Source organism: Seriola dumerili, unplaced genomic scaffold (assembly GCF_002260705.1).
Source record: "Seriola dumerili isolate Sdu_G_001 unplaced genomic scaffold, Sdu_1.0 BDQW01000409.1, whole genome shotgun sequence".
NCBI classification, from domain to species: domain Eukaryota; kingdom Metazoa; phylum Chordata; class Actinopteri; order Carangiformes; family Carangidae; genus Seriola; species Seriola dumerili.
Genome location: NW_019174664.1, coordinates 2,421,265 through 2,493,353, shown reverse-complemented (window position 1 = coordinate 2,493,353; position 72,089 = coordinate 2,421,265). Strand labels below are relative to the sequence as shown.

The 72,089-nt window shown below is 40.0% G+C and overlaps 3 protein-coding genes across 3 annotated transcripts; 2 read left to right on the top strand and 1 right to left on the bottom strand.

Annotated features, from left to right (window-relative positions):
* The first annotated feature begins 24,470 nt into the window (after positions 1-24,470).
* Positions 24,471-31,261, top strand: nudt3 (nudix hydrolase 3). The gene is made up of 5 exons (XM_022761442.1): positions 24,471-24,727; positions 26,156-26,266; positions 29,213-29,257; positions 29,366-29,450; positions 29,765-31,261. The coding sequence occupies exons 1-5, from the start codon at positions 24,629-24,631 to the stop codon at positions 29,959-29,961; spliced, it is 537 nt and encodes a 178-aa protein (XP_022617163.1). The 5' UTR covers positions 24,471-24,628; the 3' UTR covers positions 29,962-31,261.
* Positions 31,262-36,865: 5,604 nt separating this feature from the next.
* Positions 36,866-41,090, bottom strand: rps10 (ribosomal protein S10). Its single transcript, XM_022761464.1, has 6 exons — positions 41,040-41,090; positions 40,447-40,596; positions 39,048-39,222; positions 38,012-38,089; positions 37,257-37,312; positions 36,866-36,951 (listed from the first exon to the last, which is right to left on the bottom strand). The coding sequence occupies exons 2-6, from the start codon at positions 40,594-40,596 to the stop codon at positions 36,910-36,912; spliced, it is 501 nt and encodes a 166-aa protein (XP_022617185.1). The 5' UTR covers positions 41,040-41,090; the 3' UTR covers positions 36,866-36,909.
* Positions 41,091-43,574: 2,484 nt separating this feature from the next.
* LOC111233572 (protein kinase C and casein kinase substrate in neurons protein 1-like) lies at positions 43,575-68,735 on the top strand. Its single transcript, XM_022761421.1, has 10 exons — positions 43,575-43,660; positions 59,797-59,923; positions 63,793-63,949; positions 64,037-64,272; positions 65,768-65,923; positions 66,410-66,585; positions 66,674-66,794; positions 67,209-67,333; positions 67,699-67,895; positions 68,438-68,735. Exons 2-10 carry the CDS (start codon positions 59,864-59,866, stop codon positions 68,545-68,547), a joined length of 1,338 nt encoding a protein of 445 aa, XP_022617142.1. The 5' UTR covers positions 43,575-43,660; positions 59,797-59,863; the 3' UTR covers positions 68,548-68,735.
* Positions 68,736-72,089: the final 3,354 nt, after the last annotated feature.

Below are 72,089 nucleotides of genomic sequence, written 5' to 3'. Positions count from 1 at the left end.
CTCAGAAAACACTCAGCCAATCAGAAGAAAGGCTCAGAGCCTCCCTTCCGATTGGCTGACCGACCTGTTGTCATAGAGCTCCAGGGAGAAGCCTGAAAGAGGAGATGTAAAACTACACTGAGATGGTTTTTGGTACTGACAACCACAAATATATCTTCCTGTGGATATCAAAAGTTAAAGTAAAACACCAGAAAAGTGTAAAATATGGGACCTGAAAACTAAAGCTTGATATAACTTTGAGTGACTGTTTGAGAACCTAGGCTGAAGGTAGCTACTTATAGAGAAACTTTAACCAAGCTAGCAAAACACATACAGCTCTCCAGGTCTCACTATACCAGCATAATAGAAAGTTCTGCTTCCCTGGAGCCACAGCTCACTTAATAATGTGGCAGGACTGTGACACTGACACTATTGCTGCAGAATGCTGATGTATAATAGAATTTATCTCATGCTATATACAGTAACTGAAACAAGACGAAGAACCTCCGTGCTAATGCTCTGTGAGGTTGTACTTAGGCATATTGATGATTTGACTGCTAACTTCAGCATGCTAACACACTCACAAAGACAATGCTGAGATGCTGATGTTTGTGTTTACCATGTTCACCATCTTTGTACATTTTGTAATTTTCACTAAACACAAAGTACAGATGAGGCGGATGGGAATGTCGTTAGCTGAGCAGGTATTTGGACATTAAAGTAAAGTAGTGGACAATTTAAAATTGACCTTAATGTGGAGCTACATGAGCTGTCAGGGCATCACCAAAATGATTAGAATTCATCCTGAGGGGGGAAAGGAATGTCTTTACCAAATTTCATGTCAATCAACAAAATCTTTTCGACTTCATGGTGCTTGTGAGGGATCACCAAAGTCATTAGGACTCATCCACTAACCATCATGGATATTTATAATACGTGTCATGGCAACCCATCCAGTGGTTGTTGTTGATTATGGACCAAAGTGGTGGACTGACTGAATGATTTACAATAGCAACAAATCTTAATAAGAGGCAGAGTAAAAAATGTTTATTTAAAATTAAAATTAAAAAATGTTATTATATATTATTAAAATGTTAATGTTTATTTGACAACCATGTATTTTTGAATTTGTTTTGAAAGAGTACAGTTTTCTGAAGAAAAAAAAACAGTGTCTAAATCCTTCCACTTAGGTTATAACATTAACATCAAGCTTGTCATTAATTTGGTCATCTAAAATTCCCTCCATCCTATTGTTGTTGTTTTTATGATCTGATAAGAAAATGATAAAAAATGATATAAAAAAAAATAAAACAGCACAACAGTTGCTTTTTTCCACCTGCTTCCTCAAACACAGTGTACTCCAAGCTTGTAAAATACCCAGCAGGATAGCAGAGAAAGGAGAAAAATCAATGTAATTGAACATTGTGTGGTCACTGCGCTAGTGAGTGTAGATACATTTCTCTAATGCTAAAAAGGGATAACATGTAGCAGCAATGTGCTGCACTTACATGAGCCAATGATGGCACAGCTGAAACTGAACAAATTTCAAAGTCTGAAATGCCAAAATTTGATGATGTAAAGTTTCAGGGAAAGACGCCTGCAGCCAGCATAAAGAAAAGGAAGAGACAATGATATATCACTCTTTTCCTGCAATCCTAGTTGTCATGGAGATTGTAGTAACGTGTCCTAATGTCAGGGTTTGATGTTGCTCATTAGGCCAGTAATGATTTGCGGATAGATTGCAGGTGTGGGAGCTGCGTCTCATTTGAAGCCATACGCTGTGGCAACCAGAGTACTTCAGACACTAGTGTTTACTGAGAGATCCAAGCTATTTTATTGGTCTTAATGTCATAATTTACATTCGGTTATTGGACCCTAATGGATCCAACGCTCTACATCTTCCCTTTTTGTTCTGCTGAATAATCAATGGAAATATATGTTTCAATATTTTTGATTCTACAGCACACTGTAACTGTGTTTATTATGCTATTGCTCTCAGTAGATATTATTATTATAGGGTATTAGTATTACTAATATTACCATAATTATTATTGTTAGTTTTGTATGTTTTGTACACATGATAGAACATTTATAACGAGTGGTTCGTCGTTTTTTTGCCTGTGATGAGCTGTTGTGCAAAATTCAGGAAGGGGATTTGCTTTTATACCACACAGTATGACTCCTTAACTCCCTAACAGATTCTGAACATCTGTCAAAAATTCTCAGCAGTGTGACAGTGTGATGGCAAAAATAGTCAATATTTCAGCAACAGTATGCTGTATTTATTCAGAATGTAATGAGGGCTCTGCATTACATTTTGAAGCTACAGCAGGTAAGATTGTCTTTTAACAAGACGATTGTTTTATCAGATTCAGGCTGCAAACCATCACCCCATCCAGTGTAACTTAAACTACATTGGTTAAAAGGGCAATATATAAACATTTTAGTGAAAAGAATCAAAAATTAAGTAAGATCATCAGAATGTGAAGAAATAACATTTTTGATGTTATTTCAAAGACATCTATGTACTGTGTTGCAGAGCTATCTATTGAAGTTAGCAAGCTAACTAGTACTGGCCCATCCCATCTTGTAACACCACTTTGTACCACAAGAGGCAGTAGTGAGTCCAGTCTGCAGTGACATTCCTCCACTCTTTCCTCAAGCTCAGCTGTTGATGCTGCTGCTCCAGCTGCTCTCCATCGCCTTCCTCGACCTCTTGTGGCTCACACTCTCCTCCTGCCGCCACTCCATCTTTCTGCCTCTCTGACTGGGCAGGCTTGTTGTGAAATTGTCGTAATCAGTCCAACAATAACCGAAGAGAACAACCTACTAATTACATAATATGATTACAGGGTAAACCAGTGTGGAAAACACTATTCCCCCAATCCATATAGGTTTGGCAGCATGTGAACAACTGCCCTATGCTGAAGTTAGATTTATTCAAGCTAATTATATCTCAATGTGAGGGCGATGTTTCATACTCGGTTGTGAGAAGCCAGTGAGCCCAGTCCAGAAACATGCACACAGCATGCTTTCATGTGCACCGTGATTGACAGGTACACAGAGATGACTGGTTAAAGGTTTATTGATGTTTTTACAATCCACCAGGCCACAGAGCCCACCAGGATTTGTCCTGGTATACCCGATGACCATTATGGCACAGGGGATGAGTGCATTTCCTTCTTTCATATACCCCAGTGTTCTGGTAGTACGCTGGCTCCTGTTTGTTTGGAGTATGAATTCAGCAGCTGGCCACTTCTTTCACATTGCCCCTTCAACTGTGTTTTCTCCACTTAAATATGGTGCTGGGTAACCACAGAAGTGACAAATCGAAATTTGAGATAGAAAAATTCCATTAATCAGCAGCAAATAAATGCTCTGACTATAGAAAACTGAGCTCAGCTTTTGCCATCTATGAGCTTTTGCCTCTCCTGTCTCTTTAAAGTTATCACAGACTTGCCTGTATTGCTGTGTGCAGTTAAATGACTTCTCCTGCCATGATTTCTGGGTACAGAATTTTAAACTGTCAAAATAGTTACCTGTCACTGCCATTTGGAGCCATCACTGCTGCCAGCTTTAACCAATATGAATCCACATATTATATGTTTACTGCAGCATCTGCGATGTTGACAGCTTGTGACAAGACTCAAACCATTTTCATGGGAGTGAGCCAATCCAAGCAGGAGTGCACCTCTTCCTGTGCCTCTAATTGTAGGTCCTTGTAGGTGAATTTTTGAGAGTACATCATGGTGACATACAGGACTTCTTGGCAAGTAAAATCACACAGAGTTTTGGCTCCAAGGCTTCCTGTCCTCCAGCCCTGGTCCTTTCCCTTTGACATTAAGACCGGAGCATGCTCTCTCAGAGGAACAGCCCAGCTTCTGCCTTTTAATGAAAGTTGTTCATCATCACCTTGTCAGCAACAGTGTGTGACTACGACAGGTTGACGCCACTTAGTCTCCCTAAGGGGAGCTTCTGCTGTCAAGCAGAATTTGCAGTCCTGCCATTTTACCTTGACACACGAACCAACCTGGACAGGACAGGAGAGTTGGGCCACATAATGGGCCCTCCAGTTGCCTTCTCCTTAAAAAAAGGTGGATTGGATGACATTTGTGTTTTGAGTCTTAGCTGCATCTTGTTCTGCTGTGCTAGTCATTCTGTGTTTACACCAACAGTTGAATCAGAGCATTACTTTCACCATCATTCATCGCCCACACCATCACCTCACGATCCTCGAAAGGCCCTCAAAGGTCAACGTGGCGGAGATGACCGGTCTCTCCCTTGGCTGCTATGAGCAACTGCCTTTGCTTTGCCCCAGTTCCCCTGCATGGCTGAGCCCTGATCGCAGGCGTAAGGGGGGTTACCATAATGCTAGCTGACATCCTGAGAAGCTGTGATTGCTTAGAGGGCTTTGTCGGCGGGCTGGGTGGAGGGTGTGGGTGGCTGCGGAGGGATAGAGGCCGTGTCTCACAAGGACCTTTAACAGCCTTTTAAAAGCTCTGAGAGGGCCTGCCTGACGCCAGCCACTCACAGGAGAGAAATTGCTGACAGAGCTAAAAGGAGAACGGGCAGTGGGGAAGAGGCGAGTAGGGGCGCACAGCAGTTCCTGGAATTCCTTTGAGTTCATCACGTAGTCCTGTGATTCCTGCGATGATCCAGACATGCCACAACCTAATCGCCCACTGTAGTCACTGTGTAATTACAACCATTTGCACTAAATAATTCACCAGAAGCAACTGCTGAAATAACATCCAGCACTCATGGAATGCACTTCTGCAAGCTTTTCCACTGCAGCCTATTACACCACTTTAGTCTCTGTCAGGTCAGCCTGGCCACTGGGATAGAAGCATCCTGCATTACAATCCTATGACCTGGTATCACTCACGGCAAGCTCACAGAGTGCTGTGTTTGACCTATAAAGGTTTGACTAAATTGGCTAATATCATGCTCTGTGCCGCTGAAATCCACTGTTTCGGTGGACAATCATCCATCGCGAGACTGAAAAAAAAACATTATCCAAAAAGAACACTAAAGTCCCGGGAAGCTTTATTACTCTCATTTCTTCAATAACTCCCTCAGACCTCCAGTTGTGTGCCATATTTCATCTCGGCACTGAAGAATGAGTTTTCTGACAGTGAACATGAGAAATGCAAGAGACTCAATGGGCACGGCTGGAGGGGGGGCAGCCTACCCACAGAAGATCACAGCAGAGGCAATGAATGCATCAGAAAACAGTGCTGTGGGCGAGCATAAGTCAACAGTGCCTAATGTGAGCCTTTGGTATGCATGATGTTAAATAGATTGTGAAAATGCTCTTTTCATGACTAAGATGGAGCTTTTCATTAATCCTAGAGCTGAACCTGCCTCCGCAAAACAACGAGCATCCCTCGCGGGAAAGACAAAACACCCACGGTGGGCTAGAGGGATCTCAGAAGAGCTCTTATACAGCTCATGGACTCACTCTCTTTGCATCCACCCCCTTAGCTCTGCGTGCATTTGTGATTTGCATGTTTGTAGATATATGTAATACGTCATACGTGTAGCATGCTGTAATAAGTGTCTATCTCCCTGAACATGTATCATTTTCTGTGTGTGTTGGTGCCTTTCAACACTATGTACATATGCTTTTGTGCTCAGTGTGCAAAGTGTAGGTGGATGTGGTTGAGACAGATATTCAGGGAACTTAAATCATATTCTGCCTTTTATGTGAGCATGCATGGCAGTTGGTCAGAGGAGACATTGGTTTTTGATTTTATTTTAGGAAGTCCCTCTTAATGATACCCACGTGTAGAGGATTAAATCAATAGCACAGAGATTCAGTAAATATTTACATGTGTGAATACTGATAAGTCTATTCAATGTACTTTGTTATTTGCTACGTTGTGACAAATACTACAGGAATAACTCGCACACCTCGACTTAGCACAAATCCCCCTCTGCTTGTTTCTTCTCTACCTTCCTTCCTTCCTTAGTTGTGTCTTCCATAAATTAAAAATAACATGTGTGCAAACACATTCGTACACATACACGTTCATTTATTTGCAACCACAATTTGAAACCTAAATTGCCGAGTTGGAGCTTCAAGTGAGAGAGATTTTCACTTAAATTGAGTTATGCCAGCTTGCCTTCATGTGGCTGCATGTGCATATGAGCCAGTGATTGCGAGTTTTAATATGCCAATGCTACTAGTAGGTGTAAACGGTGTGCTGCAGATTCAAAATAAAATAGGTTTCACTGCCAAACTGTCATCCCGTAATGCTTTGTTAAAACGAAGGCAGAGACAGTTTAATCAGCTGTAGCAAAGTTAAATGAATCACCACAGGACATCAGAGGATTCAGACTTCTCTTTGGTGCCCATAGAGTCTTATTCTAGGGCACATCAGCCGTATAGCTGTTATAAAGCTCTCTTCATGTTCTGTCGATTCTCTAGAACCTGCGCCACACTAATCTCATCATAGCAAGCCCAGCAATCTATTTCTGAGCAGAGCCATTTCTTGAATCAAACACCTTCCTGTCAGCCGGCAGAGTGTGACTGCAAGAACCGGAGTGGTCCCCAGGTTACAGGCCAGGCATCCATTTGTTATTCTGATGTCTGAGCTGATGTCTAAGCAGCACCATTATCAACAGCTGTGTTGATAAGTGATGGCTGTGAAGTAATCTTGAGTGCTACAAAGGGAGTAATTGTAGAAATCAGCCTAAAACCAGCATCTACTGCCATTAAAAGATTTTCTTATGCTGTCTCAGTTGGGAATGAAGCGATTGAGGAGCAGGGCAGCCAAAAGTAGCGCAAGGCTTCAGTATAAATTACCGGAACCACCTGACCTGAAATCCACTCAGTGAGCATGCCACTTTAAGTGTGTTGAATGGATAGTTTCAAGTAGAGTTCAAAAAGTGGAATATTTACTTCAGACTTGGGCCATTATGCAGGAAAAAATTTTGGGAGGATGTTTTATTGCATGATAGTGCGCATCCTGACATCTGTGTGTGCACCGGGCCCCTTCGATACTGATCTTCGGGGGTTTTATTCTCACTAGAATGGATCCTATATCCATAACTGAAGTAAAAAGAACAAAAGAAGCATTTTAAAGTAAAAAAAAAAAAGAAGCATTTAAATGATGATGCTAGTAAGAGCTGTCTCACATGTTAGCCCCAAATCTCCTGTTGCAACCCTGTCTCATAGAGATTATGTTTCTCTTGCACAAATGTAATTTGCATACTTTTTAAGAGAAATATAATGCTATCCAGGTTATGTTTTCTATCAACATAATGAGGAAATATTGATAATTAATACATCTGCCACGTTGTAAAAGGTTTGTACTGAACGTAACAACAAAACATATTTCATTTAATTAATAACATTAAAGGGGCTATTTGTAAGTTTTCTCCATCACAAAAGGTGATTTTATGACAGGAGGGGGTTCTGGTGATGGTAGCCATTGTTGAGTTTTTAACATCAGAGGTTATGACAAACCCTCTTACCCTCTTGGTAAGTAAAGGAATGAAGTTTGATACTGAATTTTTAACGTTTCTTCTAGACTAGTTTGTAAACACCTGTTAATGCTAATGTTGGCTATGTAGCAATAGCAAAACTTCCAAATAGCTCTTTTCAACTTAACATGCTTAAGCACTCACAGCACTCAGTTAAGGTTAATAAAACACAAAACACAAGGCACGTTGTGTTTATTTTGTGGTTATTTCAATGTAGCCACAATCTTTCCCTGACCAGAACCAAACTGGTTTGTTGCCCAAACCTAACCACAGACAAGACTGAGACTGCAAACCTACGGCTCTGGTGTCAGTTTTCTCCACTTTGTACGCTCGCTGTCCACCCCGACCGCTACAGCAGTACACCATCCTTCACTCAGAAGATGTTGGCACCAGGCAGCAATTACATTTAGTAGCAATTAGTAGTATGTGGAAGTAACTTCTAGGAAACAGTGTTGCCTGTAGGTGTTTAACTGGGTTAAAAAGGTCATGATCCACAGAATTTTCATATTCAACAAGCCATTCAGTGATAAGACTTTTAGGAGTATCACTCAAGGGTTTATTTGTTTCATTTAGGCTGGTTAAGCAGCAGATTTCTGTCCCTCATTTGTTTGTTTGCAGACCAATTTGTCATCTTCTAATACCAGATATTGGGATTTGAGGCAAGCACTGGTACATGTAGTGTAGTTGGAGACTTCAGCCATAATCCAGCGGGTATGAGTCATGTGTCTCCTTTGTAGGCTGTGGTGGTTGATCGCAACGGGAGACCAACTAGTTTGTCGTTTTGACTTTGGAGTGACGGAGAATGTGTGGTGAAGCCTTGGGAGCATTTCTTTGATTACTGGAGAGTGGCCAGTTTTCTGGTTAGTGCATAACTACATTCACCGTAGTGTTTGTACAAGGAAGACTGCAGCTGAGTCTACATTCGATGTGATTGCCTTCTGCTGGGGTTTACCTTGATCTCACCATTGTACGCGTTGTGTTACAGATGTCATGGTCTCTGCGTCTTTCATTATATTGTCGGAGTAGGGGCCTTCCGCGTTTCTTAAGGCTTTTGTATGTTCCTCCAGTAATTTATTTGTGTTTTAACTCGTCCTTCAAACTGCTATATTCAATATTTTTATAGTAACAATGGATCAAATGACTGTCTGTAATGTGAATTCACAGTGATGAATCCACAGAGAATTAGCATCCGACTCTTCAGTTCTTGTCAGCTCTACGGGGCTTTATAATATCTTTCAGCCCTGCGCCAAACAGCAGACATTTAGCAACTGGCAATTTCCTTCCAGAATTGGTAGAGTGCAAAACAGAGCTAAAAGGAGATTGAGTAGTGGACTTACATTCATCACCTGGACACAAACAGGTCTCCAAACAAATGCTTGTAATGCTCCATGTCTGCTGGAGGTATAAATAATGCAGCTAAAAATCTCACATGGTTGAACTTATCACTTTGCTGAAGTGTACTCCAGGGTGTGGCAGTGCACTGTGACATCACTGTTGGGTGTGGTTACAGGTGCAACAGTACTTGTTACTTTGGTAAGAAACACTTTTGGTCCACAGCTTTGATGCTGGTCTCTATTAACTCCTATGGGAGAGTTCTTCAGCTAGATGCTACACTATGTTCACCAGTCGCTAAGAGCAGGTAGTGTATATGACTCTTAGAGCTTTGTCACTGAAAACAGTGGCTGAAAACAATGAAGTTGCAGCCCGGCCAGTTAAACAAGCTGAAAGCCACTATTGAGCTTTGTCAAGTCGAGGGAAGCAGCAGATTCAGATGATGATTCTCTGTTGGTTCATAATGATGAGTGACCCCTTTCACGTTGTTTTCACATTGTCAATTGAGAGGAGGTTTCAAGAGGAAGCGAGCAAAAATGGAATATATAGAGTGCAATGCAGCGTGATCACAGTGGGCTTGCCTCTGTCCAGGTTACGCCCACATTCAGAGGTGAAAAAAATATCCAGGCAGGAGCACTGCTATACTGTTAAATTTTACTCAGGCCACACTTGAGCTCAACTAAAAGAACAGCTCAGGAAGTATTGAGCTACCTGGTGAGTCTATCTATCTATCTATCTATCTATCTATCTATCTATCTATCTATCTATCTATCTATCTATCTATCTATCTACTGAAGTACATGTATGGATGCATACTACTCCTGTTTTCTTTTTGCCTCTCTACTCATGCGTGCCTCTGTTTTATTCATGTATGATAAGATAGTAGCCGTACAACTAGGCTTGGTAAGTATGAGTATGTTAGGAATAAACGACGAGCATGGTGGAAACCCCAGTACCAATGTGGCTGTGTGTTTTTCACTGTCGTCTTCTTCTATGCTCTCCAAGCTACCTATCACTATGTATCATCATCTATTGTGTACTCCAGTGAATTGTGTAACACTCGGAGCAGGTATAAGCAATATTTTGGTTATGCTTCATTTCAAGTCCTCCTATTTAGCATTTATTAGCAGTAGATACATTTTATAAATGAGACAAATGGCTTTTTAACATACAATAATGTAGTTGTAAGCAGATATAAGGGCATTTTAAGTTATTATTAATATAGAGTATTTGCCAGCAATTATAACTTCTCCCATGAAGACTTTTGTTTATCAATTAATATTAACTGTGTTAGTACATTGTCATCCATCAAGGTTATACATCAGCCTCCACTGGTGGGTGTCCACAGGATGAGTTACAGTTGTTCACAACTACATTAATAAACTATATCCTCTTACATCTACATCATATTGTGTTATAAACCTTTATTAAATGTTTATTTACTGCTTACTAAATAGGGGGACTTATAATGAAGTGTTACCAATACACCGGATGACAACTTATATGTGAATATCACCTGACTCTGCAATTCCTTTCAGCTTATTGGAGCTTTTTAGTGCCTTTCAGCAGATTTGTTTTGGTTTTCCACATTGTAACTTTACTGTATTGTTTCATTCTCATCACTTAGAATTGTTTTTAGGTCGCAGGCAGCTGTAAAATCCCTCTGTACAATACCTGCTCAGCACCAAACAGCAGACAGACACCATTAGTACTGATCTGGTTAGCTGAGCGTTTAGGAACTTAAGAGTTCCTCTGGAGTTGGTAGAGACCAAACAGAGCTAAAAGAGAATGAAGACACGTCCAAATCAGTGCTATTGTTACTCTGTATCTGTTTGTTTCGAAACCCCTGAAAACTTGATATCAAATCTGTTAAATGCTGACCGATACATGGGAGTGTGTGGCATCACCTTTTCTCAACTGAGCCTCGTCCACTTCAAATGAGTGAGACTTAGCACAGACAAAATCACAAATACAGAAAACCTCTTATCTGAAATAACCAAAATTGTTTGAACTCTGGCAGAAAATCTTTTTGACCATGAAGGCTCCCTTCGCTCACAGTAAGAAGCTGATGGAGAAGATATGTTTTCATAACTTTTACGGATTGATTTAACAAATGGTGCTGTTTACTTTAGAGCACCCACTCTCCATTCACCCGTCTCATCTGCCTCCACCACAGTTCTCTGTGGTCATGGTTTTCCCAGAATTCCTTTTGACAACCTCCAGAGAGGAAGGGTGATTATGTTACAGTAATTTCCAGCAATTATGGATCTGTGGGCACACAACTACAACTAGCTATCCAACTAGTTATTGGAACATGTGGCTGTATCTGTGATCTTGGCTCTCTCTTTTAACTCAAAAGGCAATATTTTTCCCTGCTGCATTTTGGTCGGTTGAGGCCATTTATGGTGGAGAAAATAAAAGTGAAAGGAAGAGAGTGATACCTTTTTTGTTCTATGATATAAGCCCAGTGCTCCCTGTGCAGTTGTTGAACATTGGTGAACTAAGAACTGATAATCTTTTATGCTGAAGGACACAGAAACTCACAGGGTTTTCCCATATTTTGTAGGTCTTGGCTGCTCAACTTTTCTTCCTTTTCATTTTCTTTTTTTAATAATTATTCATTTATCTTTACACCACAAAAGTCATCATTAAGTATGATTACGTTGTTGTACAGCAGTGATAGGCAAATAGCTGCTCCTGGGTCTGCAAATAATAATATAAATAAAAGTCTTTTGTAAATCCCAATAAATATGACCTCGGAATACCTAAGACTGCCCCAACATGAAGAGACAGAGGCTTGTTGAACAGTTCACAATTCTGAAATAAAGTCTTTGAAATAAATTAAGTAAACTTATGAGATGAATATATATAATATATAATTTGGCCTGTTTGACACATAATAATTTGTGTCACCATCAGTACTTTCATTCAATCGTAAATGAAGCGGGCCAGTGAGGAAAACCGTTAATCACATGTCCAGTCTTGTAGTGAAACACATTATGTTCTCATTCACGAGTCATTTTTTGCCAAAGGAGTATTAACATAACCGCTGGAACTCAGTCATACATATTAATGGAAATGATTACAGTTGCCCTCATAGATACAATCCTGTTTTCTAAATCAATGTTATTCTTAATGAATTAAGAGAAATAAAAACAAACTAACTGACAACATACAGAGATGTGTTTCCACCACATCCGTAAAAACTGACCCCACCAATAAACAGTAATGAAAAAAACTGGCCCATGGTTGAAGCCAGTTGCTGGTCCCTGTTGTACGTTACAAGAAGGTCATAACAAAACGTATTAAGTATTGAAACAAAACTGACAATTGTTATCGTGTCTGTGTTTGATCAGTTAACCAAATTAATAAGAAAAATACATCACAAATGCACAATACATTAACAATGGCTGCTTTCGTAAGTGCTGAATTGTTTCGAGTTGAATTTTTACTTCAATAGACGTGTGTATTCATCATGTGCATCAAAGCACAACAAAGCAACATTTCTCTTCTATCAATATGACAGGCATACTATATATTACGATAAAGGAGTGGAGTTTGCAGTAAATGGCGAAATAAGAAGCAGATGCAAGTTTAGACAGTTTGAAAGTGAGCTTTTGGGTGATAGACAATTTATCACACACTAATGATGCAAACTCTGTGCACTGCTCTGAGTGAAGTGAAGGTGAACTTTAAGAGTTATTTGATGATATTATTTCATACAGATCTAGAACTCCAGGCATGGATTGATTGAACAAATGGACCAGGGCATGTAGTGAACATTAGACGGACTTGAGTAAAGGTGAATGTAACTTGATGACAGATTCACAGGCGAGAGGCAAGATGCTCTCGACCCTAGTGTAAGATAATGTGTATAATCCACTGCAGGGATGTTAAGTGCACTCATTTCACACTCCATTTCACACAACGCTGCCCTAGGAAGAATCTGTGTGTATGATGACTCAGGAAATGCACAACATCACTCTTCTGGATCTTCCTGTTGTTGTTTCTCTCCATTGTTAATAATTTGGAATCCAGTTGTTTTTCCGCACTATTTCACAATTAATGATATGTCAGGAATATAATAAGGGCCGAATCCATGTTATGTGTGAAATTCATACTCGTCAATGGAAGTCCGTACTGGGTTGCAAATTACTTCAAAAGATGAATTACCAACATTAAAATCCTATTTGAAGGTCTAATTTCTACCTGTTGCTTTATTCTAAATTTACAACCTAATGCACAAAATGTGAATAGTACAACCTCAAGAGAAACAGCGTCTGTTTTAATGTGATCTCCTGTTACAAGGACAAACATTTCATTTCCATTTATCAACCTAAGAACAGAAAATCTCCTCAGTGAGCGTCAATGGTCCATTATAACCCAATACAGAATAAAAGGTCTTTAGGAACTCCTTTTGATGTAATTTATACACATCACGTATCCAACAGCTTCTGGACTTCAGTCTATTTAAAAACATTTTTACACAACATAAATTTCTCCTCTGAGGGAGAGAAATGCAGTCCCCTAATTGGAAGAAGATTTTCGGAAAATCTGACAAATTACCAGCGTAAGAAAGTCTCTGAATCCACTGAAGGGGAATATTGTCTTGTATGTGTACATGTTTAAACATATAAATATGCAACACATGGACATGGAATTTTTATTTAGTGATGTATTTATTTGGGTAAATTCCCTTTTTTCAGATTTAGTTGCCTGTATTTCATTTTAGATAAAAAATAAAAAACAGAGTATGCTGTTTGTAATGTAGCCATGTTTCTCATTCCCCCTGTCTTTAATATGGAATTGTTTGGAAAACTTCCCCAGTGAGCAGATGGCGTCTGCCGGGAGGAGAATGAAGCTGGAACCTGGGCTCTATACACCGTGCACACACTTCCCCATTTCCAGCACAAGCCTTTGTAATAGGGAACAACAGAGGCCTGTCGGGAATTTAACCACGGGTCTGTTCTAGGAAACTGTGCACACGTTTGTTTATTGCAGTGTTGCTCTTGGATCCATGCTGCAGCTACAGTAAAAGATGTGGATAGTGGAGAGTCTCCCTGCAGACTGGAGAACACGATCAGGCTTCCTCCACCCCTTTCTTGAAATGATTTCAATCACTTTGATCATCGTGGTTTCCATCAAGTGAATGTGTTGTGTTCATTATATGACCCCCTTTTACCAACAGATTGAAATGTAAAGAAGCATTTGTATTCTCTAGGCAAGCTTATCTACGGTATGTTGCTGTGTCCTCTGGTGTGTTATAAAGCAGAGAATGAGGCAATGCTACAGTATCTCCTCATAGCTGCTTACACTCTGGCCCATGACATATTAAAGAGAACATAGTAGCAGGCAAACCAGGGGTCTAACGCTGAGTCTGCACTTGCTAAACTAACTCGGAGGACAAGATAAGCCAGGCAAAGCTTGGAAAAGTAAATCTAAGGCTGCCTGAATAAGCCCTGCACCTCTCTCCCAGCTACAATCTACACAGAGAATATTCCTCCCAATCTCTCTGTGGGGGAGATTACTTAAGCACGCTTTGTAGCTAGATCCAGGTAGGCTATCAGTCACTGCAGTTGTGAAGAACACGCCAACAAGAATAACCCAACCTAAGACATAAAATCTATCTCGTTGGAGCTCGGAGGCTGGATGAAACCGAATTGAAATCTCTCTTTTGCTGAGTCAGAGTCTTTAGATAATTACCCACTGATATGAGGAACACTTCCCCTCTTGGCTGTAGGTTCAGAGGGAATGCAGACAATGGCATATTTGGCTGCAATCATGGCAGCCCCCCCATCCTGAATTGGAGCTATGAGAGTAAGATAGCACAGAGCTAATCTCTGGTCCCACAAAAAGGCCCGAGGGAGTAGCCCGAAATGGAAGCAGTATTAATACTAAGGTTTCTTTGTGAGTCAGGTGTATTTGCTTGTCTCATGAACCTTGACCACCACCTCCAGCCTTGTTGTGTATGCCGACAGACAGTGTATGTGCAAATTAAGCATAATATACATCCCTGTCAACAAAATAACGGCCTTGAAGTAACCACTGTGCACGCCTAAGTAACCTATTAAAGTTTGCTCTGGGGGTCCACAGTCTCACATCAGCAGTTCTAGGCTGTCTCCAAGCTCGCCTCCACTGCCAGGAGGCTGTACATCTGCACAGCACAGTGACTGACAATCGGTGGTTCACACAACGTTTATCCCCCTCCTCCACCCCCCACCCCTCAGCACACACACTCACAAAACACCACCCAGCCGGGGTGCTCCCCTATACGTGACTCAACTTGTTTCAGGGCTGAGAGGGAGACACGAAGAGAGAGGTGGGGACGAGATAAATCAGTGGGAGCTGGGGAAATGAAGAAGCGGCTGTTTGCATCCTGTTGTTGCTATTCACAGATAAACTGGCTCGGCTTGTGCTGAAGGACAAAGATTTCTTTTTTCTCTTCGGTTTCGTCCAGTATGTGCTTTCAGAGCTGTAACTACAATTACATGTAAACCCTGTAGCTCCAGCAGTTTGGATATTGAGTCATTCTTTTATCACATTTTGTGAGACTTCAGGCGCCTCTGCAGCGCAGTAAGGCACAGAGCTCCACACACTAGACGCTGCGCCTTAACGCGTAAAAACAATCAATGCAACCACAGTTCTGGGCGTTGCACTCCTTGTTATAAGCAACACATATATCTACTTTTAAAAACTGCCATGACAGTATAAATCATTGATTAACCGAAATATGAACATCAATAAAAGATGCAAGTTATAAAAAAAAAATGTTTTGCGTACATCCCCAGATTTTTATCATGGATCCCTGTTGTCAGTATCCTTTCAATACCCCGTCTTAAGAATTAAGTAAATAAATGTCACGACGTGTTTTTTTAAACATTTCATCTCCGTATTTGACCCATTTTTGCAGCTTGGGTGGCTGTACTTACCTTTTCCTCCTGCCCGCGAATAATCTTTTTTATAAGAAGTGACCCATATCCAAAGCAAAATCGTGTCTTGCTGGCTCTTTGAATATGTGAGGGGAAGCTTTCCTCGGCAAATTCTGGCGCTTTTTTAAATCAACATGTGAACAGTCTTTCTGAGTAGTATCCAAAAGGAATCCACACGCATTTCGACGCTGCGTCGATCCCCCGGAATCATTGCGAGCGCTGCCCACGGAAAAAGTGGTACTGAAAAGTCTAAAGTCCCAACTTTAGGCTGCGTGCGAATGGGAAATAAATGGCACGTCCAGTGGGTTATAGAGCCACACACACTAATACAGCTCCCGCGAAGAGAGGATCTGATTTTTACGGGATGTTAGAGCGGAGAAGCGCATATCCCACACCCGAGGCGAGAGCACTTTGCAGCTGATAGACGGAGTACTGTGTGCGCTCCGTGCACTGGATGTGATTGATGTTAAATGCATCGCAGCACACCGCCTTTATCAGGGAAGAAATGCACCATCAATGAATGGGGTGGGGGAAAGGTGTGAATGCCAGATTACAGCATGTAATACCACCAGCGCCGTGGCAGAGTCTGCATATAGTCAAAGTGTGACAGCCTTTTCTTCCATTTGTTAAATCTTAACGTCAATTTGGCCGCCTGCTGCCTCTCAGCAAAGACTTCAGGGTCGGGTTTATTTTCCTCTGTGAAGTGACAGACAATCACAGACATCACTGCCATGTCTCCACTTACAGATAAATCCAATTAAACTCACGTTTTGGAATGATCTCACCATGTATGCTCACTAGATCATTTGGACCGGCAAGACAAGATGCAACAATCCTGTTTCACCCAATTAATAGCCTATTGATATGTCTAACATAATGATATGCTATAAAAATGATCTGAATTCTATGTGATAGTGCGCATCTATGCAATTCCCACGGTGTCATTATTTCAAATGTGACGCTTCCGGGTCGACACGCACGTTACAGGTGCTGCAGTGTGTTGAGTCTCTCAGCTCTTGGGATGCTGTGCGTAGACCATGACGAATAGTCTATATCAAGTCCAATCACTGAGTGCGAAAACTCAATCTAGATGCCTTTGTGTGTGTGTGTGTGTGTGTGTGTGTGTGTGTGTGTGTGTGTGTGTGTGTGTGTGTGTGTGTGTCAGTGTGTTTTTCACCGACTGACAGTAGCCAAATTCTGCAGCAGAAATCGTGTCCAAGGGCATGCCTATACATGTCCAACATTTGCCAGCAAAAAAGCGAAAAATTAGTTTTAAACCAAGCATGGAGTGTCATCATTTGAGACTTTAATGCGGATGATGGGCCCATCTTTTTGGCTTTTAACCTTCAAAAGTCGACAAAATGTGTTGCGGAGACAAAGGACTTCCTCATCTATCAGTTTAAACGTGGCATCGTTGCAACCAGCGGTCACGGAAGAAGGGCCTTGATTCATCTTCCATGATGTCCAATGGAAGGCTCATGGTGATAACTCTTGCCTTTTTGCTTCCTGTATAGGCGCAGCTGCTCTTTCTGCCTTCCTGATCACAGGGCCGAGTGGTGTGGGGAGGCTTTCACAGGTCTGAGTGGGTCACACCTGTGGAGTGTTGGACTGACTCCACCACATCAAGGGAAAGTGGAGGGGTGTGTGTGTGTGGAGAGAGATGAGAGAGGGGAGGTCCTTGGAGGGTGTGTGTCAGGTCTCTGTGGGCCTTAGAGGCAGCTGAGCCTCTGAATATTCATCCCCACCTCTGCTGGAGCAAATTCCAGCTACACGACTAGACTGACTGACAGTCTTGTGAACTGTCAGGGGACCTTATAAGTCATGCAAAAAAAAAAAACACAGAGCTAACTTCTGCACATTATTGAACAGAGTGTTTTACATCTCGTTATTACCCCACAAAGCATCAGCGTTCTTCCATCTGTCAGCTCCTCAAACCAGTGTTCTACTTCTGTTTCACATGGTTAACATAATAAGTGAATTATTTAGCTGTGGAGAATGGATACAAAAGTTATTTCCACCCTGGGACCAACTCCTGCTTTGCTTTCTGCTGCGGTGCACTGGGAGACAGGTCTTGTTGAATGTGTCTACTCAGAGGACGACATGTTACACCACAGAGTCCTCCACGTCCCCCTGTGCAAGGCAAACCCTGGAGATTACTTGTTTCAATTAGCTATGGGGCGAAGAGAATTTAAGCCATGTTAATTCCAGTCACTAGTGGAAATCCCAGTGAAAAAGACTAGCCACTGAGGCATAATCGCCTGCCCCCAGACGTCTCTCATTTCATGGATACATTATGGGAATTATTCAAAATGTAAATTCTGAAGTCACAAGATTTTCTGTTTGTTGATGGGATTCATTAAAAGGCCGAAACTCCTGCAGCCTTTATTCGATTTATAGTGACCTCTGCTTACAACCGCTCTGACCTGGTTTGGTTTTTTTTCCCCCCCCACTCACTCGTTCCCCCAGGAGGAGTCATTTTGTCTCTTTTTTCCAACACTTTACTCTAAAAGAGAATTTGGCCTCACATAAGCTGCTTCACTAAATGTTGAATTAAAGTGACTACGGAGGAGCTGCTTTAAAAGTTTTAACATAAAGAATAACAATGATGAGAAGAAGAAGTAGAAGGAGACATGGAAGTCCCTCAGTATCACATAAATAATAATCCAATAGTTGGGACTAAATATGATGTTTGTGTCTTGCATCTTTTCATCAGCGCCTGTGTCATCTTATATTGAACTTTGGGCCTATACAGACTCCATCTGTTGACAATTGACTATATAAAATTGAGTTTCCCACTGTCTAATACACCCAAGAGTTGGATGTCATAGAAATGAGTCAGTTTGTCACTATCTGTTTGAAGCAATATTTTACAAAGATGAAAAGGGCACACAGATTGGCCATATGCTCCATGTGTGAGCGCTGTATATTTTTGAGATGCTGGCTGGCTGACAGTTGGCACAGGTGTAACCTTTGAACTGGAAAAGCGTTTTTTTTTTTTTTTTTTATATATATAAGAGACAGGGTACAGTGCAAAATTAAATCTATGGTACAGTGTGTGCAAAGAGGAAAAAAGAACACAGTAAGCTATATTTCATCTGAAGAATACCTCCAAATGCTGAGGCAGACTGTATTACATCACTGTCTGTTCTTTTGAGCTTGGATGTTGCCTTGTGAACAGCAGACAGTGCTACTAATAGGAGCAATTCCATTACCACTACAAAGATTCAGGGTCGACAATGTACTACAAAAATGCATCCGTACAAATCGTTCATAAAAACCATGAAAAATTACTTATTTTTAGGTCAATAGTGTGCAGAGGTTTCGGATGTTTACTGTCTCCCCATTGCGAAAATGGTTCTTTACTTCTTTATAGAATAGGCTGCCTAATTTTGTATTTGCAAAGTTGTATCTTATTTTAAATGGGCTTTAGCTGCAACAACTGATTAGTGGATTAGTGGACTATTTGATAATCAATAATTACTTGTTTAAGTCATTTACTAAGCAAAAATGCTAAAAAAATAAATAAATAAATTAAAAAAACGTTACAGTTATTGCTGCTTGCACTTAAAGCTGCTTATTTATGACAGATATCATCCCCACAAGTGTTTGTAAATAGCTGTGTACAGAAGGATTGCATTATGTTGTAGCTGGCACTCACATGTATGCTTCTGCTGGCACGCCAAAAATCATGAAAATGAACAATAAAGGACAGTATATGGATGTTACATGTACCTTTGATCTAAAAATATCAATTTTCTGTGGGTGTCTACTGGGTAGAGTGGAAGCATATTCATTCCACTTACTCTCACTAAAACCTCATGTCTGCCTTTTGAGTTACTGGTCACTGTAGCAGGGCATTTTACCATGATATTTTGGAATGGCCCTGAAATAAAGGCAGGAAAAATGTGATCATCCAAGGTCCATTTACAAGCCTGATACTGGTGTTGTCCAAGAGGTGCAAACATTGTAAGAGCTCAAAATGTAAGTTTTTTTTGCTACTTGTAACAGCTTTATCACCCCATATCAGTAATTATGGCTTAGTTTGCTTTCATATTTCACTGATTTCATACTCCAGGAATATACTGTATACATGATCGCTTTGCTCTTAGGTTATTTAATTAAAACATTTTGGTAGATTGAATGTTGAATGTCATTAGAAATGAGTTTGGACCAGTTATAACTGGCATGACAGCAGCCCCTGGTGGTTATAACATTTAATATCCTTAAATACCTTAAATGGTTTACCACGTGAGAATCATAACTTGTATAAATAGATAAACCATATTTTGTATTTTGCATTAAAACATTAAATATAGTTTTTTATATTAAGCTAGTATACATTTTATTAAACATAACATAGATAGCAGATAAAAGCAGTAAGTCATAAATTGATTGATAAAATATTGATATCATTAAAGTACAATAATAATAATACAGTGGTATGTGTTTGATAATTATACACCTAAAGTAGATTTTCTGATTGACAAAAAAGATAGATATTACTCATTCAGTCTTTAAATGCTTTGTTCCCCACAACATTCAATACACTTTGACTTTGTGCAATATTTCATATTAATGGTTATGGTCATTATAATGGTTTGAGATTATGTCAGTTTGCTAATACCTTTTAAGAAAGGATACCAGAGAGGGGGCAATGTCACTTTAAGCCCAGGAAATCACAACACAGTAAATTGCTTCTCGTATGTGTGAAGCCAAGCACAATCTATTCTGGCCTTGGGCAGAACTACACAATCTCCTGCTTATTTAGTCATTAATGTGCATATTTACCTGGAAAAAAAAGGTGCTCGAAAGGTTAATGTTGCCAATATTTTTCCAGGCTTCGATTAAACATACCTCAGCCTCTGCATAGCCTTTGGTTGTGTGTCATACATCTTTACAGGGATTGGTATATTAAGAGATATATAATGTACAGCTGCATTTCCCTGCTCTTTACTTAACCCACAGTCGAACTCTGGTTGGGATTGCTCTGTCTATCGCTGCCAGGGGCGCTGTAAGTGGGGGTGGTGTGGGGGCTGTTAGGACGATTCTATATTAAAATGATTTGGATGCCATGTCAACGAATAGAGATCCATCTTGAACAACTACTACACTAAAATGCTGCTTACACATTGATCAATCATCAATAACCTATTGATAATGTAATTTATTACATGAGTCACAAGGTCAGGTTTTCTGCGGCTTTCTTTACTTTAATACCTCTGTACTTTTACTAAACTAAGTTGGACGTTGGACAAGTCAAGTCAAGTTAGTTTTATTTATATGGCCCCAAAATAATAACATATTGTATATACCTGTAAAATTTACAACTATATGCTAAGAGAAAACCTCCAGAAAGAAGAATGTTTTAATTAAAAAAAAAAATTTCAAAACAGGAGAATCTCAGAAAGAACCTCTTTCCAGATGGACAGTCATGCAATAAGTGTTGTATATACAGAGAAGACAGAAGTAGTCTTAAATAGAAAGGGAGTGCCTTATTACCAAATAATTACTAGGTGAATGTTTTTTTAAAATAATTCACAAGAATTTTAAAATTCAGTGGCACTTCCTTAAACCCTGGTGTGTGGGTTTATCGAAAGAAGTGAGCACCCTCTTTTGGACCTGACAGGGACTGTATCTCTGTTCCTGTGTGTGAATAGTTCACCGGGGAGAATGGGTTGCCGTAGCAACTGCAGAGAGTAAAAGTGCAACCTCTTGAGTGTGACCCTATACCAATATGTTTAATTGTGTAAAGCCTGCTCTCATCCTCCTGAAAGAAGACAGAGGCAGGAAGCACGGGATGAAACGGAATAGACGATTTGTTTTCCGTGCTGTTAACATTTGTAACCATCAGATGATGAATTTTACAGTTCTATTTGAAATAAAACATGAAAGCCTACAAATACATTGAATGAGGTTTATTTTTGATTGGCTGGATACTTTGGTTGGATTAATTCTGTTTCTTGATTTTAAAGTTATCCGTGTTGATTTAGCCTCAACAATCCTGAAAAAAGTGAAATTATTGCAGTTGAAACAATTGGATGAATAATTGATTGACAGATAATCAAACTGCAAATATTTGATAACTGATTAACTATTTTGATAATCAATTAATTGCTCAAGTCACTTCTTAAAAGTGAAAACCACCATCCACTCTCTGATGTCAGCTTCTCCAGTTTGATTGATTCTGTTCTATATTCTGTTTTTGTATAATTGTAAACTGAATATCACTGGGTGTTGGTCAGATAAAAATAATATGAAGATGTCATCTTGGCTCTTGCTTCAAAAAACTTCTTATTGTTATTGTTGTTTAATTATGTTTATATGTTACTGTTGCGTAGGCCTATTAAAAGTCTACAGCTGGCCTGGAGCAATACATAATTACCTTTTTTTCTTCCTGCATCTTGTTATGTTTTTAATAAATAATCAGTCATCTAAGCAACACACACTGAGTGGTGGACATAATCATCAGTAGCACCTGCTGATTGTAATGCTGTCCAATACAATAGCTGTGCAATTAGTTATTAGAATTTTCTTAGGACTTGCAAAATCTAGTCTAAAACTATAACACAGGGAACCAAATGTCAGCTACCTTTTCCTAGTATCCAAAAATGTGGTTCAATGTCACAACATTACAGCCCTGTACAGTGCTAAATAAAATTACATCTAAACAAACATTACAAAAAGTAGAAATTAGTGCGCAGTTACTGTATTAGATTGCAATTATATTGCATAGTGCATTATGCTAACCTCCTGCGAGCCCATGTTTATGCCTGTGAAGGGAATATTTGCCAAATATTACTTTAAAAACAGGAATAATATAGAAAATAAATTAAAGTAAAAGATAAACCTGACTATTTTTATACAGATTTTCTGACGCAATATTGAATACAATGCCAATTTTTTTTAAACATATGTATATATTTGTGGTAAGCATATGTCAAGTTAATTTTGGCACAAATTAGATTTTGGATACAAGAAGCAGAGATTTGTTTTAGTGGAGCGTCGTCTCCGTTTTAGTCAGAGGAAGGTAAGGTGCTACAAATGCCAGCAACTATGGGGAGAAACTTGAGAGGGAATATAAGTAAATAAGATAAAAAAGAAACTGTATTGATCCATGGTAGGAAATTGGGTTGTTGCAGCAGGGAAAGTGAAAAAATACAAACAGGATTTAAAAATAAAAATAGAGTATGAAAAAAGTAGTCAGATGACAAATAATATGAACATTCAGAAGAAAAGAATAAACAGCTTTGTAGGACAACATGTAGGAAATCATGCCATTTGTCAGTGTATATTGTTTGTGGCTGGTGAGTGAGTAGACATTTTGCTTTAATTAGATTTTTACAATTAAGGTTCACCACTAGTGAGGCTTTTTTTTAAATTTTATTAGATCAAATCTTCCCCATAGCTAATTTGCAGGTAAGGCAGATTTATTTGAATTGCACTTTATCATACACAGAGGTCATTTAATGTGCTTAACAGAAATAAAAGAAGCATATAAATAAATAAAGTATAATAAGGAAACAGTATAAAAACACAGATTATAAAACTTTTGAATGAAGGCAGTGGAGAAGAGAGCAGTTTTTAACTTCTTTTCTTAAAAAAAAAAAAAAAACAGTTTAACTGGACAAGGAACAAGTATACCATTTCCTATTTTAATCTTGGGAGAAATGACTGGGCTTGTGTACAAGAAGGCATTGGACAAAGAGGCTAATTTGTTAGTTCCACCATTTCACAGGATTAAGATTTGTACCTCTCTCTGGAAAAAAAGACAGAGATTCAGAAATATCCTCTGAATGGAAGTAGCAAGAAGATTGAAGTCAAGTAGCGAAACTCACATGAACACTCTTCTTAGTGCATGCACTGTTTCCTTACTACTGCTGTGTTATTTCCCATTACAAACTGTATAATGCTTTAAGATGCATCAGAGTAATTCATGTCAGAGAATAGTATTTAAGAAATGCTTACTTAAAATTAGCCTATTAATGCTGTATTCACATCATCATGTGTCTTATTCGTTAGTTAGGCTTGATTAATCTGATGGTTGTTCTCTCAATAAGTGATCGATTGTTTTGCCTATAAAATGTCAGAAAACAATGAAAATTGTGTTCAAATCCCTTGTTTTATCTGACTAGCTATTAACAGACTCAGTTTTCTCTCTTACATGTCAAAGAAAACTCTCAAATGACTACATTTAAAAAACTGAAATCAGTAAATGATCAGCATTAATTCATGAGACATTACTGAAACATTCGCCAGTTATTGAATAACTGCCAAACCGATTCACCAACAAGTTGTTTTCAGCTCTAAACTGCTTTGTGGCACTGATGAACTCCTATATAAGACCAGCCTACCATTTTAGTTCACGTTGTTGGATCAGTTTTGAGGATCAAGCTGGCGCTGTCCATTACCTGCGGTGCTGAAATTGATGAACCAACCCTGCATCCCATTTTGCAATTTTGACAGCATACTAAGTGGATAGCGTTACGTGTTAATTCTTCGAAGTAAGGTGATACAAGCTTATAATTATAGCAGCCTCAAACAAGTGGCCGTGGAGAGCTAGTCGGAGCCAAAAGTGCCAGTTTCCTTCACCGGCTCACTCCAGTCACAGCGTGGTGTTGCGTTTTTTCCCCACGATCCGTTGTCCCAATTCTTCAACGGCCGATAGGTAATTTTCTTACGCTCCCCGAGCTATTAAAGGTTAAATTACGTCGTGGGCGTAGCGGCTTCTTGTAATGGCGACCGTGCCGTAGATGTGCCTAGGTTTGTGAAAATGAAGCGAAGAAGAAGTTATTTCTTTTAAGTGAAACGCCGAGGTTCCCCGGAGGAGGACTTTGCGTCTATAACCATCATCTCTATAAGTGGTAAACTTAGCTGTACTTTTGAACTTTTGTGCCCCCGAAATGATGAAGCTCAAGTCAAACCAAACCCGGACGTACGACGGGGATGGCTACAAGAAGCGGGCCGCCTGTCTGTGCTTCAGGAGCGAGACCGAGGAGGAGGTGAGGCCGGTGATGTTGCTGTCTGGCAGGCCAAGCTAACAGTAGTTGCCGTAGATGCTTTCAGTGACTTTCTGTCTGTAAATCGATATATTTATGTACACAGCTGTGTTTTATGCCAGATGGAAACGATGACTCACCCTTTCTTAGCATCCGGTTTTGTCCTCTGAGGTTCTGAATTAAACCTTAGTTTTCAGCTCGTATTGAGTGTTATGTAAGCCTCTTTAGCTGAGCAGGTAGTAGCGTCTAGTTTTTATACCTAGCGTTATACATTGAGCCAACCTGCTAGCTGCATGCTAAGGCTAACGTTAGCTTGCTAACTAGCCGTGTAGCAGCTGTGGGCAGCCGGCTCTCGGCCAACGACCACAGCCCATAGACCTGGCTGTGGCGAGTGGTGACTTTATCATTAGGAGCGGCCAGACCGATGGAAATCATTGTTTTGACTTTTAAAGTGACAGGCTAAGACGTTTATCTGCCTATGTTATAGATAATTTGACAAGCTAAGTGACTGTTAGTGTTAACAGTGTTAGCGTTAATGCAACTGGTACTGCTAGCCAAACATTGGACTGATATGTAGCTATTAGCTGTGCTAGCTGTCGCCAGAAGACAGCCCTGGTAGTGACTGCAACACTATTCGTTTTGCGTTGTTTACCCTATGACTTTAAATTCACAACGGTAAGATTTGGAGCCTCTACTCGGCTTAATATCAAACTCCAAACTTGCATCGTTGTGTACACATTTTTACCACGTAACATGTCTGTTAATGAGCCATAGCTTCTACCTTCGTGTGATCTCCAATGAAAGCCGCTCAAACTAGTCTGTGAAAGGATATTTAAGATCAGAAGCGATTTGGGAAGCTGATGTCCAGTCAACAACACGCACAAAGATGTCTTTGTAGTGGAAACATTTTACCAAGGGAGGAGACGAATTGAGACTAAACCAATTCCTCATTCTAGTGGAGGTAGAGGCCGGATTGTGAACAACATGGGCTGTTGATTGCAAGAAACACATCAGTATTATCAGCACGTAGCTAGAAACTTTTACCAGAGACTAGTGTACCATATCGGCACTAATCCAAGCTTCAGATTTTCCCCAACTGATTGTTGACACCTTGGACTCACCATACTTACGTGGAAAGAAGCAAACTCTTGTGACTCATACCTTGTGTATTGAAAATATGCATGATCTGCCTGCAACCACGCAGTCAACTGCATTTACACAGCATTCAGCTGGATACCTCAGCTCCAGGTCATTTCAGTGATAATCTTGATAGTTTTTGTGTGGTAGTTGTCAACTGCTGTTGTTAATTGCGAACACAGATCACTAAATATCTGCACACACAGCAACATTTGTGTAATGTTAACACACGCCAACAAACAACATTGAGTTAGACTGTAGTGCCTAACCAGTCTTGCATGGGATGCGTTGCAGGTGCTGCTCGTGAGCAGTAGTCGACATCCTGACAAGTGGATAGTTCCTGGAGGGGGAATGGAGCCGGAGGAAGAGCCCAATGTTGCTGCAGCTCGCGAAGTGTGTGAAGAGGTTGGTTTTTAAAATATTTTTCACAATTGTCATATCAAACTCAAGTCTATATTGTGTGCGCCTTTTCTTTTTTTGCCTTTGTAATTGACTGATGTCAGATAAGCATTCCAGTGTAGACTGTGCACCTGCAAACCTTACTTGACCCTTGTATTCGAAACATGGAAAACATGTGAAACATGCCTATCTAGACTTAGTTCATAGCCAGGAATATTGTTCTAAGAATGGATTTCCATTTACAGCGTGGCAAATTAGTTTGAGTATAGGCTCATGAGATGTATTGTATTTCATTTCTATTAAATCATGTCTGTATTTAACACTGGGCCTAATACCTTTCTCTCAAAGCCCATTTTGTCAGTGCAGTCATCCTGTTTGCATGGACAGAAAGAGAGCGAGCCTAGCAACATGTAAGCTGTATCATAGCATCATGTTACAAAGCAGTGTTTATGTGTCAAAGGAGGTCACACTGAGATTGAACACTGGCTACCCAGCGGTTCCACTGCAGTAATATCCAATCCTACAAATACGGCAAATGAAAGAAAACAATCGAGGTTCAGTCTTTCAACATTGGAGAGCAATCTATTTTTACAATGGCAGCGTTGTTACAGAGGCATCTTGAAGGACAAATGTGGCTTTTTTTGTTTATCTTTGTTGGGAAGGATGTGTAGCAATTAGTAAACAGTTCTGAAGTTCATTGGAAATCAATATCCTGCTTATACTGCCTACGTCCGTCCCTTAAATCTGGTGTTGCTTCAGTGCACATGCTGTTCATTGCTTGGGCATTTTGATCAAAATGGCGACAGGGCACTGAAGACATTGAATCTCACCCGGCTGTCAGCTCTTGGCGGGTCACTGACCATATAAAGCCTATTCTGTGTGTGATCCATCACACTGATGGATGCTGATATCATCTCTTATCCTGGCTCCTGCTGTTAGGTCGCTTTGGCGGTTCCAGGATGCTGTAACTTGCCAACACATTTCTACAGGGTCAAAAGCAATGTCACATCACTACTGAAGTTTGGTAAAAGTGCTAAAAGGCTGCATTCAGAAACTTTGTGGTGACTTTGAGTGGTACTCAATGCATCACCATGTACTGTGGCTTTCTAAGCCTCTTATTGGACGGTGGTGTAACAGGACATATCCTAATCCTCACAAGCTTATTCTGATGACCATATGAGCGGTGAGCGATTGCTTATGCTTATTGGTTTGGAGTCTTGCCAGGGATGACAGTGAATACACAGCACTTAGGAGCAGGCCAAACGTTACTGAGGGTTCCTTTGTCTGTCTGACTGTTCACAACCTCTGCTTATCCTTAGTGGTCATACGGCCCAGCCTTGCACCGTGAATACACAGAACAGCATCGCATAACTTGTACTGCAGCCCCAATGCTGTACATCCTCTTCCAAGATGATGCCCAGTAGTCTTCAGTTACACGAATGCCTGAGCTGGGAGACATTTTCCATCCCATCATAAAAACATACAGGTTGACTTTTGGCCTATTACTTAATCACTGGCACATCTTTGGGGTTTCTAGGGGTGGGCCTGTTCTTTTCCATATGATCTAGGCGAAAGCCTGAAGAGTACAACATTGAGTCCATGGTGCCGTGCTTGGAGTCAACATTTATTTATAGACTGAAACTGGAACCTGAAGAAGAAGCTGCAAAGATGTCAGCAAGTGGCCTGGCTCTGTATCTAAATCTGACCTACTATTCACCTCTGGGAGTTAAGACTTTGGACCTTGTAGATTATTTTTGTTATTAGAATATGTTCAAAGATAACAGGCAGTGAGACGTGTTAAAGGTGTCCTCTCTCGGAAAAAGGTTATGACATTTGGATTGTGTGGCTTAGGTTTTATGATCATAACATCAATTGGCAGCAAAGGGTATATTTTTGTTTTTTGTTTCTGACCTTTTCACGTGATCTGTCATGATACTCGAAGCATCTATTAGAGAAGTAGTCAGTATGTGACAGTAAGTGATAGCTGAACAGTCATGTTTATATGTGTTATGAAACTTTACAGTTTGGAACTGCAAGTATTCAATCAACTAGTTGATTGACATAAAATTCCTCTGCAAATATTTTGATAATTGATTAATTGGTCAGTACCGGCATTTGCTAGTTTCAGTTTCTAAAATGCGAGGATTTGCTGCATTTTCCAGTTTTTTTTCTAGTTGTAGATAAAATATCTAAAAACTAGACATTTCAAGATGTTACTATGGCCTCTGGGAAATTGTGACAGGCATTTTTGTCATCCACGACACCGTCAGTCCCCTGCTTTACACACCATCTTGCAATGAGATCACACATGCCGCAACGCTGTACTCAGTACTCATGTAACAATGTAGTTATAACTACTGAGTACTCATGGGTCGGAACGTCAACATGTTGACAGGCGTCGTGGCTGGTGTGATCAAAAGATGGTCTCTAGTTTTCTCTTTTCATTCATTTTGCAGACCAAACATTTGATCAATTAATTGATTAAATAATAAAGCCCTAGTATAAATTACACTATCATTATACCTGTAGTTTTAGTTATTATTGGTCAAGTTTAAAAACCTGAATTCCAGGTAACTTTTGTGAATGTAAATGTCAAATTTTATCCTGTCCGTGTCTAAATTGGACCTCATGTCACTGAAATGTGACATGAACGAAGAGAGAATTATGTAATCATAAACCAGGAATTGGATGAAGTGAATTTGCAGGGGATAAAAACAATGTTATGATGTAATGTAATCCACTGCAAAACTACAGCCTCAAGAAATACCTTGAGAGTTATCGGATCTAGAGAAAGTTAAATCAACAACTCTGACACCGTCTCAACACTATGTGGTTATATTCAATCCAATATAACCACTATGTGGTTTTGTGGTTATATTGGCTTAAGCCCAAATACTTCATAAAAATCCTTGCTTACCATTTTTACCATTTGCTTGTTTTTTTATTTCACAGGCCGGTGTGAAGGGGACTTTAGGTCGCTTAGTTGGAGTATTTGAGGTGAGCTGTTTGCTGTAGACTTTTTTTGGTCTTCAAATGTTAACATACTGTGCAGCATGTTTATGAGAAGTAAAAAAAAAAAAAAAAAATGACAATTTTCCCCCACAGAACCAAGAGCGGAAACACAGAACCTACGTCTATGTTCTTATTGTAACAGAGGTGCTGGAGGACTGGGAGGACTCGGTCAACATTGGTAAAGTACTACATTTGTTTACTTGTCAAAATGGGGATCATATGGACAACGTTCTCAGGCAGCCACATGATGTCAGCAGCTTTATTTTCCTTTCCTAGGCCTTAGTGATATTATAGTTCAGGGATTTTATTGTATGTTTGTTGGGGGAGATTTTAACACCAGCTTTGTAGTCACCCTTGTGATTTTCACTTCAATGCTGTCTATAGCACTGATAATTATTCAAAACCTATTACTCATGATGCTTTTGTTTTTTCTTTATGTTGTCTCTCACATGTCTTAATTTGCTCCACAATGGTGTGTTGTTCTGTCAACAGGGAGAAAAAGGGAATGGTTTAAAATAGACGATGCCATACAAGTGTTGCAGTGTCACAAGCCTGTGCAGGCCACCTACTTTGAGGCTCTCCAGGAGAGTTGCCTGACCAGTAACGGAACACCTTTGGTGACCACGATAGGTGGGGACCTCTCCCCTACCTACAGCATCAATCAGAGCTCCGTCTCGGGTATCAGATAACTAAAACCATAACTCTGACACCCCCTGGAGCTTTCGCCACCACTTGCGCTCTTACTTGTGTCATTTCTCTTCTCTTCTCTTCTCTTCTCTTTTTTTGTCTCAATAACATGGTTTGCCTTGCCAACTCCTTTGTGCCAGAACTGTGGCACAGACTTGATGACAAGTGTTGGGTGAATAGTCTGAAACACTTTGTAAATGTAAATGTAATTTTTGACCCCTCTTTTTTTTTTTTTTTCTTTTTACTGACAACTGCATGAAATGTCCCCTCGCTCCTTTCATTCTCTTTCCTTAACGCGCCCTTAGCGTGGTGTTTATTGAATGCAAGAACTACTTTTTACTGTTGTAATGTAAAAGTGTATACTTAGTGCTTAAGCTGAAGGCTTTTGGTGGTCTTTTTAACGTCTCCTCCATTTTTTGTTTATTTTTCTGTGAATGAATGTGCCCAATAGTGTAGTCCCTCCCCTGTTATAAGGATAGGAAATGCTGTCTGTATCTGAATGAACAGAATTGTGGGAAGTGACTTGTGTTGCATGAGCACTGTTATGTTGCGTCACACTCGCTCGAGTGACCTGATGCTGACTGTGCAACAGACTTGTAGTAAGGTCTTTGGATTCTCTTTATTTTGCTCCTTATCGTAGATATTGTGATGTCTCTTTTATCAGAAGGATATGGCCCCTCAGTAGTCTTTCAATTTCAAGTGTCAAGTGTGTTCTCTCTTTTTTGGGAAACTAGCCAAGCACTACAAGTTTCACTCTCAAACAGAGAATAAATACTGTACAGAGAGCAGAAGAATGTCAACACACAATGTAAAATGAACCACCTTTCTCCTCAGTGTCTTTACCTCCTTTTAATCCCGTTTGTTTTCTTTTTTTTAAAATGCTTCCTCCACATACTGAGAGGTTAGAAGTAGTATGTTTCAAAATCATGGACTTGTAATTTCAAAATGCAGCACATATCACTTAAGTTATTAAAACCAATTTCTGTATTTTACTCCTCACATTCAGTTTGGTTAAAAGCAATTGTTTACATTGTGTTCGTAAAATAGCACATGTGACTTTAGTGGGCACGTTTCATTATGGTCATTTTTTTTTTTTACCCTTCTTTCTTTAGTATTTAATCTGCATCCCCAAAAACACTCAAAACACCTGCTTGACATTGAAAGTAATGGAATCTATAATGCTGTCTTTGGCAAGATGCAGAACAAACAAGCCTTGTACAGTTTGAGACCTCGTTTTTAACATGTAAAATGCTTTTGGATACTAGTTTTTGTTGTTTTCTTTTTTTTTTTCCTTCTTTTTTTTTTTTTTTTCTCTAACGTCTGGCAAAAGTCTCTTCGGCCGAGCTGCGTCACTTGGCCTCTGTGGCGGGAGGCAGCTGGCTCAATACTGTGAAACTGGAGGCGCTGTAGATAGCATGTAAGAGGTTTTTATTGTAAATTGTTTATTTCTGTATAGATCAAAGGTAAGAGTACAAATGACAAAACACATCTTACACATCTGTGAGTGCTACATGTCAACTGAGGCTGGAAGAGCTGATTGAACTCATTGTGTAGGTTTTGGAGCTGTTGGGAATTTTCTCTTGAGATAGTATAGAGTACATCTGAGGTTAAAGAACAAGGAATGTTGCTGTGATTGTGGGTAAGAGCGAAGAGCCTATTTATAATCGGATATTCTCAATCCTTTTTTTTTTTTTTTTCCAAGACCAAAACAAATTTGTAACAGTAAGAGGTTACTGTTTTTTTCCTTATCTTTGGCAAAGCTATAAAATGAAGTACAACTACAGTCTGACTTTCCAAACAACTATTTAGTTTAGCAGTCTGTAGGCCTTTAAGCTTTTTTCAAGCTAGCAGCTGTTCCACCAGTGTCGGTATATTTCCCTGAGAGCGTTACTTTCTTAAAAGCTCAAACATCAAACTGATTTTCTTTCTATATTTAAACCAGCAATAAATAATAAATAACTTTTTTTAGACACTTGGGGGTATTGAAACAAGCTGTAAACACGATGACATCACCTTTTCAGTAACATGGCTAAATTGTTGGTAAAGAATTCCCTATTTACACATCCAGCAGTTTCTGAGAGACATTAGCTTTCATTTGGAGTTGTTGAATTAAAGTCCAATATTTAATCTTTTTTTTAGCTCCATTTTGGTCTCCACCAAACCTTGAGGGAAGAATCTGGCTCTTTTAGCTGCTAAATGCTCCACTATGCTCACCAGTGTCTGCCATTTCATGCTAGGCAGGTAGCTTACAATTGTTTTGTGTTGATTCTTAACTGAAAACAGCTGCCTACTGAAGCTGACCATGCTATTAGAGCAGTGAGAATGAACCAAAACAATGAATATTGGGGTGTAAAATCAAAACAGTGAATGCTAATTCTCTGCACATTCTTCAAAATGAACAACCTGTCATATACAAGTAGAACATTAATATGAAAATATGCATTATAGCTGCTTTAAAACAAAATAAAAAACAGCATTTATTTAAAACGTTTAGCACCTGATCATTTTAATAAAGATCAATAAATGTTTAGCTTGTCAGCACTCAAAAACTGCAGTTCTGATGAGGTGATGATCATGTGTCTATGGCTATGCTCAATGTTTACTTTCCAGTAAATGCCCATTTAACTTTGAATATGTACAGAAAACTCCAGTAGCATGATTCAAAAACTGATGAGAAACCCTTTGTGGGAAATTACATTGAGAACCGAAAGCTAGTGGAACAAATGCTAACGTCAAAAAGAGATAGGAAGGCTTGTTACAGTGACAGCAGTGGTTGTCAATTAGTGGTAACTGTCTTTCTTTGTCTTTTCTCCCATTCAGTGTTGAAGGGGGCATCACTGTCTCAGCAAATCAAGCTTTACACAGACTCCTCATATTGGCCTTTGATAATTCAGGAATTCAGACGTTTTTCTGAACGACTAACAATGAAAGAAGTCTAAAGTCTCCTTTAGAACAATTTGAGACTTTGACCTGGTTTTACTGCTGTGTATCTGAAAGGTGTGGTGGCTAAAGTCTTGCTTTATGATGCCCTACCTGGAACTTCCTATAAGATCTTGTGTTGATTAGAGCTTTTAGTCTTCATCTAAATGTGCAACGAGATGTTAAGGGGATGAACCTGTATATGGCGTAAAAGCTTAACTCAACCCTGGGTAATTGGCAATGATTTAACTCACTCTCGGTGGTTTGATGTTGGTGACAGGTACTGTCAAAATGAATGTGAGGAGGATTTCCAAAAGTAACAGCCAGTGACTTAATTATTAATGACCACTTGTTTTTTGTCCATATTTTTTTCCTGTTTTTTCTTTAATCGGTCGTGTTGTTGACAAGCTAATTTCTTGTATATAGCTAACACAGCACCCTAACAGCCAGAGGACGCACTGTGGCTTTGGTCAATAAGGTTTAGTGTCCTTTTCTCTTTTTTGAACAACTCCCTTGTAATTCAAAATTCAGGCTCTGTCATAATTAGAGTAATTTAGGCTGGAGTTCAGGAGGGATTTTATGAAATAAATATCTCGACATAAATGGATTATGGTTATGTGGAGTTAAGATGGAGCAAACACAAATACCCTTTCTACCTGGGGGTTTCTGCCGTTGTAATTGGCTCTTTTGTACGATGTTGAAGCTTCTGAACTTTGGGCAAAACAGAGGATTGATTAGTGAAAGTACAGTTGGGAGATTCAGATGAAGTCGCTTCCTTTTAATTTAAAGTTGACGGTTTAAATATGTATTTCCATGTCAATTAGCTGGCCCCATCTTGTGGACAAAGCAAAAAAAAAATTATATTAAAAGCACATCACTAAACAACTGAGGATTGTAACATTCAGTTTCCTTTAGCATGAGACTATTTTATCAACTGAATGACTTAAAAAAAAAAAAAAAAAGAATATGTCAATTGATTTAAAAAGATTGCCCCTAAAATACTTGCAGTTGAATAACAAACTAAACACGTGCACTTGTAGCTGTTGACCTCAGCCTTGAAGTGACAGTCGTAATTGTGTTCTCCAAGGTGTATGTGTCACTGGAATTTTCTTTTCCTCTTTTGTCATTTGGGACTGTGGAATAAAACCAGTGCGAGAAGACTGAAGATTGTAATATAAATGTGCCAACAAATAAACACCAGTATTTCACATTCAGGCCAGTGTCTGTGTTTGTGTCCATGTCTGTAACAGTTAGTGTTGTTTGTACAATCAGTCAGTACTCCTTTGTCGCACAAATACAGTTTGATGTAGAGAAGAGGATTAATTTAAATCTCACAGATGCTGATTGAACTTGGGTTACCTGCTTTCTGTTTTCATATACAAAGTTTTAAATTGTTGGAGTCTTCTCTTCAATTGCTGTGTCCCAGTTCCACACTACACACATGAACAGCATCTACAGGGTTGCAACTAACAACTAAGTATGTGAACTGAAATCATTTGTGTGCTGTTGATCCACACTGTTCTTCCACAATGCAGTGCACAAAGGAAGTGGAGGAACTGCTGCTCACAGCTGGAAAAAATTTAAATGAATTGTGGATGGTGGTGGACGAACTCCAGAAAAACATCAGAATTCAACTAAATACATTACATTTTTTGGAAAACAGTTGAATTCTGAAGTTGCAGTTTGATGGCACAAGCATCATTTCATGCTCGTACAAAACAGTTAATTAAGATTAATTTTATTTCTTTTATACTAACAGCAAACCATGTACTACCAGGATAGTCTATACAACGGGTAAGTTGTATGATTTTGGAAGACTGCATCCATTTCCTTTGTGAATTGCATATAGGGACAATATTACACATCACCATCTCACTCAATAGTTCAGGCCTTTGTATAAAGAGTATATGTTTTGTCATTTCTCTGATGTCTACACATGACAAACTCAAAACCTGTTTAGAATTGGGACACTGCTAAGTGGTGTTCTTTCACATTGAAAGCAGTCACAAAAGTGGCATATGTCATTTTATTTGAATTGTGTAATAGTCCACATTCATTCCCTTTAAAAAGCTGTTCCTCGTACTTTTAAAGTCACGCTTCACATCAATTTATACATTTTTTTTTCTTCTATTTCTTGTTAAGATGCCGCTGGTACAATGGATCTTTACATTCGAAGCACACCCACGCATGTCTTTACACTGTTTCTGCTTGATTAAACCTCTACCCACGATGAATTTAGGCAGCTACCAAAAACAATATACTAATAAAAATGTTTTAAGTATGATTTCACCGACCGTGACAGGTGCAACAGAGTTAAAAGCACAGTGAGAGTCAGTACAAGCCCACACAGTCCTAATATGGTTTAAATGAAAGCACCATTGTGGGGAACCAAGTAACTGTAGAACCTTTAAGTGGCTTCAGTCACTTATCAGTTCCACCCCCTTTCTGACCTATCATGATCGCAGCTTGGCGCCATATAAATGTGCCACAGGCCCCTTTTTACAGAGGACATTTTGACATTTCACAGTAGGAAAAGGAAGGTTGTGAATAACATAATTAATAGCCTAATTACAATTAGCCGCTTTGGTTTCAGAGTGCTGGTGTTTTGCACACTACCATGGTCCTGTGCTTTTCCTATGACAAGTGAAAATGTGAAATCTTCCTGCCAAATCACACATGTGGCAGGTTTCAAGTGACTTACCAGATCATGCATCCAACTAGAAGGTAAGTGCCTATAACCACAGGAACCTTTTTCTCCCAATACCAAGTTAAATTCAAAAATTAAGACCTAAGACCTTTTTCATCCCACACAGAATCCAATTTAATGCACGTTTTGCAATCATACTGCCCTCAAAACAGTAAAGTCTGACGGAAAACTAGTAGAGGCAAGATGACCTGGAATTATTTAACATCACATCACTATTACTTCCTAGCAGTATAACAATAATCCCTACTGATATAATTGTCAACTGGACCCAGAGAAGTAACATAACATGGATGGAATTACCAATTAATTATTTTAAGATAACACTTTTGCCAAAAATCAACGAGACTCTTTGCCACTGTAGCAGCAGTAGTGACAGTGTTTGCTGCAGGTCTGATGGTGCTGACTGAAACACAAACAAGGACTGTGCAGCACAATTCACTGTTCAAACAATCCCTCTTTTAGTTCATTACAGCCAGCAGATTTGGAAACATTTTGTAACCTTACTGCCTGACAGCTAAAACAATATATCCAAGGCTTTAGTAGATTAAATATAACTCTTTGATACCTTCTGAATTCAATGCTTTTTAAGACTTCAACTAACTTGAAACGGTTTGATGTTTTGTCGTTTATATCTGAGGCCTGTACTTCAACGCAGTATCTGAAGTCAACAAAGTAACTTCAGGTTCAACTCTGGGTTAAAGGGGATAAAAAATATGGAGCAGTAGATTTTATAGATCAGTGAATTCGTTTTGCTGTTCCAGTCTTTGTGTGTCCGCTCTGGTTTTAAAACAGCGCTCCTATCAAATGGAGGGAGAGTTTGACACTAAATAGCTGCACAGTAATTATTATAGCTTCATTTTAATTGAACAAAGATTCTTTAATCTTGACGGTGTTGCTGCTTTTACTCTTCTTTCATCACTGCAGCTCAGAACAACAGACTGACAATAACTGACCATAAAAACTAAACCCACTGATATCTTATTTGAAAACTTTTCCACACTTAAATATTTCTCATGATTATAAATAAACATTTCAGTCAGTTTGACCTCAGAAATTAACCACTTTACTTTTCTCTTCTTTGGCGGTAAAAACCATTTGACATAACAGAGCAAAAATGCTCATAAGAAACTTAAGTCCTGAACTTATTTACTGTATATCCTTAGCCTGACTTTATCAATTGGAAGTTCATTAACATCCATTTGCTCAGCATGAAAATAAGATGTATGCTAGAAGAATGTACCGGCAACCACAATCACCATTAACAAAACAGACGTTTGAGCTGTATTTGGATTTTTCTTTATTGTACACAAAGAGATAGTGAAATTTACTGAGGCTGCTGTCCTCTGCCGCGTCCGAAGCCACCCCTCTGCAACATGGAAAGGTTTTGTCAATAAATCCATCAACCTAAGTTTAACAGTAGAGTAAAGTTCTACAGCTGCACTATACAAACTAAATTTAGCGTCCTGACATTCCTTATTGAAACCAGTGTAAACTGCACCAATAATCAAACTTTTCAGGCAGGGATGTGGAGTATTTTTTGTTGAATAATTACTGTAGAAAACATTGCTCATTTGCCAGAAGAGAATAAAGAATTATTCAAAACCAAATATGTTTGTCGCCAATGTAACATTTTACAGAATATCCACATATACAAAAAGGAAAAGTACTTACAAACTGGAACTCTGTGGCAGCTCCAGCACCGGCCTCTGCTTTCTTGTCAGCACCAGCTGATGGAAAAGAACAAAGAAATCAGCCAAGAACTTTAATAAATTTAACTTCAAAAACACTTTCAACACTATTAGCAAAATTAAACGCTCTTAAAAATAAACACAATGTTAATGAAGTGTATGTTTATTTTCATGTCAAAAAAGAAAAGAAAAAAAAAGGCACAAATTCAACCTATTGCATTAAAACTAGACCTGAAACTAAAAGCTATATTCATTGTTGATTTATCTGCTTTTTTTCCCCAATTTAACACTTAGTCAATGAAATGCCACACCCTCAGAGTCCAGAGTGACATGTTCAAATGTTTTGTCCGACTACAAGTCCAAAAAAAGGGTATTCAGTTAATTATAATATTTGTCAGTTAATTCTGCCCTTCAAGAAGCAGGAACCTGACTGTTAATTTTTTCCACTATTTTGAATCAAAAAATGTCCAAAAGAATCACTCATCAAAACTGCTGATTTTTGTGTAGATTAAATATTAATTGACTAATCATTTAAGCTCCAAATAAAAACTTTCATGAACATCGTTGTCAACCTTGAATATACATTTGTTTTACTGTCTTGAGAGTGGGAATTTAATTGTTGCTTAGTTATCATTACTTCTTCATTTACCTACCAAGTCACTTCATTTTAAGAATCTAATTCCACTCATTATGCTCAACACAGCACAAGACCACTAAGTATTACTGAAATATACGTACGGGGTGCAGCAGATCTCCTGTATGCATCTCTGTCAGCCTCCCCACGGTTAAGGCGGGCAGGCCTCTCTCCTTCCATTCCTGCAGAAAGAAAAGATCAGTGAAAAAACACATTCAAGCTTAGGAGTCTCACTAATTGTATGCATGCTAGATACGGGAACAGACTAAGTCCTTTATGTGCAGATTCATATTCAAAACCAACCCGAAGAAATTATGCTTTATTGGGAATAATACATTCTGGGAAAAATTTGAATTCTGGAAATAATCCCAGAATGAACTGCTGAAGCAGATAATCACATTTTATTTTACACTTAATCGAAGTGTTAAATGTTTAGATAAAATGATATCAGCTGTTCTGAATGAGGTCTAAGCTTGAGCAGTGCACACATTTCAGATGTGAACTGAACACTCGGCATACAACTACAACAGACCTCGCCAGACAAGTTGACATATCCCCACATGCAAACAAAGTATGAAATCACAGTCAAGATTCAGATAACGCAATACAAGCTAAAGATAAAACTATTTCATATATGGACATTTGAACTAACAAGGATGGGTCGTTGTCAGGCTTTTGTCATTTTTGTCAAGTCCTACTAAATAAGTATCTTATAAATTTTCACTGAGATGCAACTGGTGGCTAGGAATAGCAAATTACATTTTTTTCTCAAGCTGATGCACAACTGGAAACTATCAACAATCAGAGTTGCTGAGCTCAACACTGAGCCATGGCTGCAGCCTTTTCTCTCCATGATGTTAAGCTCTTTGGTATGCTTCCAGTCAGCAGGTTTACATCAATGGATAATGACTTGTGGTTTAGTTAAGTCAGATTCCAAATTTTACAATCAGTCTACAATTAATTTGATGTCCTCTGAAAGCTAAAACTGAGACACATTAGTATACTAGTGACACTGGAGGATAACATTAGTACAGTTACCGCTGACTTTTGAGAAATACAGCACCTCCTAGTTGAAACAAACTTAATAAAAGCGAGCAATGTTCAACCAAAACCACATTACGTGTATATGAGAAAGCTTACCCTTGGGCCTGGGCCTTGCGGTCTCAGGGCGGGTCTGGCGGCGCAGGGTGGCGGGCACGATCTCAGGGGGAAGGTGGAGGAAGTCTCTCAGGTACTGGATACCCTCATTGGTGAGGTACCAGTAAAAATGACGCCAGGCAAATTGCTCCTTGACATACCCACAGGACTTCAGGGACTAAAGAAAAGACACATCACAGTTACCACATATCAACTAATGCCACAACACATCCCAACCAAATCCTTTTGATACTACTACATAGGGGTCTTTTACAGCTTTAGGTCCCCAGACTTGTCAGAACCTGCTGAATCCCTCCCTGATGTGTAAATAAAGTCTAATTAATCTTTAACAGATTAGAAATCAGTAACAAGCATAGCCCAGTTGAATTTTATTATAACATTATCAAGAACATGAGCAGCATGATTTTTCAAGTGAGCTTCTCATTAGATTCTGTTGAACAAATTTAAATGAAAGTGTCACAAGGCTCTCCCTACACATTAACTGTGAACTTCAATGCAAGACATGGTTCTTAACATTTACGATTTAATTACCATTTGCTTGAAGTGCATCGGCTGTTTCTCATTTATTCTCTCAGAAATCTTTTCTATTCAACGCGTTCTGAACTCTTGAAAACCATTATCTTTGACTGCATTGCTAACATCAGGGCACTCTTGTGTCTTCTGTCCTGAAATGAAACTGATCCATTTAACTGAAATTACACATCCCTAACAAATGGGATGGATACAGATGGGAAAAGACTTCCATTTACAGTATGCAAACACACACACACCTTCAGATGACTAAAAATGGCTGTATGATTGCAGTGATTGTAAAAAAAACATTTAAGCACTATAATACAACTGGGTTCAATGACCTTGAAGGATGGACTTTGGCTGATGTGAAACATCCATACTTAGACTTTACAGGTGCTTTTGAATACAAAAATGATAAGTTATATAAATATATATCATGGCTTCTGGAAAAGGATCCCAGCTATTGTGACTTGGACATTTATGTGCGTGTTTAATGCTGATACAGCCGAGTTGGGAAGCACTGCTATATAAGCTTTAATACTTAACAATTTCCTATTAAAGCAACAAAGTATTTTGGATATTGCAATTCTCACACATTAAATCGTGCTGGTCTTAAACACAGAGTTAAAGGTAAGAAACAGTTGTCTGGACTTAAATTGTTCCAGGAAGTGAATGATCAGTGAAATCACATTACAACTCCTAGTTTTCCCTCCAAAGAACACACCATCCATAAACTATATAACAACATATGTGCCTGTCACAGCTAAGCAGTGTCTGTAGAAGTAAGTCTGATTTAGCCTGATGAAAAACACAAGCTTTTACAGTGTCAATTTTCAGCCTTCAACATCTTCATCACTCAGTTTCTCACCTGCATCGCTTTCATCACATGAAGGTTGGGCACATTCTTGTCAGCAAGCTCGGGATGCTTGGCCAAGTGGACATCTTTCTTGGCCACCATGACTCCCTCCTTGAAGAGGAGCTCGTAGATAGCAATGCGGTTCTTCTTGGGCATCAGCATCTGCGTCAAGTAAGAAGTTGTGCGTTAATTTCCACATCAGGAGCGTCCACCATGACAGCATGCTAACTGGCTAGCCAACTTAGCTACAGCCGCTGATGACCGGTCTAAGAAACAGAGGGTTTACCAACTGACGTCTAATTACATAAAAAACGCTCCAAATGTTTACATGTGTCCACATCACTAGCTGCACACTTTTATAAACGTTAGCGTTGATGAGGGCGGCCTGCGTTAGCCGAGAAAAATGGCAGCCATTTGTGAACATTGGATCAGGGTTACTGCATCACTTCTAAGTTAAATATCCACTATTGTAAAACGTTTAAGCCCAAAATACGTTCACGTCTTCCATTGCAATATAAAGGACACTCGAACATTACATATTATTGTATTTTAGATCGTGAGATGTGTAAGATTTATTGAGATTAAAACGCCGGGTCTGTCTTTACCTTTCCACTTGTTAAGGGACCGGAGCCGGAAGGAAAGACTGTCGTTGATCGGGAAGGTTTATCCCCTCGGCCGGGGCCGGCTGCGGTGGTGCTGCCCCCTACCGGTGTGGAGGGTACACCTGGTCGGTGATTCTACATAGGCCTATAGGATAGTATGTTTGGGAGCAAGTTTGGGGCAAATTACTCTCTTTTTTTTGTTGATTTGGCAGAAAACAGAAATTTTAATACACTGTTACTTTGTATTTCATGAATTTAAAAAATAGAAAATAAAATTAAACAGTAGGCTAATTGTAGCATGTGCAAAAATTTGGGCACCCAATACTTTACAACCTTACAACTTTCTGTCACCAGCTATGAGTCTTACTACTCTTGATCTAGGAATTTTCACCCATACATCCATCCTTCATAGTTCATCTGTATGAATGACTATAAGAAATAGTGTTAGGAGTGTTTAAAGAGAGGAATATTATTGTGGAAGATTTCATTAGTAGAGTCTGGGGCAGAACTCAAAGTTCTTTGTTTACAATGTAATGTAAGAAGTTATGTTGGGTTTATGAGCATCAATTAACTACCGATAGGCTAGTACTATAGTAATACTGTAAATAGATAAACTACACTTATTTAGCCAGTATTAAGATTCAGAAATATTCAGATCCTTCACTGAAATAAAGTACAAATATGAAACTGTAAAAATACTCCATTACAAGTAAAAACCATGCAGTCAAACTTTTAATTGAGTAAAAGTAAAATGTACTTGAAAGGAGCCAGTGTAGAAAATGGCTTATATATTATATATATTAAATTTTATATTACATCATCAGATTATTATATTATTCATACATGTATAAACAGTATTTTACTCTTACGGTGAAGCTTTCTTTTAATTATTTTACATACTAATAACTACTAAATACTTTTATAATGGATTAATCTGATTAATTGATTGTTTGGTTTGTAAAACTCAGTCAGAGATGCACATTACAATTACCCAGAGTGACACATTCAAACATCTTGTTTTGTCAACTAGTTTTGTAACCGAAATTGGGGCTGCTATCGTCATTTATTTTCATTATCAATTAATCTGCTGATTTTTTTATTATTATTATTTGTTTCATCAAGGGGACATCTTGTATTGTTCAAGCAGCAGTCCAAAAACCCGAGATATTCAGTTTACACTCATTTGGGACAAAAAAAAGCATCAAATTCTTGGCAAATATTTGACATTCTTGCATGAAAAACTAAAACAAATATTCCATTATCAAAACAGTTGCAGATTAATTTTCTGTTCAGTAATTACATTCCACCACTGTATTTATACATAACACATTTTTAAGTTATAGTGAGTTTTTTTAAACAATTTTTAAAATAGTCTTCATTGGTCATGTGTTATGTCAATTTACATAAGCAGTTGGAAAAATACCACTGTGTGGTGAATGTCAAAATAAAAGCATATAATTGGTCAATGTAGCTCTACAAAATTATCAATACCTTGGATGAAATCTGGAGTAATGTAGCCTCCAAGTACTTTCTTGTACGCCTACTTTAAGTAATTCCATTTCTCTTTACATCTACTCCAGTACAATTAAAAGGCAAATATTGCCCATGTTACTCCACTCAAAGGGGCCATTCTTTCTGCAAAGATACTAAGCCTATATACTTTTATTTCAGTAACAATTTCACTGAACAACTTTCAAGATTTTTACTTTTAATTTTCATATTTTTATATATTAAGGCTGAAGGGTCTGGGAATAACTAACAATAATGGTGCATGATAATTTGATTGAAAAGCCAAGAAGCCAAATATGATGAAAAGATAAGTTTAAGTTTGAGTAGGTTGTCGGGATAAATTGTCTGTAATTTTGAAGAATTATTTTTTTTAGAAACAATAATTGCATGTAAACCTTAAAGAGCATTTTTTTTGCCATCCATCAGGTTTTCTTTTCTTTCCTTTCCTTTCATTGCTAAATAATCAGTTGTTTGGTCTACAAAGTACAGGGTGACATCTTCATATTTCATGTTTTGTATGACCAAACTCACTACAACTAATTGATTAATCAACTAATCACTCCAGCCTACAACGAATCTCATCTGTCTTATTTATTAATATTATTATTATATTATTATTATTATCGATTAATTTCCTACTTTTTCCTACTTTAAAAGTATTTTTTATCTTAGATTAGTGACGTGTGTCATTTAAGTTTTGTTCATTTATTTGCCTGATACTATTTATGTAATTGTGACACATCCTGAAATGTTTAAGTGATGTACACATGTACACAGGTTTGTAACTTCATTGTATCTTTAGTAGTAGTAGTAGCCTTCTAGTATATTCCAACAAAAGATAAAACACATGTTTTCACTTTATTGTGTATAGTAAACGCCAGCACATTTCTCGTGGGGGCATCGTTCACATATGGAGCGTTTATTGTGAAAGAGCTTCCCGGAAGTCATGCTTTTCATCATTTCAACCTTGACACCAGCCCCCCGGACCATCCCCCAACTAGCGGCTCCTTTCAGCTACATTTACCGGCGGTACGACGTAGGCAGTCCCTGCTGATGAAGACAATGATTACATTTTAAAAAAATACACACAGAAGCTGGATCATCATTTCATTCCGGTATGTTACTATTGATATTTTATTTATGTCTATTTTGGCTTGGTTGTTGATGAAGTAGATGAATTGATAGCTAATATTGCTGAACCCTTACATCTGCTGTCGCATTTGTCCGTCAGTGATGCTGTAGGTGGGACTAAATGAAAGTCTATGATATTAAAAGTGAATTGTTTTGTGAAGAAAAGTCAGCCAATGATTCGGTTTTAGTTTCATGTTTGCAGTTTGCGGTGAAGTGCGGGAGATGTAACTTGAAATACCGCCATACTGAAGCTGCTCCTGCTACATGACACTTAGGCTATTACAAATCAAAAACAATCAGGATATCTGTATATGATGCGTTTACAAGAAAATGCATTTCACAGCATTTCTACGAGTTGCTGTGCAGACTCTGTGCAGCGAGGAGCAGGGAGCCGGTGCAGGCTGCAGCAGAGGACAGGGAGGGATGTCTGTAGAGTAAAAAAGCTCGTCTCTGGGGAAAGTCTCAGGTTCCTCAAGACCAGCACATTTATTTGATTTATTTGATGGATGGTGGGAGATCAGGTCCGAGCTGCTGCGAGGTGGAGACCTCCATCCATCGGACTAATCTCTGACTCTGAGTGAGCTCTGTCCACGGTTCTGAACTCTGGTCACTGATGGACTGATGCATCTTACACTTGGTACAACAGGCTGCTGGCCACTGTACAGCTGTATGGCATGGTGGATTACTGGGCCTACTGGGAACCAGTGCAGGGCCCCAATGGGTGAGAGCATCCCTGTTCCAGAGCTTCTGTTTGATGTGACTGTTAATATTTCTTGTTGGAAAGTCAATGAAACCAGAAGTATATCTCAGGCTCTGCCGTTTTGATTTTTTTTTCTTTGGATGGATGTGCAGTGTTAAATTGCTGGAATACTCCTTTATTTGTCTATAGTCTTTGCAACAAACTAAAACTGTAATTTTCCACTTGTGTGGAAATAATTGCTGGGTCTAGCTTCTCAGACATGAGGATTCAATGCTTTCTGTGTTATATACTGTTTATACTCATTGTAAATTCTGCACTTTGGGTTTCTACACTGGATTCTACTACTGTTAGAAAAATACTCACTTTGAGGTCAAGGAAATTGTGATGAGTATTTTTCTGACAGAAAATAATAAAAAATAATGGTCAAATAATGGCCATTGTCACTCAGAGCTGTTGTAGGTTGAGTAGGAATCCCCTGCCTCCTGTGCTGTTTGTTATGAAGAAAACATCTCATCTCGTTTCTGATCATCAAACCCATCAACCTGCTATAACAAGGCTTAAACAAACACAGCTCTGCTTTAACAAGGGGTCATTTGGATGCAGGGAATGGTCACTGAGGGGCACACTGTGAGTGTGTGGATTGTTTTACATCACGAAACACAGAAGGAATACAAAATGAAGTATATCATGACGTCAGATAGATTTCTTTTCTGGAACTATTATAGCTGAGGGTCATTTAGAGAGAGGTGTGCAGTGAGTCTGTGTGTCTCTGCTTTTATTTGAGTGAGCGCCTAATTGGATTAATTCATGTGACAAATTAGGAACACTCATTCAATTTGCAGCGCTCCGTTCAACTCCTCTCTGTTTTCATAGGAGGAATGACAGATGAGGTGTCATCGCTAATGTAATTAATTAGACTAAACCCTAAACCGTCTTCTTTCTCTGAATAAATAATTATAGTTTTGACCATGTTATTCCCAGTGGGCAAACACGCACCAGTTCGCTCTCAATTTCCATTTGTACTTACAAGCCCGGCATGTCACATCTGGTGCTCACATTAGGCATTAGATGATTGAAAGAGAGCAGTTGTTCTTCTCTAGTTGTCCTTTTAGCCTTTGTAACCCTGGATATGGCTTCAAGCTTTTCCATCTATGTCTTGGTTTGGATCAATACAAATAAAATGTTAATTTTATCTCAGTTCCTCTGAGAATTACCACAACACTGAAGAGCGTGCAAGTGTTTCAAAGTTACATACTGCTCTCCTACAAGGTCTGTTAGCATGTAGGATGGCTGGATTTGGAGATTTTTTTTTTTTTAAACTACATGATAAAATTTCACTTGTTCAAGTGAGAGTGAAAAGGCTTCCTTAAAGTCAGAAAATATCATTTGTAATATTTCATGTTAAAGGTAGTGGTAACCCCCACTTCAAGCCTAATTTCCAGAAAAACATATTGTTTTATATTCAGGTCAAAGTGTCCATCTCTCAAGAGCGGTACAGAACTCTCATGATATTTTTTTCCATTCACGCAGTTTGTCGGCACTGCACCTCAAAACTTAATTTAATGAGCTGAGTGAACTCTCAGAAGTTCATTAATTCAGTTCATCATTTCAAGTCAAAGCACTTCAAGTTAGAACAACTCAACTCAAGTTCTGAAGTGGTTTTAAGTTGAATTAACCAGAAATGAACAAAACTTATTTATATTAAATTAATGATGGAAAAGGAGTTGATTCCACTAAATTCCTGTATGAGGTTTCACTGTATGTAATGTCTGAACAAACACTGTAGCTGATAATTTACACCGCTCAGTGGAAAGGATCCTTCATGTGTGCTCAGAGGCTCAGATACAGGCTGAATGGTGAGAGAGCAGGGCTTTCACTTTGGCTTGAACTGTAAGGTAACTGGAGCCTGAGATAGGATCCTCACAAGGGATCATGGGAAAGAGGCAGGGCTGCATTTCCTTAAAGGCCCAGGGGTCTGCATCCCGTTGTTCTCTCTTTCCAGCAGATGCTGCACATGAAAGGATTCAGGGCTTTAACTTGTGATGGTGTGTGGTGAGATTCAGTTGGAAGAAGGACAGAACTGTCATTGCGTCCAGTATGAGATAACAATTGCATAAAAAAGCAGTAGTTTTTCTTGCAAACTGAGACTAAACAAAATGATGATAATTAAATTAAATGATCTATTTTTTGTTCTCCGTACTGTATATGCAGAGAAAAATATGATTGATTGCTTTGTGTTTTTCTTCTCACATACCTGAAGCAACCATGATGGAAAAGGAAAAGAGTGTGTGGTGGTAGAAGTTTTTCAAGACATTTTGCACCCAAAGATGATTTAGCAAACCAGTCATGAAATGCACGCTGCTGTATTTAGGCATTGTGTTATGTATGAGCTGTTTTAGAAATCCCCTCTCGTGTCTACACTGTCTGACTCTGCTGCACTGTGCCTACAGATCCTGAATCAGCATAATCAAACCAGCAGGCTTTACAGTGCAGTTCAGGCTTCAACACAGTCTATGTTTTCAGCTCTTACATCCTGGGCTGAAACTTCCTGTAGGAGCGTCCAGGTCCCTGCCTGATAATAAATATATAAGGAGATAAACAGTGTGGGTTAAGGCCTTTCCTAACATTTAAACTCAGTTTTCACTTTACTGAAATTCATCTGCCAGTATTTCAACAGCACAGATGGCTCTGTTGCCAAACTCGTAATGTAGTAAATGACTCATTTATTTTTCATGCCAGCTCTCAGTTTGCCAGAGTGGGCTGAAGTGGGGTTTTTAATATAAAATCTTGGACATCTCTTAAACTCTTCAACTACTCTTTTATGGTCTTGAAAATCAGAGCAGAATTAAGGATTTGGGTCTGTTGGTTGAACAAAATGAGCAATTTGATGATATCACATTGGGCTGTATAGAAAACTGTGGTTGGTATTATTATATTGAAATGATCAGCTTATCATTTAAGTCATTTTTCAAGCAAAAAGGCCTAAAATTCAATCATTCAGGTTCTCAAATGTCAAAATTTGCTGGTTCTCTCTCCTATGGTATAATAATAGTTAGACTGTTGAACATTTGATGAGGTCAGGGCTCTAGGACATTGAGATAGCTGCAGCCCTAGAACAATCGATTAATTGAGGAAAAAAAATGGCAGATTAATCAATAATAGAAATAATCAGTAGATGCAACCCTAAAGAAAATCAAAACTGTATATACTTTATGTACTTTTCCTGTAATTCTTATACTTTTGGGTTTTTTTTGTGAAATATAAAATAAAAAATCAAACAATCTAAGAAGTAAAAAAAAAATGTTCTCAAATTTTGTTGAACTGTTCTCAACTCCAAACTTAAACCCCTAACCTGTGGAGAGGGCGTCACAAATACTCTAGATATTGCTTCATCTTAAGGGGGCACAGGACTGTTGCATGGCAGTACAATTGTTTAAACTAAATCTTTAGTCTAGTTTAAATGTATCTCATTCTTGTATGACTGCCGGTTAGATTTTCAGTGAGCAAAGTGCTGTGGGCTAAGTCGTGAATCTGCTTCATGTGATGTGGATGCTTCCACTTTGCAGAGCGTAATAAATCAGTCCGTGTCTCCGGGGCATCTCTGCAGTAGATGGTGCATCACAAAAGCCATCTCACAGCTCAAGAGGAACAAGGAGAGGCTATTAGAGGTTGTTGGCTGCAGGTTTGCTTTGCTCCGCTGAGGCTCCGGCGTGTCAGATTTATAGTGTCGGTGAAGTGCTTCACAGCCAAACCAGCAGGAAGGAAGAAGGCTTGATGTTGCCATGGCGACTGGGTTTGTTAAAAATGTCGTATGTGCATTTGTGCATTTTGAAGTTGGGCTGCAATTAAGGATTATTTTCATTATTGGTTAATGTGCCAGTTAGTGTCTTGATTAACGGATTGATAATTCTGCCTGTAAAATGTCAGATAATGAGAAATACAGTTTCCTGAAGCACAAGTGGAAGGCAGCAAATGATCATTTTCATTATGGATTAATTTGCAGATTATTTTCTCAATTATTCAAGTAAATGTTCAGTCTATAAAATGTCAGAAAATGGTGAACAAGGCCCATTTAAATTTCCCAGGGTTCATCTGGCAATCACTCCAAAACCCAAGTATATTCAGTTTGCTATCAAATACAGCGATGAATAGCTTCAGATCCTCACAACTGAGAAGCTTCAACCTGAAAGTATTTGGCATTTTTGCTCTAAAATTGACCAAATGAACTGATCCATATAGCTGTATTGATATTTTTTGTTGCTCAACTAATCGTTTCTGCACTTTGGCTTTTTCAGTATTGATGGATTATTGTGTGTTTGCCAGGAGGTTTTTCTTATTTATGCAATGAAGAAATAGTATTTGTATCAGAAAAAAGTACTACTGCCTTGTTTGTGCTTTGCACATACCTGCCTGTATCACTGATCGTGTTTCCTCTGAGTGGATCTTACCTCTTACAGCCAGAGGAGTTTTCATTCATGAGTACAACAACAGAGGCTTTTTGTGATTGTGTGTGTGTGTGTGTGTGTGTGTGTGTGTGTGTGTGTGTGTGTGTGTGTGTGCGTGCGTGCGTTGCGTGCGTGCGTGCGTGGGGTGGGATGGGGGTGGGGGTTGGGGGGGGGGTAATGTGTGTGTAGCTCTCATAGCTTTTAGCAGCTGCACTGTCTTTGAATGAGTCACTCCATTTCGCCCACTGAGATTCCTGCCCAGTATCAGCTTCCGTCTGTCCACAGCTCAAAATGTGTGTGCACACTTTGACTTCAGCAGCTGAACCAGGGTCTTCAATAAATGCCCTGTCCACACTGCTGCTCTGCACTGGGCGGCAGAAAAAAAGGTTATTGATTACAAAACAAACTGCGATGGAGAGCACAGAGGTCCTCCACACTTGCCCTGGAATATTGATTGAATTCTTTTAATTGTGTAGCATGAGAAATTGGCTCTACGCAGATTACTAAATCAACAACCATACACGTGCATACGAATTTCACTTTACTAGATGGTAATGGTGATGGTAATATGTAGGGCTGCAACTTATACCTTAAAGGGGCAATATTTAAGTTTTCTCTGCTGCCAAACATGGTCTCTTGCTGGGAGCAGGTGGGGATGATTGTCACCTGACAAGAGCTTCAGCCATCATTGTCTTCATAATACAATAGGTTATAATACGCCCTCTGAGCAGCGCTACATCTTCAGGGCAGACTGGAGGCTGCAGTGAGCTGCTATCAGAAAGTCACGAGATGGGCCAGGGCTAGCTAGATAGCGTGCTAACTTCAGTAGAAGAAAAGACATGATAAAGTTAACATTGATGTTGCTTTCCACCACTGGAGACAGCTCTTGGTGAATAGCGGAATGAGGTTTGATGCTGAACCCGTAGCGTTTCCTCTAGACTGGTGATTAAGCAGCTGTTAGTGCTAACGTTGGCTGTGTAGTAATAGGAAAACTTACAAATAGCTCCTTTAACAGATGTAATGTTTGCATTTTCGGACTTGGACAAAAACACAAACAAACAAAAAAGTATGTGGAGAGACGATTTCAGATGCTGTTTGCCAATTCAACACACATTGACCTCACTCAGTCACACATATTCATGCCTGGAAGCAAACCACAGTCTCATCTGTTGGCCACTGAGCAACTCCAGGGGAGCATTTGTGGATCACATGGTGGTATTTCACATTACATTATATTATGGTATTTCTGTTTACTGCACTTTTACTGCCTAAAACTTTTGCACAGTGCTGTAGATTCTGATTTAACTCTGGATTTTATATTCTATGTTGAATTTGGATATGTATGACACAAAAGCAAAGCGTCGGACTAATGACTGAAATGAAAGTGAAATGACCCACCCCTCCACCTCCCCCCATAGCAATGTCTGATTCTGGTAAATCCCTCACTGAAATGCCCCACCACAATAGTAAAAAGGACGCTGTCCAACCCCAGCAGGAAAACAGACTCAATTATAAGATTGTGTTTTCTATACAAGGAATCAGCCCAGACCTGCAGCCCTTTCAGTTCTACTTTTGCCTGCGCAGTGGTTGTAAATTACTTCCTGTAATAATGGGCTGTAACACCGGGGTCAAATGGAGAGAGCCCCGCAGGGAGAAACATGATTAGATGACACACAGATGGCACATACTGGGGAGACGAGCATCTGTCTGTGTGGATGGACAACTGGCTTTGTTAGAGTCTTTCATGACTTTAAGGGTTTCAGGCGAGAGGGCAAGATCAGCGTTGCACCAGCAGGCTGCAGTGTGTGGCTCGTGAACGGAGAAGTGGTTGGCTGGTTCAGTGTGAAGCTTCTGTTTATTATCAGAGGACATACACACACACACACGCACACACACACACACACACACACACCTGCCTGCTCTGATTCCTTTTATTCATGGCATCACACTAAATAACAAAAGAGCTTTGTGTATTTGTGTGTTGCTTGCATTCATTATACTTTCATTTCTGCAAAAAAAAAAGGAAAAAAAAGGCGTCGTCCTCAGATAACTTGTTTTGAGGATGCTGGTGTTCTTTTATTCATTTATTCATGCATCGTTTTTCAAAAATACTTGAAAGACGCTCAGAAATTTCAGCTTCCACAAGTGGAATCCTTTGTGCATCAGCATATCTGTATTGATTGAGTGCCTGACCTGATACTGATGTTGACTCATCCCTGTGTCCTCTACATAAAAAGCCCTTATCTAACCACCTGTGTGACCGTCTCCTCTCTCTGTCCGTCCTGTCTGCCTTTATCTTGGCGACGAGCAACTCTCTGTCTCTCTCTCTCTCTCTCTCTCTCTCTCTCTCTTTCTATCTTTCGATCTCTCTGTTCGTTGTTCCCTTTTTCTCTATCTCTTCTGCCTGGCTTCAAGGAATGTGTGTGTGACAAGGGAGAGCCGTCAAGTCTCCACCCTTCCTTGCAGCTAGCTAATTATTGATGGCCTAATGTGTCTTCTCAGGGATATGTCAAAGTTCAGTCTCACTGTGTGTGCGTGTGTGTGTGCGTGTGCGTGTGTGTGTGTGTGTGTGCATGCATGTGTGTATGTGTGTGTGTAGAAAAGGTGTGCCAGACTGCAGGATGTGTCATGGTTGCAGGTGAGCGGAGAGGCTCTTTGACTCTGGGTCTCAGGTGTCAGTTCTCCTCAGCTGTCAGAAGTGACTTGGAGTGACGCTGTGGAGGACTGAGGGGCAGCTCACAGGACAGACCAGGTTCAGTAAACTGCTCTGATCTGTAATGACGCATCTTTGGTGTCTATTTTTAGACTGTTGCAGTTTGTATTGGAATTTGTAGTTGTGAGCTTCTTCCAACTTGTTTTCCTCGTTGTTTTCGTAAACATTTTAACATAATTAGAGTTGATGTATCCAAATGCTATTATAGCGGAGAGAGTCATCTTAGCTTAAGTACACACAGATCTTGACCTTTGTCTTAACAAACTGAAGGTATGGACTTTACGTGTTAACAGTGGCCGCGGTGTAACCTTGGACGCCCTCTGAATATTCCTCAAGTAGCAGATACACAGATACACAGATTAATACGAATGAGGTGCATCCAGCTTCTGTTTGACTTGCCCCCTTAAATTAATTTTCTACCTGTGTTGTTGACCATCTGATGCTTTATTTCCTGTGTGGGTAGGCATCAGAGTTAGCAATCACCTTTTGCACTTGCTGATCAATTAGACAGTGGTTGTACTGTATAAAGGCTGCAGCTTATAAAAACAGGATCGTTGTACATGTATTTAAGTCTGCTTGTGCCCAGTCTTGTATTATTGATGATACATGAATATTGTAGAGAAACAGGAATGAGTTTCAGCTAGTCCCCCGTCTTGCTGCCTGGGATTCGACAAATCATTTCCAGTTGCTTGAGATTTTTTTTTTTACAGGACTTTTAAGTGCATTCTTTTTTTTTTGTTTGGATACAGAGCAAATTTTTTTTTTTTTTGGCATGTGTTTGATATGAGCATCCTCCAGTGCTCTTCTTTTCCATTGATGCAGTTGCACACATTTGTACCAGGGAATTGCACAGTAACCACAATCTTCCACTCCTGACAATTAAGCAACTCCATCGGAGCAGCTGAGGGTTAAGTGCCTTTCATCGAGACTTCCTCTGTGATAATAAAACATCTGTTGAGGGAGTCGAGACCTGCACAGATTCTCTGTCTTCATTCACATTTTATTGACCTGCAGCATTCATGTTTGCAGCCGAGACGTCAGCTGAGAATGCAGGATATTTTAGAGGGCTGGAACTGTTTATCGAGGGGCCCATCGGTGGTGATATTATTCTCTGTGAAAACTGGTGACGAGTGTATTGTTTCATTAAATAAACTCCCTCATACATGCATGATAATGTTGCATTTCAAATAAACTCATACACTGATTGTTAGAGTTTGTCACACACACCTTATTACCCGTAACATTTCGTTTTTTGACACACAGGACTTACCGTACATGAGCACACAAACCAAACTGTCCTGCCCAAAACACATTACACACACTTAGCTCCTGGTCAGGCCCTCTTTTGTTTTATAATCCAATTTGTCTTGACAGTGACACGAGATTACATCAAACCTTTTCTCCACGTGCGCCAGAATGGTCATCTCGTCTATCTGTTTACACAGCAGTGTGAATTATTGATGAATGTGGCTCTATATATAGGATCTGAATCTGATGAGGGCAGCAGCAGCAACACACTTTGTCCTGAGGGGGGAAAAAAAAAAAAGGTGCTGAATTTGAATAATGTGGCCAAGATCTCACGGTACAGGAGGTGTTTGTGCTCCGAGGGCAGCGGCACTGAGAGACTGAGAGGAGGTGTGTCCTTTAATGTGTATATGTTTGTGGGTATGGGAGCATGTTACAGATAGTGGAAATCTCTCTGTCTGATTAACTGACTTTTCAAACTGCATGAAAAGCAACTGTGTGACTGCCAGGACACGTAAGAGGCAACATATTTGTCCTTGAAGCTTCACCTCATCTTATTTAACTGTATGTCAGCAGCCTCTGTTATATTATATGTTCCTGCCATGCTACTCATTAGGGAAGCCAGGTTTCGCAATTAGATCAGTTACAAAATGGTTTCTATTATCTCCTGTGGCACCAGATGGATTTTTTTTTTTTGTTCTCTCTAGAGTTTAAAATCCAAAGATTAGTTTAATCAGTTTGTCTTGTTCCACCTGCTGAGATTGTATACTTCTTTGAATAAGTCAATAGGTTTATTGACCTAGTTGAATACCTTCAGAACTGCTTGTTCTTTACTTTGCAGTTATGTCTCTTGCCGAGAAAGAACTGACGTAAGAACAGTTTCTCCTCTAGTTCCGCTGAGAATTTGAGAAGCGATTCCTAAAATAGAGTAAATACTCGAGGAAAGTTTTGGAAAGAGTGTGTGCAGAAAAGTTTGTTTTTCTGCAAGACTGTGCAGTGCCTTCATCATCCTCTCATCACCAGTCACCGCTGTGACCTGCTTGTCCTCCACCTCACCTGTTGTGAACTCCACAGGGAGGTGATCAGAGAGATACTCGGTCGTCCTCTCTGCTCTCTGTGGTCTTGTCCGATTGTGGCTGGTCGAGAGATCGGGCTTACAGCTGAGACTGTGACAGAGGCCTCCCTCTATTGTTCCCCTGGTTTTTGGAAAGGTTTTCGTACAGACTTTGTTTTTGTCTTGGTATTTTTACCTCTACACACAGTAAAGTTTATATATAGCTTCACTTTTGTTCTGGACTTTTATGACAAGTTGTCTAATTATTAATCACTTTATGGCTGCCATGTCAACAGCACAGACCTGCTCTCTGGCCTTTTAGGCAAATTCTGAACAGCTTACGTTTATCTATCCTTGAGTCACCTCCGCTCTTCATATGCTCAACTTGATGTGTCGTAATCTCCCATTACTTAGTCTCCACCCTGCTTGTCTTTTACTGGAGCCAACTGAAGGAATTTGTGTTTTTTTTAGGACTGTGTGTCAGTCAATTTAAGAGAACAGTTGTGTTGTCTCTTTTAACCCTTCCTGATAAACACAGAGTTGCCTGGTCATTGAACGCCTCACACATCCACACTACAGCATCTCCAGACCTGCTCATATACAGCAGCCCACCCGTCCACCCCAAACCCCCCTCCTCTCTCTCCCTCCTCTGTGTCTCTCTGGCCTGCTGCTCTGTCTGAGCCTTTTAACCAAAACACCACAGGATTATCCCTCGCTCATTGAGAAATACACACACACACACACACACACACACACACACACACACACACAGTCTTTTCCTGCACAGTGCTCCTGGGGGCAGGAAGATCTCAGATCACAGATTAGAGTGACCGGCTCCTCTTCCTCCGCTCTGCTGATGCTCTGTCGCTCAGTCAGTCAGAGGACGGCGGGCAGCGCTGAGCAAAAAATAAACTAACAGGAGGGGAGGCGAGGAGGAGGAGGAGAGGGGCTGGCTGCTGGAGGAGCCCACGTGTCTCTTTTCTCCTAGCTGTAGCCTTAGCCGCTGTTAATGGAGGACTGGGGGTAAGCTTTTGTTGCTTTTGCGGGGGGCTGTGTTCTCCCTCTCTCTGGGTATATTGACGTCCTTTGTCTTGGGGTTTGACTCTCTTGATGGGTCGATGCTACGGGCTCGCCGCGCTGCGAGTTGTGGTGCTTTTTGATGCCTTGTGCACTTGCTTCAGAGGGATGGGGATTCCCGATGCTCTTGCTTGTTTGTGAGGATGTGGATCTCTCAGTGTGGAGGATGCAGGTCGTACGGATGAAAGAGGAGAGAGAGTAAAGACTGAATCAAAGCAATGCAATGGTGACTAAACCTCAGATTGTACCAGTGTTTATGGTTTTGTGTATGTGTGTGTGTGTGTGAGGGGGGGGGTGGGTAGGTATTGTTTGTTCGTACAATGAAATCACTAGATAGTGTTATCTAATTTAGAAATACAGTCAGATTCATGTCATCATTTCTGTCTCACTTGTTGGCTTTAATAAAAAGTGGAAGAGGCCAGTCACTGGTTGTTTTCCTCTGCTGTGATCTGCCTTTATAAGAGCCAAGCAAAGGGCTATCCTGAACAAAAGCCCACTCTCTGCATGTTGCTAATGGATTAACCAAGCATGATAAACACCCACTTCTCTACCCCACGCTCCACGCTGCATCCGGTCGACGCATTTTGTTTTGCCCTAAGCTGTTGGGTTGGGACCTCTGCGGAAATTTCCCTGCATTAATTGGATTTTGAATTTTTTTTTTTTTCTCACTTCCCTCTCTGTCATTTCATCTCTGCCCTTCATTGTGGAAAGTGTTGCTCCATCCATTGGTCCATGGTTGACCCAAATACCCATGCAGCTCCCGCCCCTCCCCCTGACCTCCTATCAAAACACATCAATGCTCCTTCTCTTTCTATTGTTTCGTATCTGTCTCTTCTGCATCTTTTTCCTCAGCAGCTTCGGCTTTTGTCAGGGTTTTTGTTAATAATGACATAATAATCTAACCGCCAATTTCTGATCAGCAGCTGGTTTCAGTTAGGATTTGCCGTACAAAGAAACAAATATGTGGATAGATGCAGAACATACTGCTGAGCTGGAACAACCTCTTGATGTCTCATTAACTTTTTGTGATGAATCAAATTGTGATGCACAAATTTGAGCAGAAATCTACTGTATTTGCAGCAAATTCTCTCTGTTTTCGTTTCACAATTCTGTCTTGCAGCGAGTTAGATGAGAAGACTGATACCTCTCTCATGTCTCTGTGTAAATATGAAGGTTAGCTTAGCTTAGCATAAAGACTGTAAACGGGGGGAGAAACGGCGAGCCTGGCTCTGTCCAAACCAGCACCACTAAATCTCACTAATTAACATGTTACATTTCTTTAATCTCTTTTCGCACAGATTAAACAAACACGATCTTTAGAGGCTCATTTCTCAGCACACTGTGGCTGTTTAATGAAGCACCACGGCAGAAATTGCCTCTCGTATCTCAACCGACGCATCAACTTCACATGACAAATCGTTATCAGATAATCGCACAGTTGCATCGATGCTTTGTTTTCCAGTAGAGGCTCAGTGAAACCTGTTCGCTCGCTGAAACTGACATTTCACTGCACTGATAACAGCACTGTCACATAAACCTTATCATTGTTGTTGTTGTCATGTTTGTCGTTTAGCTCATTTGCGCGCGCTCACTTTGGATCTTATCTCCATCTGCATTTCAGTTCCGTGTTTTTTTTGTAGCTCCTGCCTCACCTGCACACACTCATATCCTGCTTCTTATTTTCTGTAATGCCTCCTTTTTTTATTCACAGTGTTGTGTCACTTCTCTTATTTATGCTCGCACAAAATAGCTGAACTGAAGCAAACAAAATGCTGGACTTCACAGTGAGGTGGTGCAGTAGGGTCGCAGTAGCACAAGTAAATAAGAGCCAGAAGGTGAGGAAACTCATTCAGTAATGTTTCCTACACAGCAATATTTATATAAGTGTGTTAACATTAACTATCATGAGCTACTGGCCACCCCAGACCAATTACGACTGTAGTGCTTAACCCCTAAGTGTAATGAGCTGAGTAAGAGTGTGTGATATTTCTTTCTTTTTGTTAGAGGAATGATGTTTCTTATTTTCAAAGTCACATAGTGTCACTTACAGACTTAGCTGCCAAACAGCTTTAATGAGCTGCAGATATCAGCGCACACAAACTGCAATATTGCACAAAGATAATGAGTGTTTGATAAAAAAAATAAAACCTAGCATAAGTTTATTCTAACATCTCAAGCAAGTGTCAAAAGTGTCTCTCATATTAATGAAATGTGGTAATAATAAACAGTCTGTGATTTGTTCTTAAACAGGCTTACACACCAGCCCAGCACATTCAGAAATACAAGACCTTAAGATGGAGAACTCGCTTTAGCCGGAGCGTTCCCTCCTGACCCCTCTGCCTTTATTGACACTGTTGTATAGATCTGAACACATCAGTGTGAGTGCATGTGTGAGCTGGGAAACAGGCAGGGGTGTGAATGTACTATATATGTGTCCATTTCATGTATTGTGTATACCTGTATGATGCTGTTTGGAATATGGACAGTGACTGTGAAAACAAATCTCCCTCCGGGATCTAAAACCTAAAGAAATTCATGCTGTAAAATGACATAAATTATGTTTATCTGTTTACCTGAGATCTAATAACTTATTTTGAAGGCCTAATGGTGGTTATGATGCCTCATCACATTTCACTCGCTGCTGTTCAAAGAGATTTATCAGTTTCCATTTATCAATTTTTGCTGTTTAATGTTTAGTTGATGTGATGGAATGAACCTAAAAGTTCAAAGAGATTCGAAGTGTCAATTTATTTCGTATTTCACAAATTGAAGAGGACAAAAAAAATACAGTTTATAGTGTGTGTGTGTGTGTGTGTGTGTGTGTGTGTGTGTGTGTGTGTGTGTGTGTGTGTGTGTGTGTGTCTTTGCTCACATATTACAACGAGGGTCTGCAGTCAGTCAGATATAAATCACTGCTTTCTTAATCTCTGTTTTGTGGTGTTTCTGTTGTAATTATTCATCCCCGTGCAGACTCGTAAAAGCCCCCACCCCCCCACCCCTCCTACATTGCAACAAGACCCACAGATTGACTTAAAATGATGTCGTTGTGGTTGTTTAGCATCTTTTTGTGGTTGATTTTAATCCCTCTGTGGTTGTTTAGCATCTGTTTGTGGTAGTTGCGTGTCTCTTTGTAGTGATTTCATGTCTCTTTGTGGTCTTTTTGTGTCTCACCTGGTCATTTTCCTGTGCGGTTGTTTAGCATCTATTTGTAGTTGTTTGATTGACTTTCCAACAAGAAATATTAACAGTCTCTGCAAACAGCTCCCTTGACCTCTTGACCCTCTGGGACTGTGCACAGTATGCCTGCTCAGTAATCAATTTATGGACAGGTAGGTAGGTAGTTTATGCAGGCAGGTGGACTGGTTGATAGGTCTGATTTTCTCTCCTCCTCCTCCTCCTCCTCCTCCTCCTCCTCCTCCTCCTCCTCTCACTTCGGTAGTGGCTTTGTGCACTAATTGCAGCAAGTGTCATCATTAGCAATCATGTCACAGCTCCTAATTTCTGCAGCAGCATAAGGTGCACCAGCGAGGCCTTTGGATAATGTTAGTTGATTAGAATGAGGGAAGATTATTCTGCAATTACGCTGCAGTGTTCTGACAGGAGGTAGGGTGAGCTGAAAATTAATAGCCAGTCATTACATCTATTGACAAAGTCAGCTCAGGGGAGTAGAGAGAGAAATAACCAGAAGCACTCAGGTTATGAGGGTGATTGTGGTTTTTGAAGTATCTGAGCCCATCAGACATCGCTGTGTGGGAAATATTGTGTCAAACTCACTGAACACTTTAGTTTGGCCTTTAGAGAAATTTAGTGTATCAGCTCATTCGGTGGTATTATTGTACATAGTATTTGTCGTCATGATTTAAGGAAGATTATAATAGTGCTGGAGCAACTGTCTGTTTGATGGAACAGTAGTTTATGAAGCAAAAATACTAAATATAATAAAAATGTTTCCAATTTATGTCACTGTTACCTGAAGCTCATTACACTGTTGGTGAAGGTGTCACTTTGGCTCTGGAAGATTATGGGAGAATTTCCCATTACATTTTATGGATTAGTTAACTAATTGAAAAATGATTGTTAGTTGCAGCCAGAGCTGAAACAGGTTTTTAGGAAGACAACTGACGGAAAATGAATTGGCAGCTTATCTTTGATGATTGATTCATCATTTAATTCGTTTTTCTCTGGCAAAAATGCCAAAATTCATTGGTGACAGGGCTTTTTTATGATTTAAACACTTTGTAGACCAAACAAATAATTGAATAATTTTATTTATTTATTAATGAGAAGATTAATGAAAAAAAAAGAAAAATAATGGTTAGTTGCAGCCCTAGATTATATTTCTTAAACACATAGAATCTGGGATATGCTACATACATTATCTACTGCTCTTTAAAAGGCAGCTTTACTCGCATTTAGTCTGTGTGGTTAATTGTCTCTAAGCATCTTGCATGAATGTTTTATGTGCACTGCCGTTTTCTGGTTACATAAGGACTTTGCCTACACTTTGAAATCTGTGAAACAGCAGTTGTGAGTATTATAAGAGCATGAAAAAAAGAATTAAGATTATGGCTGTGATGTTGTGATCACATGAGCTGCAGGAATAAGCTCTCAGTCTGGGACTAAATGATGATGGGACTAAAAGAAAATGCATAAGCTTATTATATGAAAGCGTTATGACTGCATTCTGCAATTATTTCAGTGAATAGAACCAAATGCTCTGAATGTATAGCAACACCGTTTGCAGCCTGCACCCAGATTTGTGAGTTCAGAGGATGTTTATGCGTCTCACGTATCCCTCGTGTCCCTCGTATCCCTCACGTATCCCTCTGTTCACGCTGCTCACATTCACTGTGTTTACACTCTTCTGTGCTCGTCTTCTCTGACAGTGCATGAGGAGCATTAGTCTGCTGCAGACCGCCACAGCCTGAAGCCGTCCTGCCAAAATCTGGGACCATGTCTGGAGCCTACGACGAGTCCGCCAGCCAGGAGGAGACCACAGACAGTTTCTGGGAGGTGAGACCAGCTTTTGACAGATTAGACCTAACCGGGAGCTGACGCCGCCGAGTGATGAACTCTCACTGAACCTGTTTTGTCTGGGCGGTGAGAGGATAGATCTGAGGCCTCGTTTATCAGCTGCATGTGGGCGCAGACCTGAGCGTCAGTCGGGCATGTACTCGTCGGTGTGCGCACTGTAGCAGCAGCTTCACCTGTAGTGTTACGCAGATCTGTGAATGACGTTTAATCACTGAGCATAATGACATTAACGGTAAGTGCGATACTAAAAAACCCTTTTTTTTTTCTTTTTTTTTTTTACTACTTTGGCTCTCAGTGTAAACACCAGGGACTTCTAACAAATAATTGCCACTATTCTGTCATCTTTGGATGACACTGCAGTGCTGCTCTGACTCCTCTTGTGATGTCTCTTTAGTGAGCTGTTATTCTCAGGTCATTTTTCTCTTCACCTCTACAACAGCTCTCATTACTGGTGACACAGTTCATGGCTCTTTCTTTTCTTAGATAACCCACTTGTGAAATTGCTACATTACACATTTTAGTTTAGTTGAACCTCCTTTTCAGCATCTCAGCCTCATCGTTTCTGAAGTTTGTCTTCCTTTTTATTTCTCATTTGCTCCATTTTTCAAGTACGAGAAGTCCTGCGTTTTGGATGTAAGCTGTAAAGCCTTTGGTTTGTCAATGGGTCTCATTTAGGAACAGGTGGAATTTTTATTGATCAATGTGCACAGGTGTAAATTAGCATTTTTAATACTATCTTGTCAGTACAGGAGGTTCTTGTGCACACTCTTGTGCAAGTTGTAACTAGCATCTATACATAACTAGGGTCTTGAACTTTTTAAAGGCATGTCACAACTGTACTTGTGTCCTGCCGCTGCAAGGACAGTTGCATTGTACAGGTTTCCAAAGGACTTCTCTATCTATGGAAATACCTGACTCATGCTGACTCCTCCGAAGTCTGTCTCCTGTTTTACAGATGGGAACGACAGACGTACCTGCATCAAACAAAAGGTGCAAACTGATCTGCCGTCTGTGTCAAGTGTCACAAACTGGCTCAGTGAATGTGACAATAAGGGAGATCACACCAAGTTATACTGAAAAAAAAGCTATTTATTATAACTAAAACTTAAGAGAGCACAAAGAGGTGTGGAAATCAGCAAGTATTACTCATGAAAGCGGTGCATGTGTGAGTGGTACATTTGCTGTGGCAGTGTTTTATGTGCAAAAGCAAAACAAAGGGATGTCAGCAGATGGAGGGAAGAGGACAAGTGATCCCATGCCGACCAATTGCCTGCCAATGTGGGCAAGGACAACCTCCAATCCAAGACAATGGGAGGGGCGTCACACAAGCAACAGTTGCTTGTTGCAGCTGACGAATCCACATCATGTGACTAAAGTAGTAATAAATTGATTTATTATGGTTTTCGTGTGAAATTCTGGTGCTTCTTATCACTGTCCTATGTGACACCAACTATTATATGACACTTAGATATGTCAAAACAAACCAACAATTTGCAAATGGTATCTAATGGTTAGTGGATGGATCACAGCAGGGCTGCAGCTAAAAAAACTTTTAAGTCTTCATCAATCTGACTTTTATTTTTCTGAATTAATCGAATAATTGTTTGGATTATGAAATTCAGAAAATAGGGACAAATGGCTGTCACAGATTTACTAAAGCTTCAGACATGGTATCAGAGAAGGACAAAGCTCGGAATACAGGTCCCTCGAAAAAGGCCCCAGCAGGTTTTAAAAACTCTTTAAAGGTCATGAATATTTTTTCTAGCCTTACATAATTTTTTTCGATGTTTTCGTGGGCTGTCAGGAGACATTATACATCTGTAAACTACGAGTGCAACTGGTGTGACAGTGGATTGTGCAAACAGGAGCTTGCCACAGGAGCTAGAAGTGGACAGGAATGGGATATAAATAAGCTCTTGGCATTATTGTTCCTACTGGTTTTCCTGCATTTAACAAGACCTTAAAGTTTAACTCTGTGAGCCTCGCTCAGATGATCCTCATGTTCCTTGTTTTGTCTGATGAACCGTCCAAAACCCCAAAATATTCAGCGTCCTGTCACACACGGCAAAGAAAAACTGAAAATCCTTACAAACAAGAAGCCGGATGTCGGGAATATTTGGCATTCTTGCTTGAAAAATGACTTAATTGATCATCTAAAACAGTGGTGCAATTTTGTTGATTGATTAATTGATCGTTTTAGTCCTAGATAGCAGTGTGTTGTACTGGGTTTCTCCCACAACATTACATCACCAACAACCTTTTCCGAGCACAAACAGTTTGATGTAATGTGAGCAACAAGTTCCCAGAAGTCCATTCATTATATATGAGAGGTGGTGACTGCTCACAAACCAAGAAAAAAGTTCTCCACATCTTAGGCTACAGATAATACTGACGATCATGTAGCTGTACGTGTGATGGACTGACTCAGCAGTTATTCTAGACGCTCGGGTTTTATAATCCCTCTCCCTCAGACTCGGCTGCATTTTATCCTCATCACGTCCCTTCAGCCAGGCGGTGTGTTCAGGAATCAGCTGGAGCAGCAAAGGTGTCTGCTTCCCGCACACAGTCACTACATCACAGTCACTCACTGCATCACAGTGGAGCTGCTGCAGTGCTGCCTGCTGAGCGCTGACTCGGCTGCCTGAAGCACAGGGCTGGTGTGGAATACAATCATCTGTCCGCCGCTGCTTACATTTACATCCACTTTTGAGATTTGTTGAGTGAGGCGCAGGTAAACATCTATTTCTCATTCAGCGCAGACACACTTCTTTTTCTCCTCTGTCAAAGAGGTGTGAAGTGAGTGCACCAGGATTCACTCTGTCTCTGGGCAAAGCTCACAGCTCTCTGGGAGGTTGCTGCTCCTGCGTCCATAGAGAGTTGTAAATTATATGACATTAACTCCCCCCACCCTCCCACCCCTGGTTTCATTACATAACTCCACACACACACAGCAGCAGCTCCTCTCTGTTCGCTGCATCACCTGCAGGCCGAGAGGAGAATTGCTTTATACGTACAGGTTTTCAAATAAGGTAATTAACTGCTTTTCTCGGTCGGTTACATTATAATGAATTAAATATTTTGGGGGTTGGACGACAAAAACAAGACATTTGATAGCATCAAGTTGTGTTGTAGAATGTTATGATGAGCATTTTTCTGTGTTTTCTGATGTTTCGTGGATGAAACAAATTGATAAAATAATCTGCAGATTAATCAATAATGAAAATAACCATTAGCTGCAGCCCGAGCCTAAAGTAAATTCAGAGAATATGCTCTTCTCCAAGCAGGAAGGACACAGGAATAATTTGAAATTTCAGGATGAATACTTTTGCTTTCATGATGAGAGCTAGATCAGAAGATTGATACCGCTGTCATGCCAGTGTGGTAAATATGAAGCTGGAGCCAGCAGCCGGTTCGCTTAGCTCAGCATAAAGGTGGAAGTCGAGGGAATCAGCCGACCAGCACCTCTTAAGCTCATTTATTAAAATGCAGGTTTTGTTGCCTTTGGTTCCAGCCAAGCTAGTCTTTAGGTTAAGCTATTGCTAAGTTTAGATCCATATTTAACACACACATGTGGAGGTGATATCGATCCTTTCATTCGACTCTCAGCAAGAAAACAACCAAATGTCGACCTGTTCCTTCAGTACATTACATTTGAGGAGTGTTGTACAGCAAATCAATTCGCTGACCCCAGATTAATTACCAGGGCAGAGCCAGAGGCTGAAACAGTTCAGTGTTCAAAGAGAACACAAAAATGAAAAATGATACAGTAAAAACATAGTTGTATAATAAATGGATTCTTTTCCAGTCAAATAAAATTACAGGAAGTAACTTGCGATATTTTCGGTCAGGTTGGGAACTACAAACGTACAGTGAAGCGGATCGACGACGGCCACCGGCTCTGCAACGACCTGATGAGCTGCATCCAGGAGCGTGCCAAAATCGAGAAGGCCTACGCACAGCAACTGACCGAGTGGTCCAAGAGATGGAGACAGCTGGTAGACAAAGGTAAGAGGAGTCGGTAAAGTCTGATGTTTGTCCGCTTTGATATTTAAATGCTTCAGTGTTTTACTCGCCCCTTCATCCCTCCACCAGGGCCTCAGTACGGCACAGTAGAGCGAGCCTGGGTGGCGGTGATGACGGAGGCAGAGAAGGTGAGCGAGCTTCACCAGGAGGTGAAAAACAACCTGATCAACGAGGACTTTGAGAAGGTGAAGAACTGGCAGAAAGACTTGTACCACAAACAGATGATGGGAGGATTCAAGGAAACCAAAGAGGCAGACGAGGGCTTTAAGAAGGCCCAGAAACCATGGGCCAAAAAGCTAAAGGAGGTGAGGGAGTGTGTTGTTTTTTCTTTGTTTTTTTTACTGAACTATCCGTTGGTAACAGTGTGAACTCACCCACATGAAAAAAAAAAAAACCTTTCATTTGGATGAGAGTTTTGTTTGTTTTACAGACTGCCACAAGTGATGAATGGGATTTAGTTTGTGGTGCTGACAGCTTTCAAAATTACGTTTGAAAAACACAACAGTAGCCAGTAGACGTTGTTTCTGGCGAGATGTGTTGCTGTTGCGTTTCTGAAGTTACACGTTGTTTTGTTTTGTTTTGTTTTTGTTTTTTTTGCTGCTGGAACATAAGATGTGATGTGGATGAGAACTTGTGGCCAAATGAAGAAGACAGGATTGCATTTCTATATCTGTAGCTATTCTGTGCACGTACTATATGTTTGTTAAAGGCAGTAGTATTTTTGGACCCAAAGTGGCTCGACAACAACCGAGGTTTTAAAGTTATTTATTGTAGAAAGTTGCAACGTTGGCAGAGGCTGCGTTGGTGGAGGCGAGGGACTGAAGGCAGACAGGCGGAGCGGGGCAGGCAGCTGGCAGGGGAAAAAAAACAGCAATCCAAACCAGGCGAACAAACGAGGACGTGGCTGGACATGACGGGCAACAGGAGATGACTGGATGGTGAACCTGAGGCACAGGCAGACAAAGCATTAGCAGGAGCAAACGGGCAAACAGGCAGCGCAGGAGCCAAAACAAGAAGCTTGGCCGTAGCGTTTGTGCCATTAGTGTGGACTGAACGATCTGGCGAAGGCTGGAGGGAAGATCCGGGGCTTAAACACTGGAGCAGCTTGATGAGATGATTAACAGCAGGTGCAAGTGGACAGACTGATTGGGAACAAAACAAACTGGGAGATAACAACCTAACACTGACATATGTGTAGTTATGTATTATATTACTGAAATTACTCAAAGAATAAAAAATAAACAGCCTATCGAAGCATCTCTGATTAATTTCTCTGACATAGACTGTACGTTTTCACAGTGATTAATATTAATATTGTAAGTCAGTGTGTGATGAGTGATAATGTTGCTAAGCTGCATTCTGGTAATGAGAACTAAATGATACTAAAAGATCCGGTAATCACTGTCTGTTGCATTCATTGTTTTAGAATATGATAGCCTGTCAGTTTTGTTGTAGAGATGAAATTATTTAAGTAAAAGGTCTGTCAATCAATTAGTTGATCAATAGAAAAATAAGTCTTAGTCATTTCTCAAGCAAAAATGTCAAATATATTGTTGTTTTTGCCTCTAAATTGTGAAGATTTTCTGCTTTTCTTTGTCTTACGTGATAGTAAATTGAATATCTTTGTGTTTTTGGCTGTTGATCAGACAAAACATGACATTCAATTGAACAAGAAAACAATTGTTAATTGCAGCTCAATGTTATTCATGCTGATTTTTTTCACTGGTTACGTTTGTGTGTGTTTCTCATAAGTGCAGTTGTTCGCAAGTTTCATTTGTTTATTTCATCTTTCCCCCATAGCTCGAGGCCGCCAAGAAGTCGTACCACATGGCCTGCAAGGAGGAGAAGCTGGCGTCCACCAGAGAGGCCAACAGTAAGGGGGAGGCCTCTGTGACAGCTGACCAGCAGAAGAAGCTGCATGAGAAAGTGGACAAGTGCAAACAGGATTCACAGAAAGTGAGAACATCAGCTGCTGCAGCTCTAACAGGCCTGTGGGATCATCATTATGCAAAAGCTGTTTTCTACAATCCAGTCAAAGCAAATCAGCTCACTGGCTATTTTAAGATGCGTGGCTGTGTTATAAAGGCAGCATTGCTGGAGTCAGTGTAGCTTTGTTAATGTGTGAGTGAATACCACACCGCCCACTCTTTATCTACTATATCTAATACTTCAACATGAGCTGCTCTGTAGTAACGTGGACTCTGACCTCTGCCTTGGCCTTCCCTCTCTTGAACCATGATTCTTTCTTGTGCTTAAAGACACATTTATTGCCTGTTCAAGGGTAACAGGATTCACTTTTGACCACAGGAATGAAAAACAGGAACTGGTGGACAAGACGTGTCATTAAAACATCACTCATTCCCACGTCATTGAGATATTGCACCACATTCAAAATTTATTCCATACTGTTAAGAGTGTGCTTGTGTTTGTGTCACAACCTAGGCGAGGGAGAAGTATGAGAAGGCTCTGGATGAGCTGAGTAAATGCACCCCTCACTACATGGAAAACATGGAGCAGGTGTTCGACCAGTGTCAGCAGTTCGAAGAGAAGAGGCTGAGCTTCCTCAGAGAGGTGCTGCTGGATGTCAAAAGCCACCTCAACCTCACAGAGAACCAAAGGTTTGAGACGTTTAATATGGCCGGTCCGACGAGACACTGTCATCGGCCGAACGTTACCATACACTAAATCTTTGCTTGTTTTTCACAGCTATGTTACAGTATACAGAGAACTTGAACGCACCATCACGTCAGCAAGTCCGCAGGAAGATCTGAAGTGGTTCAGCAACAACCATGGCCCCGGCATGCACATGAACTGGCCACAGTTTGAGGTACAAGAAATGCCATCACAGGTTGCAGTAACATTCATAAAGACAATCTGAAGACATTATATCATGACTGGAGATCGGCAGCACTCTGCTTCATATGCTGTCCAAACTTTAATGCCACATTTTCAATGTTCTCTGTTCTCTCTTTCTGACAGGAGCAATAATGACAAAGATGAAATAGAAATACACTCGGTTAATTAGGCACACCTTGCTAAAAGTAATGCAGTCTAATTTTTGTGTCTTTTTTTTTTTTTTTTGTGCAAAGTGCAAAAATCCGGTCGAATATTAAGAATATTGAGACGCCGTTGAGCATAAAAAATAGTGTTTAACATACTGAGTGATAGCTGGGACTGAACAACAGTTGCTGTGCAGAGCAGAAAATCCAAATCCAAACACGTTTTGTCTCGTGTTTTTCAGGAATACAACCCAGACCTCACCCATAGCATCTCTAAGAAAGAAAAGTCAAAGAAAGGCAGTGATGGAGTCATGCTGACTAACGTCACGACAGCAGTAGACCACGCTCAAGCTGGCGACCGGGGAAGGTAAAATCTGATCAATTTAATATTTTTAAAGCAGATACTCTTACTCAGATCATCTTATGAACATCTGTTGTAACATTTCTGTTTCACAAAGTATCAGAGTCTGATACAGATTTAATATTTTGTGATTTAGTTTTATAGATAATTATCATCATCTTTTATCATAGCTAAAACCACAGAAGCACAGCTGCTAATCATAATCACATTAGTGTAGCACCATTAATAGTAATGTGATCATAGCTGTGTAAGTCCTTTGCAAGTCAATAAAAACAAGAAATATATCAAACTACGCACTGAAAAGAACAACAAAACATCCACAGTGGCAGTAATATATACAGTAATGTTCTGCTGAAACGTGTTGTGTTCAGTGTCAGCAGCTATGAGAAGAACCAGGCGTACACAGCCTCCACAGAGTGGTCGGATGAGGACCAGACAGCCCCGAACTCAGGCAACGACACCAACGGGGGGACGAACCCCTTCGATGACGATGCAGGCAAAGGTGTGAGAGTGAGAGCGCTGTACGACTACGAAGGCCAAGAGCAGGACGAGCTCAGCTTCAGAGCAGGTGAGCGTCGTACCCGGTGTCTCCTCAGGGTTGGTCCTGCAGAGGGGAAAAAAGTCTTTGGACAGAACGGCGAATCCCTGCTGCCACAGTCCCTGCTGCCACAGTTATGACTCATTTAGTTTCTCAAGCACAGTTCCTGCTGCTGTGCTGATGGTATAGTACATAAAGGTCAAAGGTTTACTCCACTGAGAGATCTTTCAAGTATCTATTGTCAGCTTTGTAATGCAAGTTTTCCTTATATGTGAGCTCACCAAAGCAAATGGCCATATATACTGTATATATAGACTATACCACATGAGACAATAGAAATTTATCCCCTTTCAAATATTTTGCTGTATCATTTTTAACTGTAAGTATCCCTTTAATTCCTGGTTGTATGAGGTCATTGTGGACAGCATTTCAAGACAGTGAGGAGGACGGCTTTAATGCAGTTTTGGGCAGAAGATTGAATTCAGACTCATCAAAATGAATCACTGCTCTACTGAGTGTGTTGTTTCATATAACCTCACGCTGCACGTGTCTGTCTCCTTTCATTGATAAAGGGGACGAGCTGACGAAGCTGGAGGAGGAGGACGAACAGGGCTGGTGTAAAGGTCGTCTAGACAACGGCCAGCTGGGTCTCTACCCGGCCAATTACGTGGAGCCGATCTAACTGTTCCACATGAGGACGCTTGTCTCGTTGGAGGGCAAACCCAGATTGAACCGTCCGGTCATAACTGCACATTGCCAGAGACTTCAAAGCAAAGCTTCCTTGTCCTGTCGGGCGCAGTGAGCTGCCTTCATCTCAGCACTCATCACAGACAAGACTTTACAGAAACAAAATCCCACCCCCAGATACAACAACTCAAGCAAAATATTTTAGTCTTGTTTGTGTGTAGCTGTGTTTGATTGCAGTCGTGATGCTAACATGCCATACAGTATGTTCTCTCATCATAATATCAATATGGTTTCATCAGTTGTGCCTGGAGAGCGAGAATGAGCCATGCATTGTGCATTTCATGTATATATTTTCATCTTTTTTTTACAGTCTGGATGCTTGTACAGTTTTTTTCAGTGTTTTCTCCCTTTGTGAAATATTTACATGTTTAGCATCATAGGAATAGTTTGACATTTTTGGGAAAAGCGCTTATTTGATTTCTTCCTGAGAGTTAGATGACAGGATGAATACAACCTCTCATGTCTGTAGCCTACGTTACATATGAAGCTAGACACAGGACCAGGTTGCTTTAGCTTAGCTTAGCTTAGCTTAGCTTAGCTTTGCATGAAGTCTGTAAAGGGGAAACAGCTAGCTAGCTAACAAAATCAGCTTACTAACACTTCCAAAGCTCACTGATGAACATGTCCTTTTCTGTCTGTTCTCCAGACAGAAAAACACAAGTGTTTTAAAAACAACAGGAAGTTGGTTATTGTATTTTGGCCCGCTGATTCTGCCCGCTGAACAACTCAGTCCACAGTTTGCAGCAGCAGCAGTGGCTGTGGATCACAGCTCTTGGAGTTAACTAAGGTACTTGAAGTATCAAAATAAAGCAGTTTTTGATATCAGCAGCATCACAGCCTGAAACTACAGGAGCTACACTAAAACATGGAGCTGGATTTTTACTTGGACTGACTGAAGTGACTCACCGCAGCCTCACTAAAGGGTGCGTTGAAAGTCAGGAAAAGCCTTTACCATTGTGAAAACATTTATATAGAAACTCATTCAGGTAAGGTCTTAAGATAGCAAAGATACCAACAGCAAAATGTTATTTACTGTAAAGTGATTCAAGAGTTTGAGACCCAGGTGAAAGCTAAAGGCCTCAACGCCCTTGATTTTATTTATTTTTATTTCAGTCTTTATCGTGTCTTTTACACCACTGCAAATGGTTTTTATCTTTCTATCTTATGATTTTGAGTTTATTTTGCTGCCCTGTTTGAAGCACTTTGTAACTTCAGTTTTGAAAAGCACTCTGCAAAAGATTATATTGTGTCTGAAGTGGAAACATTACATGTTTTTGTACAGTTTTTGTTAAACGATGAAGATACAAGATGTTATTTAGTGAGCTTTAGAGGCAGATCCAGGCTAGCTTCTTTCCCCCTGCTTTATGTCTCTGTGCTAAGCTAAGCTAAGCTAAGTTAACAAAACTAGTTTCAATCACTCTTCTCATCTAACTCTCTGCAAGAGAGTAATGCATATTTCTAAAAAATTTGGAAGTATTCCTGTAATGGGTCTAGTTGTTTTCCTGCTCCACTCCACAGCATGTCACTGAATTAGCATTTTTGCAACGGGACAAAAGACTAAAAATAAAACATGCGGCCTCTCTCAGCAGAGCTTCTCTTTGAAATGGAAATACAGTACAGTACATACTCTACCAAACAATGCAAGGATTGTTTACATTAACCTCCAGTCTCTCGCCGGTCCACAACATGGTGCCTGCTATAACCTTTCATTATAGTTTCTCCTCTGTTTTGTCTCTACATGTGTTAATATTGCAGACGTCATGAACAAAACCTGCCTGGAAATATGAACTTGCAGCTGTTTTATACAGAGATTAGCTTCATTTCATAACCAAGGTTTTAATTTTTGTAATTTTTTTTTTATTTTAATTCCTGCAGTTAATGTGACTTGTTTACTATGAGTGGATGTCAGTGACTCTGTATTATCAGCTTCCAGCTCTTATCTCTGTGATTATGTGCATGCTGATGCTCCCACACACTGTTTACCGCTCTGATCTGAACTGATCCAATGCATGGCCTCAATTTGTTTCCCCCAAATTATTGACAGATTCTTGACTGAATTAAAACTCTTATCAGAATGATGATGATGATGATGATGATGATGATGATGACGACGATGATGATAATGCCATTTGCATAACACTGTAAATCTATTTCACTGTGTACCAAAAATGCAGGCTGTATTAAATATAGGCTATGAACATCTTTATATTTAAACATTTGGCTTTAATCAGAAAAACTAAATCAAACCTTATACAAAGAAAGATTAAGAGTGCATGTGGCAGCGCAGTACGTGTTATATGAGATTGGTTTGTTACTCCTGGTAACCACAGGTGCTGGAGAACGCTACACCGTCGTCGATGAGGAAGACGGGTGTTCTCTTACTGATGTAGACAGAGAAAGCTGCGACTAGAAAAGCAGAAAGAGGATCTGTCTCTGAAATATTGATGAGACAATTGCCTTTTCTGCTGCAAGAGAGAACGAGGGAAACATCTCTCGTCATGGTGTTTATGCTTCTGTATGCTTCTTAAAAAAGTGTTGCTCCTCATAAGCACTGGCTTCAGAGTGGTGAAATGAATATTGCCTTATCAAAATCTCCCACGCTGCCACTCCAAAGACTCTCAAACTGTCACGTTCAAACAAAGTGAAAGAGAGCTCAGTCCCACAGAATCTGACTCCAGGTTATCCAGCTCATTTTACACCGACACAGCACGCAGGCCCTTTGTCTGATTGAGGAGAGACCTCAGCGTCATTAACTGTCTTCATTTATCTTAAGCTGTATTTGAAACAGAATGGGACTGTTTACAAGAGAACTGTAAAAGTGAGAAAAAGCAGACACGTAAAGCTACAACTGCAGCATCCACTGTGAAACAACTGTGATACACTGAAGGATGTTTAATCATATTTTGAAAAACTGTGCTCAAATGCTCCTTTTCTTTTCTGTCCTTTTGCTCATGCTGGAAACATTGATCTGCAGTGTTGAAGGAAAACCTTTTAGAGGACTAGAGGGCTTTCTGTCTTTCTGTTTTGTTTTTTTTTTTTAGCTTAGTGCTGTAATTTCCAAACTGTAGTGCCTGTTCATCTGCATTTAAGCAAAAATAAAAAGATGTCATCAGAAAGCTCTGAGGCACATATGAGCATCTGTGAACCTGAGATGTGTTAGGGAAAAATTCTTATCATCGGAGGTGAAGGAAGAGCGCCGGAGTCCAGGACGTCTTATGCTGAGGATGTTTATTGATGGGAGAAGAGGCATGTGTGAATACGCTATTGGTTCATTAACCATGAAAAAGGAAACCTGACTATATACGCCCAAGTGCTGATTCTTAGAACACCCAGCCACTTGTTACTGACCATCCAAGGTCTGCTGTTATCAGCCCTGGCACCAGCAGCATCAGCAGCAAACCGCTGCTGCGTCTGGAGGAGCCGCCTGAGCGTCTCAAGGCCTGTAAGATTTAATGCAGTAGCTGGGGCACCGAGACC

What these genes read in the sequence shown, in the direction of transcription:
- nudt3 (XM_022761442.1), top strand. Translation starts at nt 24,629, where the DNA reads ATGATGAAGCTCAAGTCAAACCAAACCCGGACGTACGACGGGGATGGC. An exon ending in GGAGCGAGACCGAGGAGGAG is followed by an intron (nt 24,728 to 26,155) that starts GTGAGGCCGGTG and finishes GATGCGTTGCAG; the next exon opens with GTGCTGCTCGTGAGCAGTAG. An exon ending in GGAGGACTCGGTCAACATTG is followed by an intron (nt 29,451 to 29,764) that starts GTAAAGTACTAC and finishes TTCTGTCAACAG; the next exon opens with GGAGAAAAAGGGAATGGTTT.
- LOC111233572 (XM_022761421.1), top strand. Translation starts at nt 59,864, where the DNA reads ATGTCTGGAGCCTACGACGAGTCCGCCAGCCAGGAGGAGACCACAGAC. An exon ending in GAGACAGCTGGTAGACAAAG is followed by an intron (nt 63,950 to 64,036) that starts GTAAGAGGAGTC and finishes TCCCTCCACCAG; the next exon opens with GGCCTCAGTACGGCACAGTA. An exon ending in CGAGCTCAGCTTCAGAGCAG is followed by an intron (nt 67,896 to 68,437) that starts GTGAGCGTCGTA and finishes TCATTGATAAAG; the next exon opens with GGGACGAGCTGACGAAGCTG.
- rps10 (XM_022761464.1), bottom strand. Translation starts at nt 40,596, where the DNA reads ATGCTGATGCCCAAGAAGAACCGCATTGCTATCTACGAGCTCCTCTTC. An exon ending in ATGTGATGAAAGCGATGCAG is followed by an intron (nt 39,223 to 40,446) that starts GTGAGAAACTGA and finishes TCTTTTCTTTAG; the next exon opens with TCCCTGAAGTCCTGTGGGTA. An exon ending in CTGCCACAGAGTTCCAGTTT is followed by an intron (nt 36,952 to 37,256) that starts GTAAGTACTTTT and finishes TCCATGTTGCAG; the next exon opens with AGGGGTGGCTTCGGACGCGG.